Below are 72,089 nucleotides of genomic sequence, written 5' to 3' on the forward strand. Positions count from 1 at the left end.
CAGCCCTGGCAGGTGCAATGTGATTGGTTGGGGGCTGGCCACCACCCCAAGATCTCCCTGCAGAGGGAAGCCCAGGCCGCTGACAGGCAGGCTGTGGCTGGTGGGTGGGGCCTCCTTCTTTGGGGCAATCAATCACGGAGCTCCTAGACTGTGGGAGGGCACAGGCCAGGCTGAGGGACGCTCCCCAGAAGATGAATTCTGTGCACCGGGCCTCTATTTGTATATAAAATGATTTTCTTGCTCTTTTTGTGGCACCTCGGAGGCTGTTGGCTGCCACAGGATAAAGCTCAACATCTCTTTCCCAGGCACAGGCTGCCAGAAACTCATTGAAGTGGGTGATGAACGCAAATTTTCATTTCTTTAATGAGAAGCGTATGGCCGCAGAAGTTGATGCTGATGCTCTGGGTGAAGAATGGAAGGGTTATGTGGTTTGAATCAGTGGTGGGAACAACAAACAAGAGTGTCTTTTTTTTTTTTTTAATGAAATGTATTTTATTTATTTAGTTTTTATTTTTTAAAATATATTTTATTGATATTTTACAGAGAGGAAGAGAGAGATATATAGAATTAGAAACATCGATGAGAGAGAATCATCAATCAGCTGCCTCTTGCACACCCCCTACTGGGGATGTGCCCGCAACCAAGGTACATGCCCTTGACCGGAATCGAACCTGGGACCTTTCAGTCTGCAGACGGATGCTCTAACCACTGAGCTAAACCGGTTTTGGCAACAAGGGTGTCTTGACCCAGGACAAAGTCAGGGACACTCCTGTTACAGACCAGGGAGAACTGGAGAGATAAAAAGCAAATCTGTGGAATGCAATCTCAGTGTTCTCAATATGGTCATTGTAAAAAAAAAAAAAAAAAAAAAGGAGAGAGAAAGATAGTCCTGGTCTCATTGATACCACTGTGCCTCGTCGCCTGGGGCCAAAAGAGCTGGCATAATCCGAAAACCTTTCAATCTCTCTAAAGAAGATGATGTCTGCAAATAGGCGAGAAAGCCTCTAGCAAAGGAGGTAAGAAACCTAGCTCCAGAGCACCCAGCATCCTGTTCCTTCATGCCTCCTGTAACACAAATGCAGGCGTATTGCTCTGAAGAAACAACGTACTAAGAAGAGCAAGGAAGAGGCCGCAGGATATGCTAAACTTTTGGCTGAGAGAATGCGGGAGGCCAAACAAAAACGCCTGGAACAGACTGCGAAGAGATGTAGACTGTCCTCTCTGAGAGCCTCTACCTCTGAGTCCAGTAAAAAAAGGAGACTTTGTATAACAAATAAAAGAGAGCATATATATATATATATATATATATATATATATATATATATGATTTTCTCTGGTCAAGCCAAGTTTAATTATTTTTTCCTGTCAAGTTAGATATAAATATAATTGGACTCCTAAAAGTTTGTAAGGTTTATAGTCTCTTGTGGCTAAATTAGTTTAACTTATAATCAAGATGTCTCCCAGATTTCCAGAATATGGGTGCTGAATGAGACCTTAGCTTTACACAGCCTTCTCACTTTATAGATGAGAAAACCAAGGCTTGATGAGGTTACTGCCCTTGGGTAATCAGGGGCAGAGCAAGGACTTGTAACTTGTAATTATTTTCACAACTGAAATACAAGTTTTCTGATCCTAAAAGTTACAAATGATTTATGGCTGAAAATTGGGAAAACAGAAATGTTTTATTTGACGGAGAAAGTAAGAATAGCTCTAATGTAGACGCGGATTATATTTTTAATCTTCTCTCTGTGTATATTAGGTCTAGTAATAATTAATGTCGTTTTCTAATACTTTTTTTTAAAATCGAATTTATTTAAACAATACAACAAAATTTAATCAACAATATAGTTGCTGTTGTTTTCTACTACTTGTCCCCAACGCTCAGGAAGCATTTTAATCCCTCTGTTGTAAAATTCTTGTGATTTTGATGCAAAAAATTCGGTCAATGCATTTTTGAGGCATTCTTCATTATTAAATTTTTTTCCAAGAAGAAAGTTTTGCAAAGAACGAAACAAATGGTAATCGGAAGGGGCAATATCAGGAGAATATGCAGGTTGAGGGAGAACTTCCCATTCCAACTGGCGCAGTTTTTCAGCAGTGATTCTTGCAGTATGCGGTCGTGCGTTATCGTGGTGAAGAATTACGCCCTTCTGATTAATCAGCGTGGGTTCTTTTTCTCTTAACGCTTGGGCTAACCTTTCCAATTGGGCACTATACACTGCACTTGTAATGGTTTGGTTAGATGGTAAAAGTTCATAATGAAGAATTCCTTTAAAATTCCACCAAACACACAACATCACTTTTTTCGCATGCAAGTCAGGTTTTGGCGTGGGCTGCGGAGCCTCATTTTTGTCCAACCATTGAGGCCGCCTTTTCAAATTAACATCCAGCACCCATTGTTCATCTCCGGTAACAATTTGCTCTAAAAACAGCAAACGGTTTTGACGAGAGAGGAGCGAACTGCAAATTGTGACTCTTTGATTACGGTTGTTGTCGGTCAACTCATGAGGAACCCATTTTCCAAACTTTTGGACTTTGCCAAGTGCACGCAATTGATTGGAAATTGTTTTTTGTGAACCATTTAAAGTTGTCGCAAGCTCTTGTTGGGTAGTTTGAGGATTTTGCACCAAAAGAGCTTGAAGAGCTTCTTGATCAAAATTGGACACACGGCCTCGACCACTCTTGTCATCTAACGAAAAATTTCCCTCGCGAAATTTCTCAAACCAACGCTGGCATTTTCTGGCACTAACTGCATCTTGACCAAGAGCACTACAGATGTTTTTTGCAGCCTCACTTGCTTTTTTTCCTAATTGGAACCCGTAAAGCATGCAGTGCCGAATATGGTCTTCATCCGCCATCTTCTTAGCCCTAGTTTTGCAACAAAAACCAAACCAAACACAAACTTTTTCAAGCAAAACTTGTTAATTGCACTTCACATGTTCTGTAGATACCACGTGTTTGAAGGTTATGTCAATACAAGTCAACGCCAAGCAAGATTTTAAACGAATGTTTAAAAACGACATTAATTATTACTAGACCCGATATATTTCACAGAGTTTAACAGAGGTCATGGTGCATACCATTTTATTGGGGTAAATACTGGGCACTTAAAACTTGACCCTGGACCTCAGGGAACATTCAAGGCTCCCTGGGCCATTGGTGGGGATGAGGTTGGTGTGGGGTAGGATTGCTGTGGCTGTTTTGACTAAAATGACATTCCATAGAGTAGAAGAGTTCCCACCTCTTTCTTGAGGAAGCTGGGGGTGGGGGGAGTGGAGGGGAGGGGGGGGGAGAGGTACGGCCTGGGGTTGGGGGGGAGAGACACAGCCCGGGGGCTTAATGCTTTCCAGGGCTATTCTCCAGTCCCCTGTTCATTCCCCCTCTCGGGGTCTAAACCGCTTGAGCAGCAGTAAGCGAAGGAAGGAAAGGTTATGCTGGGGCAAGGTTCTTGTTTTCCCAGTTGCTAGGCACCTGGGGCTTTCTGCCCTGGTGACCTTCTATACCTGACCCAATGTCCTCGCTCTGCTCCTGTCTGTCTAACTGCCTACCACAGAGTGAGGATAAGGCAGACTCTTTGGTCCCCGTGGGCCTGGAAACAGGCCCAGCTGTGCTGTTTTCTTAGCTGGGAAGTTGGAGCTGTGGAATAAAGGTTGGGGAAATTTCTGCCTCCTTCCCAACAACTCTCAAAAGTTCTGGTCGAGGCCACATGCCTGGGTTGCAGGCTTGATCCCCAGCAGGGGGTGTGCAGGAGGCAGCCAATCAATGGTTCATTTACATCATTGATATTTCTATCTCTTTCCTGTTCCCTTCCTCTCTGAAATCAATAAAGACGTATTTTTAAAAAATGTACAGAGAATTTCTAAAAATTCTCTTCCTCTTTGTCTCCCATGAAGCAGCCCCTCCCATCTGTCTCCTCCCCTCTCCTAACAGGGGTGGTGGTGGTGGGGGGAATTGGTGGGATGGGAAGGGAGAAAGTCCCTTGTTCCTTGCTCTTCACATAACATATCTATTCTCTACTCTTTCTATAGCATTGAGGTTCCTCCCCCACAGCCTCTGTGACGCAGGCAGAAAAAGCCCAGAACTCTTTCAGGCAAGATAGAGGGCTCTGGACATTCATAGTTAATACTAGAAATTCATGCACAGGGAAGGGGGGTCACCTCGGCCCAGCCTGCATTCTCTCCAATCCGGACCCCTTGGAGGCTATCTGATTGCCAGCAGGTGGACATCCCTCTCACAATCCTGGACCTCTGGCTCCTAATCGCTCACCTTCCTGCCTGATTGCCCCGACTATCCCCTCCCTGCCCACCTGGTTGCCCCCAATTGCCCTCCCCTGCTGGCCTAGTCACCCCTCACTGCCCCCCCCCCCCGCCAGCCTAATTACCCCCAACTTCCCCCCCCCCCCCCTGCAAGCCTGGTCACCCCCAACTGCAGTCCCATGTTGGTCTGGTCACCTCTAACTGCCCCCCCCCCCCAAGCCTGGCATGCCTCCTGCCAGCCTGGTCACCCCCAACTGTTCCCCTCTGCTGGCCTGGTCACCCTTCATGCCCCCCCCCTCCCCCACCGCCTGGTCACCCCACGCAGAGTGCTATTCAGTCATTTGGTCATTCCTCACTAACCCTCCTGCCGGCCTGGTAGTAGGCAGCTATCTTTTGAGGGTATGAGGGTCAATTTGCATACTACATCTTTATTATATAGAATCCCCCTCTCAGAGCTTAAATCCATCCTTTCAGTTTTAATTGAGCTTTCTGGTAATGGCTTCATTTCTAAAACGAGGCTTTGCAGGTAGAATGCTTACACATGTATCAGGCAATTTTATAGCTGATTCAGGCTCACAGAATTAATAAAAAAGGAGGTAACTGAGTTCAAGACACTGAAAACCAAAGCTCATGGCACACAACAGGAGGCAGTGAGTTCTTTCCAAAACTACTCCCGTTTGCCTCAAGAGTCCTTTTTCTTATTGTCTGCTTCTTCCCTTTTTATTCTGTTCAGTCCCTGCTCCCACCATCCAGCTGTCAACAGCAGCGGCCGCAGACACTGAGTGGCACAGAACCTTGCTGTCTTTTGCTATGCAGGAAATAAGAAACGGAAGAGGAAAACCTGCAGGGCAGGGACAGTGAGTACGCTGTCACAGATATGGAAAGGAAAATCCACCCTCAACTCCTGAGAGCTGGGAGTTAACACTTCGAGCCAAAGAGAAATGTGAAAATGAACCCTGCAAGCACTGCCGACAAGGACAGCTGGATACTCTCCTTCTAACTGGCAATACACCACCCCTTCCCCTCAAACACTGCAGTGGGGTGGGGGTGGGGTGAGGTGGAGATGGCTCACCATATAAAATCACACAGGAAGAGTTTATGTGGAGAATATAACTGTAGCCGACATGATAAATTTCTTGGTACAGGAGAGATCAAACGACCTAGAAAGCATCTGTCTGGAGAGGTAGGGATGAAGCTTGAGGCACAGTGAGGTGAGACACACCCTGCTCTGGCTCACCCCTCAGGTTGCACGCTGGTGGATTCCTGTCCGGTAGGCAGAAGGCAGCTAGCTGACTGACAACCAATTGCTATTGATTGACTGGTTAATTCATCGTATTCAGGATGCTGCAGAGAGATCTGAAAAGCAATCTGGAAGGAAACGCCTGGCCTCTGTAGCTAGTGCATCCCATTCAGAGCATTCTCTCTGTTGTTGAGTCGAGTTCCCCTCCCAATTCCCTAGGTTATGTTAGTGAGTTCACTTCGGGCTCTACTATGTCCCTGTCAACCCCACTCTCGCCGTGCCCATGACAAGGATAGACGTAGGCTTCACTCTCAGCCCTCCATTCTCGGCATCCTCTCCCACATTCTGAACAAAGGCACCTCGTATGGGTAATGGCTTTTGCCAGAGGCTGCCCGTCCCGGGAAGCATCGATTGCACCCAAACCTGAGATGCCTCACGCCTGAAACCCTTTCCCCAGAAACACTGCCTCCCCAAGGATGTCCCTGGAGTAATCACCTCCCAGAAGCCCTTTGCAGTCCAGGTGAAGAAGGCATTCCGACTCCTTTTCATGTGAAACAACAGTCTTCGTCATAAGGTTGACTTTGTGGCAGTGAGATTTCCAGCGAGGCTGTTCCTAATTCCATCGTGTCACTCATCCTTTTAGCAAAAACGTGTTGTGTGCCTATTGTGTGCTTATGTGCTAGGGGCTGAGACTAAGAAAAAAGAACAATACCAGTCCCTCCTCTTCAGCCACTCAGAGTCTAGAAATAAACAGAAATGATTGCAGCACAAGCCCATTGTACCTGGTCTAGTGTCAGCTCCGGGGAACCCTTCCAGAGCCAGGGGTGAGAAAGGAGGGGCAAGCACTCCAGGTGGATGGAGCTCTGTCTACTTCCCCAAATCAGCTGGTCTTTTCAGTTAATGTTGTCACTCTTTTTTTTTTTAAAAAAAATATATTTTATTGATTTTTTGCAGAGAGGAAGGGAGAGGGATAGAGAGTTAGAAACATGGATGAGAGAGAATCATCAATCAGCTGCCTCTTGCACACCCCCTACTGGGGATGTGCCCGCAACCAAGGTACATGCCCTTATCCGGAATCGAACCCGGGACCCTTCAGTTTGCAGGCCAACGCTCTATCCACTGAGCCAAACCAGTTTTGGCTAATGTTGTCACTCTTAATTTCATTTTCCCATCTTGTATTTTTATTCTCTGTCTGCATTTTCTTCCTCACCTTTGCCCTGCCTGACACAGTGAATGAATTTGTGTTGGTTCAGTCTCAACCATATTTTCAGACTTTCATATTCTCCAATCCCCGGCCTCCTTCCCTCATGACCTTGATAGCTGACCTTGCTCAGGTGCCCAACTGGTGTCCTGACCCCGAGGCTTTCCCTCATCAGTCCTTCTGCTGTCCTGTTCACATGACTATTTTCCTAAATACAAATCAGATTGCGTCACACCTCACTTAGAGACAATCACTGGCTCTCTTAGCTTACAGCGTGACTAGCTGTCACCATCTGCAGACCATTGGGAGAGAGGGGTATTCATGCGTTCCCTGGCCCAGGAAGAAAGGTGAATGAGAGGGAAGGGGACTCATCCTCGAGCAAGGACGGGCTAAGGCTGGGCTCTTGTGGTGACTGCCCATTGGAACCACCTGAAGAGCGTTCATAAACAGACACCAGGGATGCACAACCCCTTCCAGCCACTAGATCAGAATCTCTGGGTGAGGATGTGTTTCCTGTAGATTTAAAAAGCTCCCTTGAGTGATTCTAATGAACCGTGAGTGTCACAACCCAGTGTGCTGGGAAATCCAGCGGGCTCTGTACTTTGGAATGGATTATGTCCTTTGAAAAGGGGCACTCATATCAGCTCCACCTCATGGGAGGTGGTCTCTTGGTGGTTCTTTGGCTCATGGTCCCAAACAAAACAGTGACCCGCTGGCCCATGACAGCCCTAATCTTGGTTCTGCTGCTCTGTAAACTCTATCAACTGATTGAACTTGCCAACAGCCAGTCTGTTTCACACATAATATGTTTTAACACTAAACTAATTCCTCATTCTGATATGCATATGCTGCTTTCTATATGGACTTAATCCACAACGTTTTAGTTATCTCCTTAAAATAGCATAGTAGTATATTTTCTGAAGAACGACTTGAACCAAATGCATCTTTGTTAGCTTCGGGCTTGATTTGGAAAGCTTCTCCATAGTTAGGGTTTATGATAATTTAATATTCAATAGTTTTAGAAAATATGTAGATATGCTTCTAATTCACTAGGAAAGATCTTATAGGTCACTAAAAAAATTAGTTTGTTTCCTTTTAGGGTTCAGCAATTGTGATTTTGTGTATTCGAAGGTGGGAGGGGGGTAGTAGCTTTATTTGATTATTGGCATGTTAATTTGCTTCTTACTAAGAAACACGTTTCCTTTGCTGGTAAGCACAACACAGCGGCTGCAGAGAAATACCCCATGGCCACAACAAAATTTCAATGTAGAGGAAGCCTCATTTTTTTTTCCTTTTTTTTTGTGGATGATAGATAAGCCCCAAACTTTCTGGTTTTGTTACACGAGTCTCTGCCACTGCCCTCTGGCTGGTCCAGACAGCCTCATTATTCAAGTCAGGGCTGGCCAGACTCAGGTAGATGTGCTTTTGCTCCTCACCCTGAAGTACTCCAGACTTCCCTGTGTGCTGCCTACCATGTGATGAAGTGCTCATTTATCTGCACACCGTATCTCTGCATTTCCTTGCTTTCTGAATGCAGGCCTTTATTTTTGTCTCAGTTGCCTTACCTCTCCTTCTATTTTCCCCCCGCCCCCATTTTCTTCACCAATTTGCCCCACCTAATAATTATAAAGAAAAATGTTAGCAACAAAATCTTCCCCTTCTTTCTTGCTTTTTTATCTACATAAATATCCTTGACTAAAAGACATTTAGTACAGAACATGCATTAATTTTTAATTTGTCTCTTTTTGTGGTTACTATGTTCTGGGGGCTGAAGGACCTGAACAATGGTCTTCAAAACCTTATGCTAAGTGAAGTAAGCCACTCAGAGAAGACAAATACCATATGATCTCATTCGTAGGTGGAATCCAAGGAATAGAATAAATGAACAAACAACACAGAAACAGACTCATAGACACTGAGAACAGACTGACAGCTGCCAGAGGGGAGGGAACTTGGGGCTAGGTGAAAAAGGTGAAGGGATTAAGCAAAAAAGCAGAACAAAAACAGATTCATGATGCAGTATGCAGATGAAGTGTTATAGAGTTGTGCTCTTGAAACCCGTAAGGTTTTATTAACCAATGGCACCCCGATAAATTCAATAAAATTGAATTTGTTAAATTCAATAAAAAACACATAGAAAAAGAACCTTGGGCGAAGCCTTTGTTCTTGTGTGCAGGGATAGAGCTCAGAGCATGATGGAGTCTGATCAAATAAATATCTGTTATCGGAAACAGCCTGTTTGAGGTGAATATGGATTTCCATCACATTAAACCCAAGCTTGTGAGCCAGAGTTTTTGTGCCTGAATATTATTAGTAAACAGAAAAACAATTTTGAGAGATGGCAGACTGAAAGAATTATTCCCCTTAGGAGAGCTGCCCCTGAGGTAGCTGAGGACGACCTCTCTACCCATGAGGTAGCCCAGAGGACTCTGAGGATAGGCCGCTGCAGAGACACGGGCAGCCTCACTGCCATTTCAGAGGAAGGAAATCTCCCAAGTGCCTTTCCAAGAGGCTCACGCCTGCTGTTGATGTTCCCTAGTGGTCTGGAGACAGCCCATTGTGCCTTTGCAGTGGACGCTCTCCTTGGAGGACCTCATCCACTCCTCTGGCCATCCTCTGCCTGTCCCTAGTTCCCTTCCGCAGTTGTATTTCCAAACAGCTATCTCTTACACAAGCAGATCCCACTACACAATGGTCTCTTGGGAACCTCCAGGTATATCCAGAACAGAAATCGCTCTTCAGAAAACTCCAGTCCTGCCACCAAACATGCTTTTCTCCTGAGTGCCCCTCTCATGATTATGGCACTATTGCCTGTCATACTTATAGGCTGAAAACATTAGGGTTCTCCTCAGTTCCTTTACTCCACTGTTTTGCCCAATGATTTAGCTGTGAAGACTCCTGATTTTACTCCCCATTCATCTCTTAAGGCCATCTGAAACAACTCTGTCATAGTTCATTTACTTGCTATCTCTCACCTAAATAGGAAAAATGCCTCCCAATAAAGCTTTTGGATAGCTACACAGCTTCTATATTACTAGGAACTTTTGTTCCACAGCACATATTCTTTCACCCTACAAACAATAAACTTTCACAGGCTCTTAGAAATCTGCAGGACAAGGTCTAAACTTCTCTTCGAGGCTTCTTAGACCTTTCCCAATCTGAATCTAACCTATCTTGCTAGCTTTATCTTTTCTCAAAAAGTGACACACTTCTGCCCTGTCTGATATAGCTCAGTTGGTTGAGCGTTATCCCATGCACGAAAAAGTCACTGGTTCAATTTCTGGTCAGGGCATATGCCCAGGTTGTAGGCTCCCCAATCACTATTTCTTTCTCACATTGATTTTTTTCCTCTCCCTTAAAAAAGAATCAATAAAAGCATTTATATATATATATATATATATATATATATATATATATATATATATACACACACACACACACACACACACACACACACACACACACACACACTGTATTTTTCGGACCATAAGACGCACCGGACCATAAGACGCACCAGTTTTTAGAGAAGGGAAATGAAGAAAAAAAGATTCTGAAACAAAAAGTTCAGTGTTACCACTACAATGTGTAAACCCATAAATCATGCAGAGACTTTCTATGCTTTCTTTGCATAGTTTATGGGTATCTACACATTGTAGTGGTGAGAGAAGGGCTGGAGAGTGTTTTACATTATGGTAAATGTTATTGGTTTGGTATCACAGAAAGTCTCTGCATACAATATACCGGTATGAAGTTTGTTGCAGTACAAACATTTTGACAGTTACCGGTATAATAGTATGAAGAGAAATTCTGACGTAGCGGCGTTATCAATCAGGGCATCCAGCGAAGGGTGGAGTTTACTGGTGGGCGGAGATCTACAGTACGCCTACCCAGTAGTCAAGCACGGCAACAGAGGGCGGAGAGGAATGATTGGGGGAATAGACGCGGCATTCTTCCGGGCACGGAGTACGGGCCAGCAAGGGGTACAGGCGATGATTACGGTTTGGATTACGCAGTTACTGTACACCGCACCTGGGCTGACATGGAGATATGGCTGCAGCGAGGGCATGGAGGCTGACTACCATACATGGGAACTCCTCTACCACTCGGGGTTTACAGAGCGGGGCAGACACTCTGGGCACGGAGGAATGGACAGTGGCTGCAGCAAGCACACAGAGCTGGGCAAGCACACAGAGACCACACAGAGCCGGGCAAGCACACAGAGACCACACAGAGCCGGGCAAGTAAAAAAACTTTTTTTTTAAAGTATATGTGTAGGCTATATTTGGACCATAAGATGCAGGGACATTTTCCCCCCACTTCTGGGGGAAAAAAAGTGCGTCTTATGGTCCGAAAAATACGGCATGTATATGTATACATATATATGCATGTATACATATATATGTATACATATGTATACATACTCCACTCTCCAGATATTATTACACTTTTCAGCTATTATTACACTCTTACTGCTCCATACGATGAATTTCCTCCGATCTATCATTGAATTCTTATGTTGTCCCTATTGTGTGCAAGCACTTTGTTAGGCACCATGGATTCAGAGGGGGATTGGGCACAGCTCCTGGGAATGCTCAACAACAAAGGGGTAAATAGGTAAGAATAGAGGTTATAACCCTAAATAGGGAGAGATAAGAACATTCTGTAAGACTTCAAAGAAGGGAATCCTTAAATCTTCCTGAGAGGCTTAGAAGTCTCCTAGAGGAATTAGCTACTAAATTGGGGGTTGAAAGACAAGTGCAGGGAGAACAGCATGTGCAAAGGCACAGAATTATACAATGAAAAAGCCTGACCTTGGAAGGGTGAGCAAGTCTGCATGGCTGGAGTAGAAGGTACCCAGAGGAGTATGGTAAGAAAGGAGGCTGGAGAGGTAGGTGGCAAAGAGCTAGGTTTATGTTTGCTAGGTTATGTTTGTACTATCATTTTTATCCTCATTCACAATGAACATGTTCCATCTGTTTTAGCACAGTTTTTATTTTTGCAGCCAAGAAAGTAAGGGTTTATTAATCGAGGAAATGATGCCAAGCATGGAATCACAGGTGAGTTAGTACTCTAGACCCAACTCCCTGATGACTTCCAGGGGACGGGTTATGTAGGGGAACTATTATTAATCATGGTGGCTAAAAGACTTGGGGTTGCGGGCTCTACTGATTGGTTGGAGCCAGGGTAGGGAGTAGTTGATCATTGTATCAGATCCTGAAGTTAGCCATGGCATTGCATAACAACATCCTTGGCCTCAACCGCGTGAGCATTTTAACAAGATGTGTTAATTCAATTCAACAGATATTTATGGAGCGCTCGCTGTGTCAAGATCTGTATCATTAGCCTTTCCATGGAATCAGGGCGCAGAGATTTTATTCATCCAATCAATATTTGAGAGTTAGTGTGGATAGAGTTCCCATGACTTATACTGGTCAGATAGTCCTGGTTTAGTACCCCATTGAGGTAGAATCCCTTCTCACACTCAAAGCTTCCTGGTCTCAATGCAACAGTTATGGTCACCCAACAATCAGAACTATTGTGTTAGGTGCTGGAGGTACAAAAGCGAAAAGGAGCCCCTGCCCTTAAGAATCATAGTCTGCTGTGGGAGGGAAGTGATGAAGCATTCATAAATGCAGATGATAAGTAAGTGGGATATCTCTATTACTCTTTGGTGGTCTCTCTCTCTCTCTGTTTAACTGGAGCACCTGGCCAAAGGCAGGGAGTCCAATATAGTCTAGTTTCACTATGGCCCCTGACACAGACTGTACTTAGGGATGAAATACCAGCAGCCGCAGTGCCAAGAGCTTAGGACCCACATGCAGGTGTTGATGAAGATGGGATGCAGGCAGGATGGAGAGTAGAGCTGCTGTGGAGGGGCAGGCCTTCCCCTTCTGCTCAGCAGGCTGGATACAGCAAAATGAAAACCTTGGAGGAAAGTCTTCACAAATCTACTGAAACCAACTATGCACCCTGGATAGCTACCTGTACACTCTTAAAAACGTTTGTGGGAATTTTTTGTGAAGTGATAAGTTGACAAATTAGCTTTTGGCAAACTTGTTTTTTGGAGAATTATCTTTTGGAGAAATGGGTGGGTTCTGAGCATCAGATAGCAACAAAGAAAATATATAAAATTTGAGGCAAAGGGGTTAAAAAGTCACTCTGGAATGAGTTGAATTCTGGCACTTTCATCTAGTAATTGCATGACTCTGGCAATCAGCTAACTTCTCTGAGACTGTTTCCCCATCTTAGGAAGAGAGTACTGTATGAGTTAGGGGGTTGCATCTGGCAATAAATATAAAGGCTTTTTCCATAATGCCTGGCCCAGCGTATATAGTGGTTGCTATTTTACTGGATCAGTGTTTCCAACCCTAAATTACAGGCCCACGGTGGCAATTTAAACTCAGTGACCTGTTAGGGGTGTTGGCGCTGGGTGAAGAGCAGAGGGCGGGAAGGGAAGCTACTCTGACCTCAGTATGCACATACTCAGTTTGCACAAAAATACTCAGACCTCAGGGAGGGAGGGTTTTGCTTTTTCCGGCAGAATCATATTAAAAAGAAAGTTTTCTCCTGATTAGGTGCTAAATATTTGCTTTGTAAACATGGCCTTTTATAGCAAGTGGAGAGTCTGCACCAAGATACTGACAACACGCGAACAGAGGATACAGGAGTATGCCCTGATCTTTCAGCATCCTCTACCCCTCCATTGCTCCAACTTCCTGTTGTCCCCCTTGGTTGGAGACTTTTCCAGGCCGACCTCATGCAACATCAGAGGAGGGCCTGGGCCTGGGCATCCTGAGTCCTCTCCAAAGAGTCTCTCCAAAGTAAGGCAATGCTGCCTTTTATTTTGTAGCACTTGGGGTCGATCCCCACACTTGAGGAGGGTTATTTAGCAGGAGAAAAGCATTTCCACCAAAAAGTCTCCTTTCTCCCTCAGGCATCTTACCTGCCCACGGAGACCAAACCTCTTCTAAGAGGGAGGCTTTTAAAGTCTGTCCAAGGACACTGCCAAGAGGGCAGATTCATTATCTTCAAGCCATTGTAGGGTCATCCTTACACTGCACTCCCCCCTGACCTTTTTTGGATGGTGACTCAAAAATTGAGTAGATTGTTCTTCTCAGGGGTCTGTGTTGTTTGGATAATCTAGTAGCGTAAGAGATTGGGCTATGTGGCATAAGAGAGAACCTGAGGACCGACCTCAGGTGGAGGCCGGGAAAGAGTGATGTACTAGGTATACTGGTTAATAATGCAGATTTGGGATAAGGACACATATGTAATACCTTAATCAATAAAGAAATTTAAAGAAATTAAAAAATAATGTGGATTTTTAAATAGAGGGAGTTACACATATGTTGATATATATGCAATTTGATATGTACACTATTTTGTTGTATTGACAACAAGCTTCAAAACTTCATATATCAAATTTTCTGAAGGTGTTAACATCATAGATATTTTTATGCTTAAAAATGTCAAATTTCGTGCCAGAAAAAGAGCATTTGCAGGAAGTTTTAATTTATTACCTTATTGGAAGAAAAATGCTGCTGAAAATTATTGTATACTTGGGAAGCTTATAGTGAACATGCTCCATCTCAAGATACTTGTGAACCATGATTAAACACTTTGAAAAGTGATGATTTCAATGTGAAAGACAAAGAATGTCTAGGTCAATCGAAAAAATTTGAAAACCAACAATTACAAGCATTTTTGGATAAAGATGCGTGTCAAACTCAAAAACAACTTGCAGAAAGATTAAACGTTGCTCAGCAAACAATTTCCGATCATTTACAAGCAATGGGAAAGATTTTAAAGGAAGGAAAATGGCTGCCACATCAACTGAAGAAAAGACAAATGGAAAACCGAAAAGTCATCAGTAAAATGCTGCTTCAGCAGCACGAAAGAAAGTCTTTTTTGCATCCAATTGTGACTGGCGATGAAAAGTGGATTTATTTTGAGAATCCCAAATGTACAAAATCTTGGTTGATCCAGGTCAACCATCAACATTGACTGCAAGGCCAAATCGCTTCAAAAAGAAGACAATTCTCTGCATTTGGTGGGATCAGGAAGGTGTGTATTATGAGCTTCTAAAACCAGGTGAAACCATTAATACTGATCGCTACCGAAAACAATCAATTTGAACCACGCTTTGATTGTAAAACCACCAGAATGAGTCAGAAGACATGGCAAAGTGAATTTGCTTCATGAAGATGCACCATCACACACTTCAAAATCAGTTAAAGACATGTTAAAAGATCTTGCCTGTTGTATTCACCAGACCTTGCTCCTTCAAATTACCACTTGTTCTGATTGATGGCACATGCACTTTCTGAGCAGCACTTCAAAACATACGAAGAAGTGGAAAATTGGGCCTCTGAATGGTCTGCCTCAAAACAAGAAAAGTTCTATTGTGACAGTATCCACAAATTACCTGAAAGATGGGGACATGTGTAGCTAGCAATGGACATTATTTTGAATAAAGCAATTTTGATGTTTCTCTTGAAATTATTGTTGCTTTGATTATAAAAATCTGCACTTTTAATTGGTTAACCATTAATCTGCATTATTAAACCAGTTAATAATTTGGATTAATTGTTAACCAGTTAAAAGTTCGGATTTTATAATCAAAGAAAACACTGATGTCCCCTCTGATTTGGCCCCAGTAGACATTTCCAACATTATTTCCCCATTGTTCACACTCTAGTCAAGCTAAAAAACCTCAGCCTCCTCATCTTGGATTATCCAATATGCCCAAAGCGGCCCCCTGCTTCCACTATTGCCCTGCTGTTTATTTTCACCTCAGCACCACAGCAATCCTGTTTAAGTCAGGACTTAAAACTTAAGTCAGACTATGCCAGTCCTCTGCTCAAAACTGTGCAATGTAGCGTTGCCAGATTCAGCCACTAAAAATACAGGTTGTGCAATTAAATTAGAATTTCAGATAAATGATAAATACTTTTTATAAAATACATTTTATTGATTTTTTTTTTTTTTTTTTTTTTTTTTTTTTTTTTTTTTTTTTTTTTTTTTTTTTTTTTACAGAGAGGAAGGGAGAGGGATAGAGAGCTAGAAACATCGATGAGAGAGAATCATCGACCAGCTGCCGCCTGCACACTCCCTCCCCACCCCCCACATGGGATGTGCCTGCAACCAATGTAAATGCCCTTGACCAGAATCAAACCTGGGACCTTTCAGTCTGTAGGCCGACGCTCTATCCACTGAGCCAAACCGGTTTTGGCTAAATGATAAATATTTTTTAAATATAAGTATGATTCATGCAATAGTTGGGATATACTTGCATTAAAAAGATCATCGATCATCTGAAATTCAAATTTGCTGGTGTCTCGTATTTTATCTTGTGACCTCACACCAATGATTTCCATCTCATGCAAAGTAACATGCTTACAACAATTCAGTATGACATGGTGCCTGTACCTTTCTGATGTCATCACCCATCACTCTGCCTGCTTCCCCTTCCTCATCCAGCTTCTCTTATCTTATGCTCCTGGAACACACTAAGCACCCTGCCTCAGGGCCTCTGCACTTGTCTCCTCTGCCTGCGGTCCTCTTCCCACACTGGTAGGCACTGGTGCTGTCCCTTACTCCCTGCAGCTCCCTGTTCAAGTGTCTTCTTTTCATTGCGGCTTTTCCTGATGATTATGTCTAAATTGTCACTCGGTACGTGCTGCCACCCCCTGTCCTTCTTTCCTGCATTACTTTTTCTCCAGAGCACGTAGTTTTATCTGACAGAATTTCTACTTGTTTATTTGCTCCTTGCCAATCTTTCTCCTCACTCATAACTGGAGGTAATCTCCGTAAGAGCAGGCATTTTGGCATGTTTTATTCAGTGCTGCCATCTCAGAGCTTAGAAAAGACCTGTCAGAGTAGGTAATCAATAAAAAGCTGATGAATGGGCAAATAAGTCGATAGACAGATAACTACATAATACAACTTTAGTGAGTGATAAATGCTACAGAGACAAATGAAGCAGGGCAAAAGAGTAGAGTGATGGATGGGGCTATCCTAAGTGGGGTGGACTGCTCTGAGGAGCTGATATTTTAGCAGAGAACTGAATGAAGTTTTTTTTTTTTTTTTTTTTTTAAGTTTATATAATACAGTGTTATCAACTATGAGAGACCTGGTGCACGGATTTGTGCACATTGAAAGGAAATTAATTAGAAGGTGGGGCAGGCCTGGCCAAGATGGGCTGGACACGCCCTGGAGCCAACCTCCCATGGTTCCTCCTTCGCATCTGCAGAGTGAGTGAGATCCCTCTGGGGTCCCTCATCTGGTCTGCATGGATCTGGCTGAAACTGCCTCTCCAACATCCTCTGAGGGATTCCAGAGTGCGAGAGGGCACTCTGCAAAGTTGCTGTTGTATAGGGTGTCGGGTGCAAATGCAAGTGTGCAGTAAAACAGATTCGGGGCCCAGCAACAACGTAACTCATGGCCGAAGGTGGAAGAGTGCGACTCCACAAGGAATCGGGCTCCCTCCTCTCTGGTTTTGGGGTGTATTACCCGAGAACCGCTGCTGCAGCTTGGCAGCTCCTACATTGAGTGTCTTCCCCCTGGTGGTCAGTGCAGGTCATAGTGACTGGTTGGACAGTTGGACATTTAGCATATTATCCTTTTATATATAGAGACTAGGCACCTGCTGCAGGAATATTCCTGCAAGACTTCTGTCAGGCTTCCTTCCCAACACTGACACCTCTCCTGCCCCCCACCTCACTTGCTGCTGTGGGCAGGGCAGGGTGTGGCCCGTCCCACCCACCCCACCATGTCCACAGCTGTACCTCTGACCCATCGAGCCCACCGCCCCTGCTGCCTCCCGCCACCACCACCTCTGGCGCCGCGTGTGCCACCGCTGGGCACCTTGCCCCGCCCCGCCCAGCACGTGCTGCCAGTGCTTTCCCTCCAGCAGCCGCAGCCGCCTTGCTTTCCACTTTCCCTCCGTCTTCCTGTTTCTTCAGTCTTCACTCCTCCCTCCCTCTTTGCATGCAAATTAACCGCCATCTTTGTTGGGTTAATTTGCATACTTGTTCTGATCGGCTGGTGGGTGTGGCTTGCGTAGCAGAGTGGTTGTTAATTTGCATATTACTCTATTATTAGGTTAGATAGTCTCTCACTGTTTTACATTAGATCCTCACTGAATGAAGTTTTGAAAAAGCCACCTTCCACCTCTAACTTTCCTTTTGCCCTTTGTTCTACCTGAAATCACCTTCTCCTCACCTCCTTGGATAGAAGTCCCACCTCAAATGCACAGAGAGCTTGGCCATCCGACCTTCTCCTATGCAGACATGAATAACAGCAAACTTTCCCCTCTGTTCTGGCCCATGTAACTGTCAAAGCGAACAATGACTGACTAGGTGGGAGTGGTGATGGGTTTTATTTTTCATGCCTCGAACTTTGTTGTAGCTGCTGGCTGAGTCCCACTGACAGTCACGGACAACTGCTTGTTATTTAGCGTCCCTCCCAGTGCTGCACCCTTTCCTCCTGACACATGGGACTTGGCGTAGGACTTCTCTGAAGTAGCTCCTCCATGTCATCACTCCACACTGCGGGCCACAGACCGGAGCTTTGCCCAGGGAGTGAAGGAAAAAGTCATGTTCTGTGAGGTCACTTCCTGGGAATCTACAGATTTCTTATCTCATACATACAAAACAAAGGAACTGTACTCTCAATAAGGACCATCTGGAAGACAGTATTTTGAAATTTAAAAAAAACAAAACACACTAATGCTTTAATCTTCTTAGTGTCTTTAAACATCAGGTCTTTTTTTCAAATTCAGCTGGGGGATAACATTTCTTTGTACACCTGTGTTGCTTTCTGAGAGAAAATGTCTCTGGAATTGTATACAGAAGCCTCAGTGCCTTGCCTGAGTCTTGCGTTAGGGATTTCAGAAAAATCTCCAAAACCTCCCCCAAACTGCAGGATTAGCGACTTGGTTGGGAGGGGTTTCTTTCTCTTAGTACACTCACTTTTGCTTTCTTTCCTCAGGATTTTTCAGGTACATTTTGCATATTCAAATGATAAAGCAGTTGTGTGAGAAACTTTCTTATAGCTTCCAAATATTACAGAAAAGAAACAGCTTTACTCTGAATGTGAAAACCCAATAACACAAATTTTATTTCATTTCATTTTCTCTTTGGCTGTTCTGGGAATTTATATTAGCCATTTAATTTTACTGTTGTGATTTTATAAGGATATTATCTCGGTGTATAATAATGTTGTTTTTCTAAAGAGTTGTACATTGTATTAAAGCTTTTCAGTCTAAATTTCTAACAGCTAAACATTATCATCATTTTGTTTCCCATGTAAATTTTGAAAGTCATGCTCTTTTCAGATTGGTATCTAAGGACCTGTAGGTAAATAAAAAATGCTGGAATTTTCTTCCATTTCATGATATAGCTCTCTGGAAGTTACTTTTTTAATCATTTATAACATAGCATTTATCAAGTAATGATTATTTATGTTTTTGTTTGGTGTACTATTCAAATTCAGTTAAAGGCTTACATGGCCCTGGCCAGGTGGCTCAATTGGTTAGAACATCACCCCATACACCAAAAAGTGGTGGGTTCAATTCCTAGTCAGGGCACATGTCCAGATTTCTGGTTCAATTCCCTATCAGGGAGAGTGCAGGACACAACAGATTGATGTTTCACATCGATGTTTCTCTCTCTCTTCCTCTTTTTAAAATCAATTAAAAAAAGAAAAAGAAAAAAAAAAAGACTTATGTGACCAGTGACCAAACATCAGCCAATGCTCACAATAGGGATGGAATAAATTTACTTGACTACTTTTCACATTTGCATTCTCAAAGTGAAGAATGATTTCCTCTTATCAGAGGTACAAATACATCATAATGATAGTTGATGAGACTATGTTCATAACCTATAAAGAGACACCTGTGAAAAAGCAAATCACTTGCATTTTTAAAGGCCAGTACTGGAAGCACATAGTAATAATAGCTACCATTTATTAAACGTTCCCTCCAACAGAGGCACAGTGTTAAATGCTTTACATGGATTACCTCATTTACTCCCCATAGCAGTTCTCTAAGTGGCATTCCATGATCATCCCCATGATACAGATGAGGGGCTGAGCCTTAGAAAGCAATTGTCATGTAGAGGCAAGGGGCAGAACTAAAGTTTGAACTCCAGAGCTCTGGAGCTTAACCTCAGTGCTGGAATGTCCACCAGCTTTGGAAATAGTAGTATAAACAGGATACAATTTCTAATTAAAAACAAAACTCCCCCCCAACCTCCACAGGGAGGTGTAATCATATTCCTGCCTCTGGGTAGAATTATGCACTTTCCAAACTTCAATGCTCAGCTACTCTGGTGACTGGTCAACACTTTGCCATCCTGTTACAACATGACTGACACTTGTAATTCAAGTTCTGCTTAATGATAATATTTAAAAACTCTATGAACGTGGCAGAGAGATACAACCCAAGAAAAATTAATGATGTTCAAGGTCATAAGTCAGTACCACTCAACACAGATATACATAAGAGATGAAATGTGTACATAATCAGAGTATGAGAAGAAATAGAAGGGTCAGTGTGGTTGCATGGTCAGGGCTCCGGAAGGCATCTTGATAACTCCTACATTGTCTAGCAGAATGTTTTGCATATGGTAGGTGCTCAACAAATACTTGTTGATTAAGTGCATGGAAAAAACTCTACTAATCTCATAGCAGGGCCTGCATTCCACGTAACAGATATGACCTTGTCACAATATTAACAACTGTAAAGGGCGCTTATAAGTTGTTAAAAAGAAAGCAGAAATAACTTCTAAGCATGTTAAAATAAGAATGATTTCATTGACTCTCAGCTTCAGAGAAAAAGACAGCTTGGGGGGAAAATAGCCTCTGCAAACGAAGAGAAAGACTTCTCATCACAATTATAACACATCCTCAAGTCCAGACTACTCTCTCACAGTAGAGGAGAGTGATTTCAAAGGCTAGAGAAACCTGCATAGATTGTTCACAGTTGGCAAGATCATTACAAGGGATTTTATGGATTTGAAAGTTGATGAAAGACACTAATAAGCGATAAGTAGACTAGAATATCCCCAAAGGGCAAGGTTAATGCTGTAAAATAAAATCAATAGGTAAATTAGACATGCCATTGTCAAATGCCCTTCTGTAAAATACAAAATAAAATAAAACGATTGCAATATTTTTCCAAAGTGCAGAAAAAATGTTGAAGAACACAACTTCCTTCATTTAACACGCATCTCCCCTTCTTCATAAATTTTTTTTCTTAAAATTTTCATTCCTACTATATGAGAAAATAGATGGGAATTAAATATTATTGGAATCTGTCAGGGAGATATAATCATTATTTGAACAATTTAATTTTTATGGACAGATGTTTATTCTTTTTTTGTGATTTTTATATTGTCTCCATTTTTTGTTAGTAAAAGTATTCTTGGTTGGTATGGAAAATCTGTTTTGTTTACCATTGCATTAACATATACAGCTTTTATTATAAACCAAACCACCACAGACACAGGAGCAAGCCCAGCACAGGTCTTCCCAATTAACTCAAGCTAGGATTGCCCTTCAGCCTTCACACAGAATTGTGGGAAACAGTCTATGGCTGTTTAAGGGTACAACATTTTGGGGTGGTTTAGTATGCCCCTAAAGTAAACTGATATACTACTGCACCTCCAAACTCAGCACATAATACTCAATATATACTTGTTGATTTAATATTTATGTTAAAAGAAATATAAGAATACCATAACAACTTAAAAAAGTTCTGCTACCTGACTGAGTTTGTAAATCATTGTATTAGATTATATGCTCTATAAGTATAAGAATAAAAGTAATAAGATTAGATTACAAAAAGCTATTATATTCCTACTTGGTTTAAAAAACAACAACAACACAGTTTAAAATATTTTTACATTTGATCCATGTAAAATAAAAAGATAAAACAAAGAAAAGTGATAAAGTTTATTATAGAAAATATTACATAAGTTTAATGGGATAGATCTATTATAGAAGAAGTGTTATTTTTATTTATAAAATAAACAGCAGCAACAATGACAAATCAGAATCAAGCATGTAGCTGCATACAGGAAATGCTCTTGAAACTAACACAGACTAAAAGTTAGAGTGCAGTCTAAAATGAGCACTTATACTGGTGTGAAAAAAATGTGCTGCTGTCCCTGACTAACCTTGTTCTGCCCTGACCGATGACAGTGGCCAAGGAGGGGAAAGAGTACACTGGGAATGTAATGTTAGTGCTCTTTGTCCCTATACCATGCTGGAATTTTCAGGGAAACTGATGAAAATCCCCAACCCCAAACTAGTGAAACTAAAGCTTCTTTATGCATTCCATTTTTAACACATTTAAGATAAAATTTCATTGCACAAATCATATTGATAACCCCTCCAATGGCAGGGGGACCCCAGGGAATCCAGTCCCTCTGAACTACCCCCTAGTCATTGTACTTCTGGAGATGATAACCCCAGAATGATATACCTTGTTCTTTAAGCTGGTAATTAAAAACATGTAACAGCAAACAGTGATTTTCCATGGAGATGAAAGTATGTCAGGAACCTTTACTTCACACTCTGTTATACTGACCATGTGGTTCCCTGTCAGTGACTCTGGCAGAAGTCAGAGGAATGTCAGTCTGACACAGAGCTGGGGTTTTCTCCATGGTTGATCTTTGATTCAACATTCCATTGTGACAAACAAACATAAAGGTAAGCTGCACTTCACATTTTAGGGAAGTATTACCAAGTCTCAAGCTCTGACCTGTTTCAATTGCGATCTGCTTTTCCTCTGGGCTGTCAGGACTCCAAGAGCAGGGAGCGTAATGTCCTGTCTCTGGCACAAGCTCCCCTCACTGATGCCTATTTTCCTGCACACACAAGTTTTGCTTCTGGTGGAGGGAAAGTTTTATGGAGATGGGTGGTCTTTTTAAAAAGACCTGAGGACTTTTGAAGGGTTCTAAGCATAGAAGCAGTGTGGTTTCTGAAAGACCCCTTGGGCTGTAGTATAAAGAACAACTTGAGAGTGGGTGGGAAAGGATGGGGCGGGGGCTGGAGGGATGGGGAGGGTGGAGTCAGACACAAATAGAAGGGAGAACAGCTACAAACAGACAAATAAAAAACCATCTATTTCAAGGCTTGAACTTAAAGAGAGAGAATTTCGCTGTTCGCTGTTATTTGCTTTTTAATTGCCAGCTTAAAGAACACGGACTTAGGAGATGAGGGCTGGAGAGTGTACACGCCTTGGTATGGGATGGGATATGGGGATGGAAAAGATGGTCAAGGTTGACTTCTGAGTTTTACCTTCTACATCGGGATATGTGCTTCACTGACATTGGGAATATCAAAGGAGGAGGAGGTTCTGGGGAGATGAGTTTTTCTCTGGTTACACTAAGTTTGAAGTACCAATGGGATGTCTGGGGAGCAGGAAGTTATATAGATGTGCTTGCTACTTAGGGGAAATGGGACTTGGGGTAGATACTTTGGAATTGGAATCATAGGAGGCAAAGTGGGTGATTGTGCCAGAAAAGGATGGAAGATTAATTCACCATACAGACAAAACCATATTCCTATACACTAGTGATACATGGCTGGAAAATGCAGATTCTGTTAAAATAGCAACAGGACATTAATCCTTGGCTATTAATAAAATCCACGACAAAGAGATTTATTTGAAGACTCTATAAAACTCTAATTAGGACAATAAAGGCTGGCTTGAGTAATTAGGGAGCTATAATATATTATTTATTTAAAAGACTAAAAATAGTGAAGATGACAATACTCCCTAGGTTAATATATGAATTTCACATAATGCCTATTAAAATCACAGCAAGATACTTTATGGAAAGATATAAAACAATGGTAACACTCTTTTTCAAATAATCAGTAGGGAAGAATGCTTATATGGATCAATATATAGAAAAATATGTGTATTGCACTTTAGATTATGCAAAATGCTTTCACAACATCTCATTTCATTCTTATAATAATTCTTGTAATGAAGTATATTTAACTATTATCCCCATTTTAGGGTGATCTTAAGTCCCACCATACCTGGGTCAGTCCTGTTTTATGCTATTGCATAAATGTTTTCCCTAGATGCTTTCATTTTTAAGGACAGCATTATTATTGATAGTTGCACTAAAATAATCAGGGATAAGTTTGGCACCATTTCCATGCAGTACTTCTAGACTCCTAGCATGGTCATGTCCAGTAGTAAGTAAGGAGCATGTATAATGAACACAATTCACACCTTAACACGTGTTAAGTCTCAAAGTTAAATGACAACACCCCACCTCCCATGCTTATTTGATGTAAAGTCATTAATACCTCCTTTTTAAGAGCAGCATGCAGAATGAGGACATACTAATAAAACAAAGTGCACCCAGGTTCTATAGATAGCTACCTATCTCTTTACTTTGGTGGGAGAAGTATTTGATGCTGCTACTGTCCCGATCAGTGACGTGGTGTGCCACTGGCTGCTCATAGGAGCAGTAGCATGAAGCTACTAGGCTGCCAATTGGTGAGGTCAGTGGGATACTTAGAAAATTATAGGTTCTGTATAATAAATGAAATATGTGCAAGATATGAAGGCACAGCGGTTCTTCCATGGAGCATGTAGAGTATTCTGAACATTTCTTTAACAAAGGTTTGTCATTTAGTATGTGGAATAAATATGCACTGGTATATTAATTTTTAACATTTTTTATTGTGGCAAAATATAAGTAATATAAATTTACCATTTAAACCATTTTAAGTGTATAGTTCATTGTTATTGAGCACATTTATGTTGTTTTGCAACCATTGCCCCCATCCATCTCTAGGACTTTTTCATCTTTTCAAACTGAAACTCTGTACCCATTAAACACTAACTCCCCATTATTGTCCTAAATTAACTTTATTTATTTTTTATTCCAAGTTTTCTTAGAGTGTCTGAGAAAACAAAAGCTGAGTGGCATATTTTTTTTTCTGCAAAGATGGTTATACCACTATAGCCCACCCAACATGCTTTTTTAATTATAATGTTGCCATTTCTCCATGAAGGATTGGGCTTTATGTTTTCTCCCATTGAATCTCCCTCTCCTCCCCTCCTCTCCCTCCCTCTCCCCTCTCCTCCCCCCCTCCTTTCTTTTTTCTTTCTTTCTTTCTTTCTTTTCTTTCTTCTCTTCTTTCTTTCTTTCTTTTTCTTTCTTTCTTTCTTCTTCTTCTTCTTCTTCTTCTTCTTCTCTTCCTCCTTCCTTCCTTCCTTCCTTCCTTCCTTCCTTCCTTCCTTCCTTCCTCCTTCCTTCCTTCCTTCCTTCTTCCTTCCTTCCTTCCTTCCTTCCTTCCTCCTTCCTTCCTTCCTTCCTTCCTTCCTTCCTTCCTTCCTCATCACCATCCCTAGCCATCACATTAAAGTCATAGGGAGAGGCCATGAGTAGGTGTTCCAGCCAATAGTTCCTGTGAAGGTTACAGATGGCAGTCAGCATCAAGTGAATGAATGATTCTTCAGATGATTGCAGTCCCCAGCCTTCCAATCATGTTAGCTGACACTACCAAGTCCTGCTCAAATGGAAGATTTATAAGCGAGGTACATATTGTCATTGGTTTAAGCCTCTACATTTTGGAATAATTAGTTGCTGAGTCAAGGAAACTGGAACAGGGTGTTAATGTATTGGCTCCATTGAAGACAAAGAACTTCACAAATTGTTAAATGATGCTTATTTGGTATCAGTGTCATCAGATACTTCAAATAGAAACACGAGGAGTTCTGGTACAATATTTAGATGATTTCTGAACACAATCCAGTTCTGATCTTTGCCTCCATGCAGGTAAATGGAATCTTATCTTGGTTCCGAGTTCCAGTAACTGAATCATCAACTTGTTCACCCAGTGCCTTACCTATGTTTTGTTAGGTCCTCTAGGAATGGGGCTCTGCTTATATTATCAGTCTCTTCATTTATGCTGCTACAGGCATTACCATTATTAACAACTACTTTGGCCTACTTAGTGCACCACATATTTTAATCCTTATTTTATAAATAGAAAAAATAAGGCTCAGAGATGTTACAAACTTGCTCTAGATCACATAAGCAGGAGGAAGATGTGCTTCTTCAATGCCAAAGCCCAGTCTTTTCCACAGGCTCATGGGAATCCTGGTTTGATCGAAGCACTTGGCTGGTTTCTGCTAACCTGATCTTAAATACCATGCGGTGGTTATCTTCCTAATGCTTCTGAGTGTTGTTGGATCTCTGTTGACAGGCTTGCCCATCTGTTTGTCATTCATCCTGTCACCTCTCACTAGATCTTGCAAATCTGCTGTCTGGGTTCTGCAGGTTCTCAGTGCTCACCTTTGCTCATCCCCAATCTCCCATAACTGCATGTTTCATAGAATTGAAATAGCACCAGGATAAGAAATTATAACTTTTGAGGAGAATGAACTTGGACCCACTCACCCTCCATACAAAGCAGTACAGACAGATTGAAAAATCAAATGAGCAGTTAACAACAGCAACACTACCACCAGTCCTTGAAAAATCTGAAAATAAACATACTAAATTTATCCTTGATGGGGATGAAATAAATTTATCTCTGTTAAAGAGATGAAAATATTATGGAAAACAATATGAACGGATTTGCATATGGAAATATTAAAAACAAGAAGAGCAAAAGAATACAGAATGAAAAGTATTAGAATTAATTTCTTATCAGAAACAAAGAAGGTTAGAAGAAATGGAATGACATAGTGAAGGTGCTAAAAGAAAACAGCTATCAACTAAAAATTCTATGTCAAGCAAAACTATCCTTCAAAACTAAAGGTGAAATAAATGAATATATTCCCAGCTAAATAATGAAGGAATATAATGCTAGAAAATTAATCCTACAAAATATATTGAAGAAAGTCAGAAATCAGTTAAACTGAAGCAAAATTCTACCAGATGGTAACTTAAGTCTGCAGGAAGAAAAGAAGAGTATAAAAATGTTAAATATGTAGACAAATATAAGAGACTGTAATAGTCTTTCTCACTTTTCATATTTTAATTATTAAAAATGCCTGCTTAAAGAAATAATTATGATACTATATTGTTGGTTTTATGGCTTATATAATATAATATTGCCTATCTCATATATGCTTATGTATGATATATTATGTATAATTCTATGTGAGTATATATGATACTAATAATAACATATAGTATGTATAACTATGAAAACACAAAGAAAGTGGGGAACAAACTGAGCTACATTGGAATATAGTTGTTATATTTTACCAAAATTGTCAGTATTGATCTATAATCAACTGTGATAAGTTAAATATGCACATTGTAATACTAAGAGCAATCTCTAAGAAAATAAGTTAAAAAATATAGCTAAAACATAAAGAGGAATTAAAATAGAACACTAAACATGTTTGTTTTACACAAAAAAGCTGTAAAAAAGGAAGAGAAATAACAGAAGATGAGAAGTACAGAAACAAATTTGCATATCAATAATTATGTTGAGTGTAAATTGACTAAAAATTCACATTTTTAAAGAGCTACTGAGCTACAATGTGTTGATGTGTCACAATTTGCTCAGTCATTCTCCTGTTGCTAAAAACCAGGCTATTTCTTACTATTATAAATAATGCCATTGTGAACATCTTTGTACATTTTATAGTTTTTGTTAGTTTTTGCTTGTGGTAAGTTTCATAAAATGGAACTAAATTGCATAAAAACTTTATAGCTTTTGATCAGTATTGATAAATTGCTCTTCCCAAAATATTTAAGAATATCTGTTTCTAAACAGATCTATCAACAGTGTATAATAATAAAAGGGTAATATGCTAATTAGACTGGACATCTTTCCTGATGAAGCAGGGCCCAGAGGGAAGCCAGCCGGGTCTGGGTGCTAGAGGGAAGCTGGTGCCTGCAGCAGGGGTGCGGGGGGTAAGGGGGGCGGAAGGAAAGCCTACTTCTGCACAAATTTTTGTGCATTGGGCCTCTAGTGCTTAATAGTTATTTAAATAGATGAGTAATGGTAACCTAAAGTTACTTAAATTGGCATTTGCTGCATTGCTACTGAGGCAAGAAGCATTTCTGTCCTTGATAGTTTGCTGCCTATATTTACATATGTGTAAAGTAGTTGCACAACTATTTATTAGGTGGACTATGGCTATTCATTTGTTTTTCTCAATTCTATCATAGTAATGGAAGTGAGTAGACCTTAATATGTTTTAAATTTCCCCCATATAATAGCTATATCAGTTCATTAAGTTAGCTTAGTAATAATAACTCCTTGAGAGAAGGGACACTTAAGAAAGATTTTGAAAAAAGCCAATATAGTAGTGAGTGAAAAGTTGTTCCATGTCCTTCAGAAGTTCACCTTGGCTCTCAGGCCTTGCGATCTGTTTCTGATAAGAACTTGGCAAATGAAGGGCCCTATAGCTTTCTGTCTGCTCCAAGGGCTCTGAGGTGAGACAGAGCAAAGAGGAGCTGATGGAACATCGAGCTGGAGCATCTTAGGTGGAAGGCTTAGACGAGCTGGAGATAACTGATTAGTGAGGGAGGTTTTAGTGCCAAAGCATTAAAAATAACACAATGATAATGCTTCCCATTAGCAGACGTGGTGTTCTACATGGATCCAGAAATAGTTTAAAACTCAGGTCAAGTGAGGATCTCTGAGTTTTCTGAAGGAAAGCAGTGGGAGAGAGAAATTTGTCTCATGCTTAAGACCTACAGTTCCCTTTCCCCCAAGATTTTAAGGATAGCATTACTTCTAAGCCTTTTCTACTCTGGGAAATGTTTCGAGTCATACTTATGGGAACATGTCTTTAAACCATGGGCCATATAGTTTAAGCTCAGACCATCACCTTAGAACTAGCTTCCTACCACCCATTGTATTATCTCACCACACGCACTATAGATATTTCGGGAATGAGATATACAAAAATTTAAATTTTGATGATGAAAATTGAATAATTGTCAGATGTCATATTTCTTGAAGCATAGTATAACACATCATTGAACATCACAGGGGACTTGATGAATAATAATTGGATGTTACTTAAGTACAAGGCATTTTGATAGTCAGTGATGATATAAAGATAGAACATGGCACCTGAGTAGCTCATTCTAGCTTTTAATATCTTTCAGGGAGACAAATTCTGTACATCATTTTGTGGGAGTTTGAGGAGACTCTCAGTAGGAGGGGCCCTTGGGTGGTGGGTGATGCTAAACAGTTAATGTTTCTTGTTTGGATAAAGCTTACCTTGTAAAGGGCCATGAGTTCTATCAAAGACCTGGGTTCTATCCACCCCTCCCCACCAGACCTCTTGATCGAGTGGGCCTGCCTGCAATGCAAACTGTTCCACCCGAGGGCAGTCCCAAGGGCTTGGTTTGAGAGGAGGTGTCCAGGGGAGGACACTGGCAAACTGATTTGACTGCACAGCCATGCATTCTACTGCTGTTATCATTTTCATCCTGTCTGTCTGACCTCCAGGTCTGTACCGTAAGTAACTCTATACCTGGGCAGGGAAGAAAGGGGCTTTTTGGGTCTTCTCCTAAGTCCTTTCCTCTAGGAAGCTCAGAGGCAGACGTGTGATTGTCTTACAGCCAGTGCATAGGATTTGAAGATATGCCTGTTTGTATCATTCCTGGCTTCCTCTTACGCCCTGATCTTTATTATTTGCCTATTCATTTCTGATCTGACTCTTATTTATGTTACTTTGTACTTTCTGTGCCCTTGTAAGATGCCTTATGTGCTTTCTGGAACCAGGCAGGGTATAAACACAGGAATAAATATAGCACACACCTGGCTTACAGAGCCTCTGGCTCCACACCGCGCCTCACTGCTTCTCAGCCTTTTCTCTTAATCCGAGCGCAAGGTGATGGGCTCCGTGCCTGTGTGGGATGGAGCCCCAGGCACTGCCATTCAGGATTTCTCTCAGTTCTTGGCTTCTTCTTGCTTAAACAGTTTGATCAGGATTTCTGCTCCTTTGTTGTCTGTCCACAATCTCCTGTATCCTGCTTCTCTGCTGCCCACCTCTTCCTCATCCTGAGTCTGGACTGTGCTTTCTAAGGTCTATAGTCTCTGCATTCCTCTGGCTTTGACTAACATCTCTGGATATAGCTTCTAGACTGATTTCGATGCTACTTTATAGCCCCAGAGAGGCAATATGAAGTGGTGGTTTTGTAGTTATTTGGATTTGGAATTGTCCAATCATCCATCTATCCACCCCTCCATCCATCCATCCATCCATCCATTCATCCATTCATCATCAATCCATCATCCATCCAATATTCCATCTATTCACCCACTTTATCTATCTATCTATCTATCTATCTATCTATCTATCTATCTATCATCTATCTATCTATCTATCTATCTATCTATCTATCTATCTATCTTACCTATCTATCTATTTGACTTCAATGTGCCACTAGATTAAGTGCAGGGGATAAAGTAATGAACCAGAGTTGTAATCCTGGCTTTACAGAATTTGCAATCAAGTTCTGTGAATTTGAATCCAACCTCTGACCCTTGCTAACTATGAAAAATTAGGGGATTTTTTTTTTGAGCCTCAAGTTCTTAATATGTAAAAGATGGGTGGTAATTCCTATTGCATTAGGTATTTCAAGAATTAAATGCAATAATGTATGAAGAAACACATGGCTCAGTAAGCACTCCACAATAGCAGCTATTGCTATTAGATGTCTGATCATAAGCAAAGGTGGGGCCTCTTTTATAACTCTCCCAGATAGTCTAGGCTGCCTCTTCTTCACCTGTTTCACCTGTCAAACTACTCCGATTTGTACTTGTTTTCCAGAAATTTGTTGCAATTTCTCATTTACTGGTGACTCCCTATTTCTGTTCTGTTCCCTGTGATGGATGTCTTTCTTTTTGTTTTTGTATTTGAGAGACAGAACTACCGTTTGCAGTCAACAGTAGTACCCTGACTTGCAAAACAGATGAACTCTACCAAACTCATGACAGGTAAGACAAGCTAAGCTCCAACTGCTTTAACTGTGTTAAGTTCTGACCAATCCCCTTTTAGATACACATTTTAACTTCTACCTAAAGCCCTTCCTTAAACAAAGCCAAGGAGGTCCCTTCTGTGCTCTGCCAGTTTAATGCATCACATTGCTGGTGGTCTCTGGAAAGGTGGGCATTGACACATTTATATTTTGATGGTGGTGGGGTTCTCCCAAGAGGATGGTGGGCAAATATATATGTGTAGTCTGCCATCGTGACCCAGAAGTCCCCTCCAACACTTTTTAGCTGATGAGGAAGCACAATAAACAAACAAACAAATCCCAATACATGCAGGGTGACCTCCTTTGCTTCCTTTGCCTTTGTGCCCACCGGCACATCAGTTGAATGATTTCTCTGATGGGAAAAGTTCACACGCGTGAGGACTTTTGAGTGGCAATAGGAGGAGTATCACCAAACTCTTCCCCCCTTTACTTTCCTCATGCCCCGAACACTGCCACTCTCCCTACCATGCCTGTACTGGGTGCTGGCCCAACGCACCATCTTCAGCAACGACAAAGGTGTTAGAGAGAATGGCCTGGCTAAGGGGCTTTTCAGGGAGCGACTGTGGTTTCAGGTTTAATGAAAAACATGAAAGCAGATGAACTTGGAGGCAGTCTCGGTCTTTCACACAGGTTCCACTTGCCAGGGTCACAAATAAGCTTCTGTTAGCTTCAAAGATTATGCTGGCTGTCTGATCTCTCAGCAGGCCTGCCTGTTGTTGTTTCAGTGAGTGCGAACATGATCTGAATTTCTGATACAAAAGGCAGCAGTGGGGGGTGGTACACTCGGGCAGATCCTCTCCGAACAATTTAGAGGATGAATTTGATCCACTCGCACGTCTTCTCCACGGCATAGAGGATAGAGGACGCCTGTCCCTTCTCTGAGGTCGGTGCTGGTGAGTGCAGCTGACTCACTGGTAGTCATTGCTGGAGGAGCCCAAGGATGTAAATCTGAAATCAGTTCTCAGGAAACTAGAGCCATTTGTGTTAACTAGTAAATGTGGCCTGAAGCAGAGTGCATATTCAGCTCACAGTTGCTGGTGTGGCTGTACCAGTTATCACACAGCTGCTGTGCCAGCTAGCAAGCAGCCACTGCCCTGAGTCCTGATGTCCCCTGCTCCTCCTGCCATCTCCCAGACCTGTGGCAGCTGGTAGCAAAAGCTAGCCTGGCACAGTAGAGCCCAGAACCCTGCCCAGCTCTAATGGGCTTTGCCAGGCCCCATTCCACCTGTTATTGACCATTCGGAATAACATGCTTGGTTAAGTATTTTTGATTCACGAGGAGAACACAATGAGAATTGTAAGCCTGGGTGGAACCCTGGGTGGTGGTGAGACTCGAGGGACACCCTTGTGTGCACTGCCTTGCTGGCTGACACCTGCAATGGAACTTTGAAAGTGAAGATGTTTCCAAAGGAAAGAAAGTCAATGAGGACGAGGAGTTCCAGTAGGGAGGCAGCAACGATGAGGGGAGGGAGCAGGAGGAAAGGGGGGCCTCCAGGAAATAGTAGGATGGAAACAGAGCCTGCTAGGGTAGCCTCAAACAGAAAAGGGACAGAAGAAAGACAAAATACAAGGATATTTTCGTGAAGTAGCAAGAAGATCTGTGCTTCCGCCTCTTTAGCCTATTGGTGGCCACATTTACTATTTAATACTAATGGCTCCACTATTCCTTCCTCACTCCCCACTTTAGCTAGTGACCTTGTTGGCATGCCTGGACCCAGTCTGCCAGACACCTGCATGGTTCTCTCCTTCATGTTCTTAGGTCTTTCTTCAAATATTACTTCTCTTACAGCCTCCTTCCCCAAATTGCCTTACACTTGCACACTTATCCCTCTTTCTTGCTTCATTTCTCTTCTTAGCACATACCACCACCAAATGTACTACACGTTTGGCTCATTTATTTGGTTTATTGTTCTGTCTCTTTTGCTATATAATGTAAGCTCTGAGAGGGGCAGAGACTTTTTGCTCTGTCATGTTAACTGTTAAATCCCTGATACCCAGAGGACCAGACAGTAGGTGCTCAGTGAGGTTGAATGGATGAGTGAGGAACAAATGACTCTGTGTCTAGTTTGCACTGGGCACCACACTCTGCCCCATGCCTTTCCCATGGAGCACCCCATCCGTCCTCACAGAGCTGCCTCCTCCTCCTCCTACATTAGTGATGTGAATTAACATAAGCTCAGAGCCACACAGGGCTAGAATTTATGGTACTGGACTCTAGCATAAAATGCAAAAACAAATGGAGCTCATGCTCTAGTTGGGTGGACGGGAGTGCTTGATTTCACCCAGTGATAAAGCTCTGGCATACTTTCTGGGCTTCTGGGATAAGCTTATTCTAGTCCTTCTTTTTCATTTTGTCTTGGTCTGAGGAGGGGCAAGCGAGGGTGAGAGTGAGGCATCACCTCAGGTGTAACATTTAAGGGGGCACCAAAAAACTCATTTAGATAGTATGTAATGTCTTAAAATAAAAATTAACACAAAATCCATGATGAAAAAAATCAACATTTTAAATAAAAGCAGAATTAGTATTACTGTTTCTTTTTTTCTTTTGCCTCAAATTGCATTATGGCTGTGAATGTGGTAGCTCATACCAATGGTCAAATGAGAAGTAAGACCGTAGGTGCTCGGGTAGTTTATGTTCAAGGTAAATGTGGCCTCTTAAGCATTTTTAAATGCGGAGTAGAATTCAATAGGGCTGTCTGTGGCACAGATATATACACTTGCATCTCTGCACTGGAGATTGCGGAGGCCAGGGTGCGCATGTCTTTCAAGGGGACTCTAGAGGAATTATGTGACTGTGCAAAGCTTAGTTTGTGGTGTTCAGCTCAGTAAAATGTATATTAGAAATCCCACCCAGGCAGCATTTTTTTCTTTATTAGATTATTAAAATTTAAAAATAATCTTATATATATACATTTTTTGTGGCAAGTCAAATAAAAAAGAGACATATAAGGAAAATCTAATTATCTCTTTCCTACTCTACCCCAAATCCATTTCCACCAAAGTATCTTTGGGTCACTCTTCTCTCTGAGCTTATATGCATATACATATAGCTTGGTTTATTTAGTGTTTTTAATAAAAATGAATCATATCGTACATATTACTTTGAAATTTTTTATTCTTAATAATACATTGTGGACACTTCCCTAAGTCCATACCTGTAGATAACTTAAAAAAAAATTTAATAAATCTTTATTGTTCAGATTATTACAGTTGTTCCTCCTTTCCCCGCCATAGCTCCCCTCCACTCGGTTCCCACCCCACCCTCTGCCCATACCTCCCCCATACCGTCCAAAGAATTTGATATGCCACACTTCTTGAAAGACCTGATTACTATTTCTTCAGTAATATCATTCCAGGCTTTTATGACAAAGTTACACAAAACATCCAATTGTGGCGCACACGTTTCCTCCTTTTGTGAATAACTTTTCGCCGCTAACCATCCACTCATTCCACTGTTCTCTAATGAGATCTTTAAATGGCTTGTTTAGGCACACATCCAGTGGCTGTACCAATGATGTCAATCCTCCAGGAATAACTGCCGCATCTGTGTTTATTCTTGCCAGCCTGTTATTTGTGCTGGTAGTTAAATGAGCCCTGAACATATCCTACATCAGTAGGCTACGTTCTTGATGAAGTTCCACCTGGTCGCCTACTCCATACATTATCAAGCCATAGCTTTACCCCTTCTTCATCCATACATCCTTTTTCATTCACATGTACAAAAACTCCAACAGGGAATTTGATTTTCGGCATTGTTTTTCTTTTAAAAATAATCATTGGTCTTAGTTTGGCACCATCAGCTGTACATGCTAGTACCACTGTAAAACTAGACTTCTCATGTCCTGTTGTTTTAATTAACACTGTTTTTGCACCTTTTGGATTAACTGTTTTATTTCCAACCATATCGAAATTCATAGGAGTTTCATCCATATTTCCGATCTGACTTAATGCATAACCATGTTTCTTGTGCTGTTGTATTACATATTGATGGAAAAGACTTACTTTGCCGTCAAGATCTGCAGGTAATTTTTGTGCAGTTTTGGTCTTTTGCCTCCGTACCAGATTGTGCCTTTCCAAGAATCTAGTACCCAGGATACAGTGGCCTTAAATCCTTTGCTGTTATCTGGGTTAGATTTGGCCCACTGAAGTGCAAACATACGTATTTTGTTTCGTGTCACTACATAACCATTTTGACGATGCTCAAGAACCATGTCTGCTACATGCTTTTTGAGTTCTGGCCAATAAGGGGTGCCTCTTCTTAATGCGCACTTACTCCTTGGCATACTCTTTAATGCATCTTAATTTGCTTTCCAGTCTCAGACCATCTTTTCTGTTACTCCATATTGTCTTGCCACAGCACAGTTATTGTGTTCCTTGGCAAAGTTTACAACTTTCAGTTTGAAACTGGCTTCAAATTTCATTCTTCTTGCTGGAGCCATGATGGGTTCTTTTCTACCAGCCATTTGTTGTATACCCACTAATCTTTTAGGCCGGGATTATACAGTACTGTAGCTTCAGCTACACACAGAATGTTCTATTACGGTACCTTTTAACTCACTGTATGAGTCCTGATACAGTAGCTTTGGCTACACAGAACGTTCCTGTGCTGCAACTGTATGTACCACGGTGAGCCAATCACAACAAGCAAAGGTTCAAAGGTTATAATAGACCACCTCTCTGACTCTGGCCAATCTGAGCAGGCTTTTTACTAGAACACAGTGTAGCTTCGGGTACAGAACATGTATAATTTGCATGCATAAGAAGCCTGCTTGGATTGGCTGAGTTAGAGAGGCGGTCTGAGCAGCCTTGCAGTGATTGGTGCGGGATCGAGTTGGAAAATTCGTTTAGCTGCATATCGAGACGTTTTTCGGGATATACTCAGCGTATAAGACGGACCCCCCCTCCCCCACCCTGCTTTTTCAGTTGACTTTTTTTCCTTTCAAAAGTCATCTTATACGGCAGAAAATTCGGTACTTAAAGTTTTCTGGAGGAGAGATCAGACCTCTCATGTTTTTAGAGCTAAAATAAATGAGATTATTTTACTATTTTTGTTTTGAATAAGTTACCACTAGAATAAAGAAAAGCTTCACATTTTTGTATATTTATGTTATCTTTAGCCTCTTTACTAAATTCCCTTATTTATTCTAATAATTCCAGTGCAGTTTTTTAAAGTTTTTTATTTATGCAAGTATACCATTTCCAAATAAGTTCCCCACTTTCAGTGAGATCAAAGCCAATAAAGTCTCAATCTGAGACCCATGTCTGAAACTTCCTTCATTAAGTCACCTCATGGTTAAAGCAGTTACTCTGTTCAGCCACTGGATGGCAGGGACTCAGTATGCCTGTATTAACTGTTGCTCTGTAGATCTGCCAGAGACACTAGCTGAGTAAACTTTCCTGCCCTTAGAAACAAAAGCTATCTCTAGCAAACTCAAGATATAGTCTTTTTTTCAAAACCAATAACTATTAACTAGCTGTAAAAAAAGCAACTGCAGATCATCTCTTATATCAAAGTAACCAAAATGACTGTTTGCTCAGTAAGAGGCCTTCCTGCTCTTATGGTCTCTCAGCAGTCTAATGACTTAAAAAATCATTTACAGCAGGCAAGAACTTTATGTTTCAAGAATCCCTGCTTCTTAGACAGAGCTTAATTTTAGATCATCTCCAGATTTTCCTTTTGAATATTTGAGATTGTTTCCTTCCACCCAAACAGAAAATGACACTAATCTTATGAAGTCTGACCGTTTCTCTATTTTCTATGCTCCACTGGATAGTTTGACTGGAAGAGGAAGAGCACATTTCAAACAAAGTGTCCCTTCAAGTTCCATTTCTCTAATATAATATTGAAAAACATAATTAAGAACAGCCTCCAAATTTTTTTTTTATGTTGAAACATAATGAATAATAATTAGCATTAGTTACACTGGGATACCCACAAAACCAGGAATACAAAAGCAAATCCCTTTGGATTCTTATAATCAAAGATAAATTACCCAAAACTACATATAAAATTTATATTATCTGAAAAGAGTAAATATAAATACAATTTTATTTACATAAACAATTGCATTTTTAATACACTGAAAAGTGCAGAATGTATGCCTTAAATTTCTCTCACTCTATAGCAGGAGTCAGCAAACTTTTTCTATAAAGAGTCAGTGAATATTTTAGGTTTTGTGGGCCATACAGTCTCTATAACAATAACTCAAGTATGTTGTTGAGTACAAAAGCAGCCCTAGACAATACATAAATGGATGGGTAGAGCTGTGTTCCAATAAAACTTTATTTACAAAAGCATGCAGTGGGCCAGATTTGATCTCTGTGTTTTCCAGTCCCTCCTTTATGGAAACACTAAAGGCCTGGTGCACAAATTTCTGCATGGGGGAATGGGGAGGGCGTGGGCGTTGGGGATCGGGCCTAAACCAGTAGTTGGACATCCTCTGAGGCATGTAGCAGTGTGCCAAGTGGCAGATGGCCAGAGAGGAGTCTAACCCAAGGCCAAGGGCTGTGCTGCTTGTGCTTCTTCTGGCCTGCTGCACCTGCCACCGCTGGTAGCACCACAACATCTGCGGTCGCCAGTCATGAGCTCAGCTTCTGGCTGAGTGGCGCTTCTCCTGTGGGAGGGCACTGAACATCAGGGGAAAGCTCCTGCATTGAGTGTCTGCCGTCTGGTGGTCAGTGAGCATCATAGCCACTGGTCGATGGGTCGTTCTGATCTTCTGGTCATAATGCTCACTTAGGCTTTTATATATATGTAGATTTTTCAGTGGAACTTTAAGGATGTGTTGGACTTTAGACAGGGTGAAAGAACAGGTACACAGTCAGTGAAGTCAGACAACGGATCCAGGGGCCCATCAGGGCCCACAGAGTGGGTGTCTGTGGGGGACAAGTCCACTTTTTATCTCAGAGAGGTGGCTGTGAAAATGGAACTAAAATCTAAAAGAAGGAAGGTATAAGGCAAGGGCAGGTTGTTGGGATCGAATTCCTCATCTAATTTCCTTGTTGCTGTGAGAATCATGCTGCTAATTATAGTGTCCAGGAACTGTTTCCAACCCTGTCTTTTCCTGGGAGTAATAGATTATGCGTAGTATAAAAAAGTGCATTTTGTCTAGTCTGTGCTTCCCAAAGGAAGCTCCTAAAAGAAACTGACTCCAGAGAATTTGAGCGTGAAGGTTTCTTCTCATTAGAGAGTCCCAAGGGCCTAAGAATAATAGTGTAATAGTGCTGTTTACAGTCATGGCTACCCTTTCACCACACCAAGGGATCCTAATGGGCTTTTATTTCTTTTCTTTGGGTAGAAAGAGAAAGAAAAGGATCTATTAGCCTCTGATAAGAAGATGGTCTTCTGACCCAACATAAGAGGGAGGTCAAAGGCCTCAGAGGCCAGCACCTGAGCACATGGCCCCCTTAACTGTCCAGAGTATCAGGGGAAGGAACTGCCTGATATATTCACTTTACACATGTGGGCTCTGGGCAATGCCAGGCACATAGAATATGCCAAAAATCATTTATAGAATGAATAAATGAGCTGGTTCTCATTGGATAAAGAAAATAGTTAATTGGGATACCAATTTTCCTCAGATTTCATGGTACAGAATGAGAAGACAGAACTTAAGACCAATGGTCATATAGAAATTAAATCTCAAAGAATTTTGGGGGTTGGGTCACATCCTTTCTTTATCATGAATCCATCTCTCTCCACTTAGTTCACCATGAACCCTCCATTTTTGGAACCCATTCAGTACTGACTACCTACTTTGTTCCTTTGTGTATTAAGCAAGAGTTCAGGTTAGCCTACCTTATTTTTATTTTTTTATTTTTTTTGAGCCAGGTTCTAGGGTACAAAGTTAAGTAAAAACAGTTTACACCCTCAAGGAATGCATTGTATAATCTAGCTATGCCTTGTTGTCTATGTCTTTTCTCCCCAAAATACCTCATAAGCCCCTTGATGACAGGGACCCCATCATTGCGTTCTTTTGAATTTTTTACAGTAACTAAGGTAGGGCTGAGGATTAGCATAAGGAATCATTGATTTTCATTGCCATCAGGCCACTTCCCAGCCACAGCTCTGAACCAAACTGAACACGTTTGAACTGCCACTCAAGCTGGGAGGAAGCTGCAGGCAGACTGAGATGATTCCAAGTGCACAGTCCAAGTGTAAGTTGCCCTCTCAGCTTTACCTTCAAGTCATCCTCCTGCTCAAAGCGGCTTCAGCAGTCCCGTCTCCTCTCTGTTTCTGCACATGAAAGATGGGGCTACATGAACCCTGACATCTTGTAGGTTTTACAGTGCTCTGAAATTCTCATATGAAAGGATTTAGGCAAAACAGGGGCACAGATATATATGAGCATTATATGCTTTTATCTCAAAGCCTTTGCAGTTCAGAATTTCAGTTGGGAAATAAAATCACCCCAGGGAGGGAGAACTGTCAGCTCCCAACCCAGTTAAGAAAAAGGCAAGGCTGACTGTTGGTGCCCCTCCTCTCACTATGGTAGTGAGCACAGCTTCACCTACCAGAAGCTCAGGGAGCCCAGTGCTTGCCGGCTCCTTACTGCAGCAAGCTCCAGGTGACTGGTGGCCAGATGGCTGGTGCAGGTTAGTTGTGGGGAATGTCACAGACACTTCTATCAAAAGAACCTTCTATGCACACTGGGGAAGGTAAAATTTTTGGAACACGTTATATTTTGTACTTTGTTTATAAATAAAAACTGTAGAAGAAAATATTGGCAGTCAAATCTCAGATATCTTTCATAGCAATATTTTTGCTGATATGTCTCCTAGGGCAAGAGAAACAAAGGGAAAATAAGCAAATGAGACTATATTAAGCCAAAAAACTTCTGCACAGCAAAGGAAACCATAACAAAATGAAAAGGGAACTAACTGTATGAGAGAGCATATTCACCAACTAGAGGCCCAGTGCATGAATTCTTGCACTAGTGGGGCCCCTTGGCCTGGCCTGTGGGATCGTACCAAAACCGGCTCTCCAACATCCTTCAAGGGGTCCCGGATTGCAAGAGAGTGCAGGGAGGAATGCCTGATCAGGGCCAGGAGGAATATGGGAGGTTGGCCAGCAGGAGAGGGACTGCAGGAGGGCTCCAGGGCCTGTCTGGCCTGTCTCACTCAGTCCCAATTGGCTGGACCCCAGCCAGCAAGCTAACCTACTGGTTGGAGCATCTGCTCCCTGGTGGTCAGTGCACCTCATAGTGAGCAGTTGAGTGGCCTTAGCATATCATTAGCATATTATGATTTGATTGATTGAATGGCCAACCAGCTGACCAGACACTTAGCATATTAGGGTTTTATTATATAGGATGATACATCCGATAAGAGGTTAATATCCAAAATATATAAAGAACTCATACAACTCAACATCAGGAAGACAAACAATCCAATTAAAAAATGGGAGATACCACCAGGAGCCCAGCCCACCCTCTTTCACTGAGGCCTTGGGAATGGAAACATCTGAACCATGTGCCAGAGACCAGTTCCCGCCACCTGGGTGGGGCGGGGGAGGTATGTGCCACCATTTCCTATGGGCCGAGCTGCCAAAGGTGGCATCGCAAAACCAGCTCACGGAAATGACTGCGTCCATTCAAGGGCATTTTGAGTCACTGGACCTTGCAGAATATGCTAAGATGCAGCCATGGTGGTGCAAACTGTTCAGACAGGAAAAACTGGGCCCTTGGCTGAAAGTATAGCATTGCAACCCAGCCGTTAATCGAAGGTGTCACTGGATGGTGCACAGGTTTTCTATTCAAGAAGGTTGGAAAGTTTGCTGCAATAGCTGTGGGAGGAGGATTTTTTTTTCTCCTTCAGATTGCAAACCATACTAGGTACATCAAAACTGATTGACAATGAGTAGAAGACATGAAGAAAGCCAAGGACCAGCTGAAGATCTGCACGAGTAACCAGTTGTTTTTTTTTTATCACTAGCTTTGTGTTTTCCAGAATTTTAATATAAATGTAATCATATAGTATGTAAATTTTTGAAATTTATTTCTTTCATCCAGTGTAATACCTTTGAGATTCATCTGTTTTGTTATGGTGTATCAATAGTTCATTCCTTTTGCCGAAACCGGTTTGGCTCAGTGGATATAGCGTCGGCCTATGGACTGAAAGGTCCCGGATTCAATTTCGGTCAAGGGAATATACCTTGGTTGTGGGCACATCCTCAGTAGGGGGTGTGCAAGAAGCAGCTGATCTATGATTCTCTCTCATCGATGTTTCTAACTGTCTATCTCTCTCTCTTCCTATCTGTAAAAAAAAATCAATAAAATATATTTTAAAAAATAGTTCATTCCTTTTCATTTTGTTTATATTCATTTACCCATTGAAGACATTTGAATTGTTTCCAGGTTTTTTTTGTTTTTGTTTTGTGTGTGTGTGTGTGTGTGTGTGTGTGTGTGTGTGTGATTATAAATAGAGCTACTATAAGCAATTATGTACAAACATTCATGTGAACATACATTTTCATTTCTCTAGGATAAATATCTAGGTATAGAATTGCTGGGTTATCTGATAAGTACATACTTATTTTTATAAGCAACTGGAAAACTATTTTCCAGAGTAGCCTAGACCATTTTATATTTCACCAGCAATTTAAGTGACAGTGTTTTCTCATCCTTGTCAGCACTAGATAGTATCGGTTCATTTTTTAGTAATTCTAATAGGCATATCTGGTATCTCATGTGTATTTAATTTGTTCCTCTGGCTGCCTATACAATTTTCTTTTTGCTGTTGGTTTCCAGAAGTTTTGATATGATAAGCCTTGCTCTTTTTGTTTGTGCATGTGTGTTTATTATGATAAGTGTTTTTTTTTTATCTATAGTTAGAGTATGTCATCACTTTTAAAAATTTCTCAGCCATTTTTCTTCAAGTATTACTTTTGTCCTGTTCTTCCAACTTTCTACTTCTGGAATTATATATGTTGGACTATTTGATATTGTCTCATAGCTCCTGGATACTCTGTTGAAGGCACTTTAAAAAAACCTGTTACTGAAACATGAAACAGATTTACAAATCTCAGAGGGTATGAGAGTGGAGGAGAGGGAAGAAGTTAACCAATTATCTTATATGCATACTAGTGGCCTGGTGCACAAATTCATGCACATTGAAAGAAAATTAATTAGAAGAAATATTTTAATATTGCTATTTGCCCTTTCACTATAATAGAAGTGTCAACCAAATTTACAATAGACAATGACAGTTCGAAACACATGTGTGTAATTGGTGCCAGTGAGAGCTTTATAAGTATTGTGCATGCATGAATCAACATAGTATTTTATCCTATCTAATAAAAGAATAATATGCAAATTGACCATCACTCCAACACACGAGTTGGCTGCCCCAATGTGATCAAAGATGGCTGCTCCCATGTGGACACAAGATGGTCACCACAAGATGGCCAGCAGGAGAGGGCATTTGGGAGAGACCAGGCCTGCAAGGGAGGGCAGTTGTATGTGATCAGGCCAGCAGGGAAGGGCAGTTGGGAGGAACAAGCCTGCAAGGGAGGGCAGTTGTGGGCAATCAAGCCTGCAGGGGAGGGTAGTTAGGGTTGACCAGGCCAGCAGAGGAGGGAAGTTGGGGGTGACCGGGCTTGCAGGGAAGGGCATTTTGGGGGACCCAGGCCTGCAGGGCAGGGCAGTTAGGGGTAAATAGGCTGGCAGGGGAGCAGTTAGGCATCAATCAGGTTGTCAGAGGAGTGGTTAGGGGGTGATCAGGCTGGCAGGCAGAAGTGGTTAGGGGCATTCAGGAAGGCAGGCAGGTGAGCAGTTTGGAGCCAGCAGTCCTGGATTGTGAGAGGGATGTCTGACTGCCCTTTTAGGCTTGATCCTACAGGGCAGTCGGACATCCCTCGAGGGGTCCCAAAAAGAGTGCACACACACCCCATGCATGAATTTCAAGCACTGGGCCTCTAGTATATATAGAATAAACTTTTAAAATTAGATCTGCTTTCTGATTTAGCTAAACTTTTTCCAGCACCCCAACTTCTTTTTCAAGTAATTGTCAGTAACACAGCAGTAAATATCAACACAAAGCAGATTTCTGTAGATTATGTAGGGAGAACAAAGGGTAAAATGTTTAACTTCAATAGTGTTTAACTATATTCTTTTCTGTCCAATGAGAAAACCTGAAGTCATTTTCAAGGTCCACTATTTCTTACTTCTCTTCAGTAGAGTCAAGTTTCTAAGCTTTCTAAATTTTTATTGTCCGGCTAATGAAAAGAAAATAGGATTCTACCAAGGCTCCTATCTACCTACTCCAGGACTTCTGTAGGGATAAAATGAGATGAGGCATGGAAAAATGCTTCACAGACATTTGATTAAAGTGTAAAATGTTTTCACCTGGCTATAAGGCAAGTTGTGTTCCTGGGCTGAAGAAACTGCAAGGAGGCTATTTGCTAGGGAGAGGAAACCAGGCATTGCTACGTGATGTCATTACCCGAATGGACACTTAGCATATTAGCCTTTTATATATAAAGGTAGTATGCCTTATCTATAGACACAGACAATAGGGTCATGGAGGCTTCGGGTGGGGCAGGTGAGTAGAAAGGGACTATGAGGGGATAAAGAGGGACATCTGTAATACTCTCAACAATAAAAATTTAAATGAAAAAAAAATCTGTTACTGTGGTTTGATTTTATTTTCATTTGATTCTTCTGTATTTCTGCTGAAATTATCTATCTGATCGTACATGTTATCTACCTTTTTCTTTAGAGCCTTTAACATGTTATTTTAATTTCCTGCCTGATTTTTAACATCTGTGTCACAAATTAGTTTATTTCTGTTAAATATTTATCTTCAGATTGGTGTTTTCTTATCCTTTTGTATGCCTCATTTTTAAGAAAACTGTACATACTTTATAGGATAAAAGATACTGCAGTAATTATTTAAAAATATTTTTATTGACTTCAGAGAGGAAGGGAGAGGAAGAGAGAGATAGAAACATCAATGCTGAGGGAGAAGCATTGATTGGCTAACTGCTGCATGCCCCCCATTGGGGATCGAGCCCTCAACTTTGGCATGTGATCTTGACTGGAATCAAACCTGGGATTCTTCAGTTTGTGGGCTGATGCTCTATCCACTGAACCAAAGCAGTCAGAGCAATATTGCAGTAATTCTTTTTTATGCTTGCATATAAACACAACCTTTTTTTCTTCTATGCCTTTAGTGTGAAAGTTTGTGTTAATCTAGTCAGTAGTTGTCTGAGTCTGAAGTTTCTTCTTATGCTGAGCTATCCTTAGTGTACTACTGGCTTCACATTTCTCTAGTGATACCTTGTTTTTAGGATGTGGAATACTTTGCCAGAGGATTTTTCTGTGTCAATTTCCTAGGGAGAATCTGTCACTTGCCCTTCTATCAGCCCTTCTACTGTTATTTTCTCAGTGCTTGTTACTGTGGAATGGGGGAAAGAGTTAGTGGGGTGGCTGTTCTCTGATGTTCTGATTTAACCTCAGTCTTAGGCAGGCACTGTGAGTCTGGATCTGAGGAGAGTGGTCCTCATAAGTAAGAGGACCTGTCTTTCCAGCAGTCATGCTCATCCCAACACAGGATCCTGCTATTCCCCAGGGGAAGAGCTTATTACAAACCTGATCTCTTCTCACAGCTGCAATAGGTTTCACCAGGAACCTAAGGTGTAAAATTCTGTTGCTTGAACCCCTGCAGATTAAAGAGTTTGTTACATGGGGAAGATGGGAAAAATGGGGCTGGTGGATTTTCAGCACTGGGATTGCCTACCACTGCTGGCCAGCACTACAGACAAAGCTTTCGCAGGATGTGAAAGTGTCTGCTGGGGTTTGTGGAGTAAAGCCTACAAGAGATTTTGAACTCCCCTAGGTCTATGGCTCCCAGGGACTTTACACCCTCCCACTGGCTCACACTCAGCCTTTGCTAATTCTTTAAACTCTCACTATATCTTCCTATCAGCTTATTTGGTAGTTGACTGTATTTGCCCCAGATAAACAAATACTTGGCTTTGTTGCTCCCTGCAGGTGCCCGTCTTTCCCCAGATTTTAGGTTGGACGTTTGCCCTGTGACCTCAGTTCTCTCATGGGTTCAGGAAAAGTGGTCAATTTGTTTTTTTGCCCCAGTTTTTCTTATTATACGTGTAACTGCAATGCTCTTTCCAGCTCTCTGCATTTCCAAGGTGAAACTGGACATATCAACTGCATTTTGAGAGTTGTTGTCTTCCCAAGCCATGATTGTAGGGCAAGAAATAAGGAGGAGGAAATTCTGTCCCTGCTTTTCTCGTCCTCCTTAACACAAGAGCATCCTTACACCAGCTCCATTTATTTCCAGCCACTTCAGTAATCCCCACAATCTCTTTCACTTTCTCATTTCCTTGTTTTGATGTTTATTCACATGTATATTTTTGTTGGTTTGGATAGTTGAACATATGTGTGTTGTATCTTTATTTTTGTTAGTTATGTGCTGCTGGTAGTCAGGCGCCATGTACTGCCTTCTGCATACACCAAGGAGCCCCACTCCCTGGAGGCTCTCAGGTCCCTGGTGCACAGCTGTGAGAGGGAGAGGAGGTGTTGACGGTTTCTCCCGCACAACCAGCGAGTGCAGATGAAGCATTTACACTTCAGGGCCTTCCAGACGGAAGGCACAAGCCCTCAGTGGCACCGCTGTCCCCGAGCTCTAACTGTGCATGCAAACTTGATCATTATGAGGGGCCCACTGCGTGCGCACGCCCCCCTTCCCCCCCGCCCCCAAGCACGCCTGCCTTGTCACAATCTGCAATTTCAGAATGATCTCATTTTCTGTTGGCAAAGTAAGAAGCAAAAACGAAGCTGCTCAGCCTTTTCAGTTTTTTTTTTTTTAAAAAAAACAAAACAAAAACAGAAACTATCTTTATTGATTTTTTCCTAGCTACAAAAGTATTATGGAATTATTGCAAAAAATTCAAGTAAAAATTTGTTGTGATGAAAGTTTGTTCTCATTCTCCTTCCTCCCATACCCCTACTTAGAAGTAAAACTCTTCCCAGGTTTGTGTGTATATTCTTTTACACCCCCCCCCCCCATGTTTATATGCAAATGAGTATGTATTTTAATTTTTAAAAAGTCAGTTGACAAACTAACATGGTTGTCCAGTAGTTTTGACAGAATGGATTCGTGGAGGTTACTCTCCTTCCTCCTGGTAGCTCAAGGCTTTGGTGTTATGATGAGTGAGCAAGAGGCAGGAAGCCAAACAGAAGCTGCGAGGGCTTTTGAAAGGGTGAGTGTGCGCAGGAGAGCAAAGCTAAAGTAACCGATGGAAATGAAAGAGGCGCAGGGCAATGTGGGCCAGGCTTGCACTTAATGGTGTGGATGCCCTCAGCAAAGGGCAGCGTCCAGGGCCAGCACGCAGTCATCAGGGCCAGACTCATTTTCTGGGGAGCACCCCTCTGCTCCCGCCAGCCCCTTCCTCTCTGTGCTGTGTCCCCTGGATCTCTGCACAGCCCTGGCTGTCACGTCACACGAGGAGCACTGCAGCTCTTTCTAGCTGTCTCATCGCTAAAAAGTCATTTTGCTCCTGTTTTCATCTCAGTGGTCCTGGCTCCCCAGGCAGTAGGAGTGCTGACCTTCACTTTGATCTCTAAACAGGGGGACTCCTCCGGGAGCACAGGAATACTTGTGTCAACAGCCAATGTGTATTTGTGTCATGTCAAGGAGGGTGCAGGTAAGATTGTCAAATGTCAGCAGTCTAAATTCAGCAATTCTATTCTCCACTGGAAGTTACAGGGGAGGAGTGGGTTCTGAATTCTGTGCACTGGCAAAGGCATTCCTTTATAATTCATGACCTTTTATGTTTCAAAGATGATGAGCATCCACACTAATATAGAATTTGAGATTTGCTGCAAGGAGAGCTATGTCTTTAAACCAACCCGTGGTTTGAGTTAATAACATTAACGTTATACAGGATATCAAATGGACCAGAAATGCAGATCTTGGACAGTCTTGAGGGGCTGCAAGTTCCCTGAAGAAGAAAAGGTGTCACTGGACTGAGTTATCTCTGATTTACCGAAGAGGAGAAGACCAGTTTAACGCTAACTAAGAGATACATTCTTCCCCCTTTTAGTTACCCTTATATTGACTTCCATCACAGTCTTCTCAGCGACTCCTATTCTTTAATGTGACTGATAATCACAGTGTTGCTTCTATGTTAGGCAGTGCCTGGACCTCCAGCCTTCCATCTGGTTAGATCCACTCTGGACTGAGAGCTCCCGCTGACCGGACTGCAAAAGAAAGAAGTGTCACCAATGGAGATTAATCCTCCCATCAGCCTTGAGAGAAAGGGCCGAAGACCCCATGTGGATTTGCTCAGCGAACTACTGACTTTATTAAACAACCGACTGGACAAAGGGAAACAAGCACACTGCGGCTTGTTGTCAGAGTCTCTGGCTGAGGAGGGCTGCTCTCTGGGAAGGTGGAATGCAGGGAAAGAGGAGGACGAGGCCCACTCATAAGCTCTTTCTTCATTATCTCTTCCTAGAAGTGACACCCCCTCTTTATCTCCTCAGGGCCCATTGGCACAACTGGTCACATGGTCCCACCTAACTGGAAATGGCTGGGAAGTATAGAGGAGTACAAAGAACATTGGACTCTATTAGAACGGGCATTACTGACTTTGCCACAGAGGATGAAGTATGTGTGGACTGGACTTGAATAGACACAAAGAGCCACCAGGACTTGAGGCAGCTGGAGGGACAGTGGTTGTCTCATGATCTCTCTCATGCTTTCTCTGATAACTCGGTCAGGTCGACCACACAGGAGCAGACATCCACTTTCCTCAGTCTTCCCACAAAGCATGGGTCCAGGCAAAACTCTCCCACATACTGGCACTGGGAGAACTGGAACTTATTATTTAGGTTCAGACTGTAACCTGGTGGGAAGGTCCTGATTTTATAGCAAATAGTACTGAAGAAAATCTTTTTGGAGTCACATGGGAACTTCTTTATTAGTAATGGTAAGAAATCCAAGCTTGGTAAGTTGGATTCTAATTTTAAGAAAACATTACTGGGACACCTCCCCCCCCCCCCCCCCCCCCCCAAATCTCTCCTCATGACATGGGAGGCGTTGGTACATTCCAGAGCCAGGAGTTTTAAGAACTGGAAGAAGATATCCTTGGATGTTCATGTACCCAAGAGAGGAAGCTGGGCCACGGAGGGAAGCGACCTTGGATATTTAATTTCCAGATGGAAATTAAATGGCTTTCAGAGTTCAGTGAAATTGCCACCTGCCCTTGCCACAGGCAGAGGAATACAGAAAAGATTTGGGATGAAGCTTCCTCAGGGTCTCCAGGAGAGCTACCTCTGCAAAAAGAACTTCTATTTTACCTCCATTCAGGGCTCCAGTTTGATCAGGCTGGGCTTACATGCCCACCTTGAGAGTAGGTATGTGATTACGCTGAACGTTTTGTGTTCCTCCCGGCACCCATGCAGGGTATTGTACATGAAAGGAGCTTCTGGAATTCTCAAATTTCTAAAGGCTCCAGTGCAAAACTAGAGGATTCATACTGATCTCATCCCTAATTGGGCCCCTATTCTTGGTACTTTGGCAATGTTTTGTCCTTATTGTAGACATTGCCATTAGCACTTTATAAGTGAGGGAAATGAAGATAAGAGAGGTCAGGTAATGTATGTCCTAAGGTAATGCAGTTCATAAGGGATGGAACCGCTGTGGAAACCCAAGTTGTCAACTTTTAACCTAGGCTCTGTGTTTGCCATGTCAAAGCAAGCTTTGCTTTAAGTTTCTTCAAAAACTAGGATCAGAGTGAGAACAGAGATCCAGGGGAAGTAGAGTGAGGCTAACAATAGGATAAAAGTACATGCGGGACACTGTCAGAGAGAACACAGATGTGGGTGTGGGAAGCAAAGATTTGGGGCATAAGGTCTTTGCACATTTGACAAAATACAGTTACAAAGTGAATGGTGTAGTCTCCTGGGTGTTTACTGTCATTTTGATAAAATTATTTGTCCATCTAACTAAAATTTCTATTTTTTCTTCTCTACTGTGATACAGAGTTTCATGTAGACATCATCTTACATTTATCTTGGGCAGTAACTGTTTTCATCTGTGTTCTTGATAGAACCTCACTGGAGGTCAAGGTGTAAGAACTTCCTGACAAGTACACATTTTCTTTTTGAGCTTGTTTCACAGAAGAGTATCTTGACTGGAAAGTGTGAGGTTGAGTCAAGTACTTTGTATCTCTACCTAGCAAGCAGTTGAGTTTCTAGTTTCTCTTTAAAAGTATAGCAGATGATATATTTGTATTTATGACACCCTGGCAGATCTTTTTTTTTTGTTGTTGTTGTTGTTTTTTTCTGGGACTCTCACAAGTTCACAGTGTAGGGGAGGGTGGTGATGGTAAATTTAATAGCTCGTTGGATTGGATGAGTCTGCTCCCACCTTGTGCAGCAAGCTAAGGGCTCCCTGATTTCATGTCAGGATTCTGTGGAAGTCGGCAGGAGCAGAGCCATGATGTAGTGTGGGATATGGGATCTGATCCCAGATCTTGTCTGCTTTTGGGAGGCAGTGAGAGAGGTGAGGGAGAACCTGTATCCCTGAGAAAAAAAACATCTGGCATAGGCCAGCCAGGACACACTAACTGGTATGACTTTCACAGGGAGATCCAGCTGCTAGTATTGAAACCTATGAATATGCACAATCATTAAAAAAATCAGTAGGCATTTGAGGAGAACCAGGAACTAGTTTAGGAGATCTAATCGGATGATCAGTGCAATTGCTCCAGGGAAAGAGACTTCTTGGTGGACATTTGGAGAATAGCAATCCGAGTAGCATCTGCATTGAGTTTTGAGAATATAAGGCTCCCATAAAAAAAAAATGAAACAACACAGCAGGTTACTACACAAAAGGAGAAATACGAACAAGGAGGGTTCTCAGTCAATAAGATTTGAGGAATTAAAAAGATAAAAAAAATGAAAACTCTAGATAATTTTATTCCTTCTTTGTGCCTTCACCTGAATATTTATACTTTCTATAATGGAAGTGCATTATTTTTTGAAGTGAAGGCATTCCAATAAAGGTTATTCAGAAATTTAAATCTTCATTTCTTTTCCATTTTATTTTTTTAAATTTATTTTTATTTTATATATAATTTTAATATCTCTGTAATTTTGTATCTGCTTGAGAAACTCTTGTCAACTAGCCAAAGTTGTTTTAATTATCCATTTTACTTTTAGTCATAGTAAAACATAATGTGCCATAATCCGAAAAATTGGCCTTATGTTTCAACATCCTAAAAATAAAAATAGTATATAGCAATGACTTTTCTTTTCTTTTCTTTTCTTTTTTTACTCCTTTTAAGTATCTTCAGCTGAGTTGTCTGGAAACAATAGTCTTCTAAAACTATATCCTGCAAACATTAAGAAATCTTCAGGGTCAGAAAATATTATGGGTATTCCATAATTCAATATATAGAATGAAGTAACAACCTTGATGTATTTGCTATTTTTGAAGGCAAAGGAAGGAATTTGATTCTGACCAAGAAACCATTGCCAAAAGAAAATTATGGTTTAAGTAGTAGGTGCATTTTTCACTTTGGCCATAAGATTAGCTTAAAAAAAAAAAAAAAAGACTAAAGCACCCATTTTATACAATTTCACTTACAACCTAAAAACAACCATTCTTAATAATATTCTTTGCCAATTTTAAAGTAAATAGAATGAAATCCAAGATGAAAAACGGCAGGATAACAGGAAAGACAGTGACACAAATACTCTTTTGGGAATTGCAAATAATACAAGAATGACAGGCAGGGGTAGAGGGGGTGGGGTGGTCTGGAAGTTGAACATGAATCAGTAATGCAGCCCTGTTTCTATGCTGGGAAATATGGGATAAGGATAGAGAAAAATATAAAAGTGGAAGTCAGGGTGATTTTTTTTACTCTGTGTGCCATACTTTAAAGCACTGCTTTTATTTATTTAATAGAATACTAGACCTTTGTAGGGGAAGCATGGGGGCTCTGGAAAGACTAATATAAACAAGTTTTGGGAAATAACAACCTTGAAAGTACATGAAATAATTTACTGACTCAGAACCTAAGCAGAATAAGGTGAAGGTATAAGAAATAAATAATCAAACAACCAAAACACTATAGAAATATTATTAAAATTGTATTTATTTGATATGAAAAGAAGAAAGGTTAATTCATTAACTATTTGCCAACGCAGGGGAATGCCTACAGTTTGACAGAGAGACTGTTTTCTCTTCTCTTGGGAGAAGAACAAGATAGGGACAAGACTGCAGCAGGGAAAATCCGGGTGTAAAAAGCCACTTCCTTGAGTGATGTGTTATTAATCAGTGATGTGGTTATCAGAGGAAGGCTATGGGATCTTTTAAAGGGTTGGGGGAGGGGAGAGAAAAGGGGATGGGAGGAAGAGAGAGGGAGGCAGAGAATTATTCATGGCTGAATGTGTCTCTCAAACAAAGAACTCGGCTACTTTTTATTAAGGAATACAGACAGGCAGGACTGTCTCTGGGAGTGGTTTAGAGAAGGATGAAGGTGAGCTCCTGGGCATGATCCTGTGCGTGCAGCTTTGAGTGCCAATACCCACTGGAGCTGGAAGTGGGAGCGGTGCAGGAGTGGGCGCAAAGGAAGGAATGGCTGTGATGAAGATAGAGCACAATGAAAAGCAAAGAACAGGGTGAGGCCTGCAGCTGCTGGAGCATAGCCCGTGGATATTATGAGTGACTCACCGCCCAGCCCGGACACAGGTGTCAGGGCCTGCTGGCTCCACACACCCTACCTAACCCAGCGAACGCTACACCCTGTAATGTGGACAAACAGTGCATGTTTGTCTTAGCATTCCCTTAGTACAAAGGACTGATGATGGAAGGATAAATGTATAAATCAATACATGCAAGGAGCTTCTGCCCCTCATTGTCTAGAGCAGTGTTTCTCAACCTTCCTAATGCCGCAACCCTTTAATCAGTTCCTCTTGTTGTGGTGACCCCCAACCATAAAATTATTCTCATTGCTACTTCATAACTATAATTTTACTACTGTTATGAATCATAATGTAAATATCTGTGTTTTCTGATGGTCTTAGGCTCTGCAGCAGCAGACCACAGGTTGAGAACCACTAGCAGGGTCAACTACTAGCAGGGTTGCCTACGACCATTATGATTGGGGGTCACCACAACATGAGGAACTGTATTAAAGGGTCGAGGCATCAGAAAGGTTGAGAACCACTGGTCTAGAGCAGGGATATCCAATAGAGGTATAATGGGAAATACAAATGCAAGACATGAATATGACTTTAAATTTTCTAGTAGCCACATTAAAAATGTCAAAAAAGAACTGAAATTAATTTTAGTAGTATATTTATTAACCCCATATATTCAAAATATCATTTCAACCTATAATCAATATAAACGTTGTTGAGATATTTTAGATATTTTTTAATACTAAGTTTTTAAATTCCAGAGTGAATTTTACAGTCACATCACATGTCAGTTCAAACTAGCCACAGTTCAAGTTTTTTAAGTGCCCCATGTGGCTAGTGGCTACTGTACTGGGCAGTGCAGCAATACAATCTACTATATGTATATTTTAATTTTTTGCAACATGTTGGCTCCAAAGTAAAATTATATTATTTATAAAATAAGCTAGCTAACTCATTTTCTCATTTAAATGACTATCTCTATTTTCTTATTTGAAAGTTTTTAATATCAATAATTACATTTTATATAAAATGAGTAATTTTCCAAATCATCAATTATTGCAGAATTTCAGTCTTACAAAAATAAGTACTAGTATACATTTGTACTTGAGCTGATTGAAATTCAGGGGAACAATTTAAGTCCAAAGAAAGGAAGTCTCACTAATGATCCTAAAAGAGCCTTGCTCACTGCAGACCCCTCCAATCTAGTCAAACAAATGTCCTCCTTGCCCAGGTATGCAGTTGGTAGCTCCAATCTGCCACTATCATGACCCAGCTTATCATAACAATGATGATAATGACCACTTATTAAGCTATGTATTAAGCACATAATTCTATATTCTTTGAACATTATTGAATCAACTCTCAAAATAACAGCACAAGATAGATACTGCTACTCTCCCAAACTTGGAGATTAAAAAGCTTTAGTGTCACCCAAGATTACATGGGGAATAAGAAAAACAAACAGGCCTTCCAAGCTGGACTGATCTAGCTCCAAGGTCCATGTGCCTAACAGCACTCTCTCTGTCTGCCTCTCCTCACTCCCCTGACTCCCCATCTGGCGACATCCCAACTCCTCCAAATTCTTCCCCAGTGAGCCTCCTTCTCTAAACCTCTGTGATCACTGACTTAGCTAGTGCCTTGAAGAATTTGCTATTTTTTAAATTTCTCTGAAGGAATAATTCTCTCACCTCCTACACCACACTAGGTCTAATTGGGAGAACTCACTGGCCCCATGACCTCACTATGCTGTCTAACCTTTAGAACCCTCTAAAGATCCATGCACATTTTCGGAGGGAGGCCTTCTGAGGAGCAATGGAACTGTATATTTATTTAGTCAGGCGCACCCTCCACCAGAAAACCATGACTTGTAAAGAATTCCTCTTTCTTTGCTCCTTTTCCTGTCTTGTGCAATCTCCCCAAAGCAGAAAACAACTCCCCTCGGGTACAGGAGGACTTGAAAGCTTAGCACTGTCGTGAGTAGCTCTGTGAAGCCCCAGGAGCAAGGAATGGGTGTCTCTGGCCAGCAGCCTGCCAGGACCAGAAGCCCTCAGTCCCACAAACCTGGAGGAAGTGGATTCTTCCATGAGCAAGCTTGGAAGTGATTACCTTCCATAATGAGCCCTGGCCAAGAGCTTGACTGAAGGCTGTGAGGTCCCTGAGTCAGAGGAACTGTGAGATCATCAGTGCTGCTGGAACTGCTAAGTTCCAGGATGATTTGTTCTGTAGTGACAGGTAGCTAACACCACTGCGGATTGCCCCATGCTTGACCTAATGTCTCTGATGAGAAATAATTTCTGAGAGAGAACATTGAGAGAAAATCTCTGGTTAGAGACCCTTGGAGACTGTCATCGAATTCCTTCCCTGCACAGATGCGAAGACTCAGGCTCAGAGAGGGAATAGGACCTGACGGGGTACACAGTGAGGAGCGGTCCCTGATCCTGAGAACACCCAGTGTTCTGCTCGCCACTTGACAGCTGCATCCGCTGAGAAATTGGTCTTCAGGCTCAATGCATAATTCAAGAACTGTCACCTTAGTGATTGCAGTTATATATCAGCCACAGTTTAATTGCCTACATGTTAGCAACAATGCACCAAAGTAACTATGAAAAATGGAAAGAATTTGGTATCTGTTAAACACATATTATACAAGAAAATAAATCATAATAATTATCTATCACATATACTAATTATATATTATAAAATACATTAACAAATGAACTGTGATATTAATAATTGCACTTCTTTAATCTTTACATGTAAAAAGATGTTGCATATGCTAACTTCGAAGTAATCCCATGATAAGAGTAACTATTTCTACTTGACAGGTGAGAAAACGAAAGCACCGTTTGGTGAAGTCATTGGCCTGCATTCCCAGCCAAGGACCTGCCCTGACCCAGACCTCTGATCCCTGGCTCCAAGGTCCTCTGCCCAATAGCCATACCTTTTGGGACCCTCCTTAGAGTCCTGAGGTCATCCTTGGCCAATGCCCTTGACGTACCTATTGTTCTTTTTATCTTGGCTGTTACTCTAGCTCCATTCTGGTGTCATCTCTGTCTTTCCCATAAGAATACGCTGTGCGAAATAAAGAGTACTTTTTAATATGGATAGGCATCCCAGGTCTTAATGACAAAGAATAATCATCAGTAATAACGGGTAATGATAGTCAAGGGAGTGAACAAGTAGCACAAATGTTTGCAGAATAGCATTCCCACTGTAGTTTCCCCCCAAGACTGACAGAGTCATCTGTTTTCTCAAGATCAGCAGGAAGCCGCCCTATTTCATGTTCTCTTTGCTGAAACCCCTCTAACCTGTGGTGGAGGCTTTGAAAGGCAGCATCTGAGACGGATTTGACTTAGTCTATACAACTCAGCTCCAGTATGTGACAACAGCCTTCCACACAAGGGTTACACTATGGAACCCCAGAAAACCCTGCAGAGCAGTAGGCTTCAGAGAGCCAGCAGACTCTTCCTGCCTCAGTCACACACCAAAGGATGATCAGTGACCTCTAGTCTTACAGTAGATAGAAAGCAAAACAAAAACAAAACAAATCACCTGAAGGACATTTCCATAAAGGAGACTGAGATTTAGGTTAGCAACAGGACCTCTGAGTACAGTATGACAGTGTGATCTTCCTTCTTCCCCTGTCCTTACTTTTTTCTCCAGTCAGACACACACACACACACACACACACACACACACTCGCCTGCTCATGTGAACCTGCACATTTATACACCTACATGAGTAATACGCACACATACAGTAACACACTTATTCTCCACGCAGCTCTCATTTCACACCTATGATTTAGAGCCTCCCTCACCTGGTTAGTTCTCTTTCATTTTTAATGTGCTCGTGGTATGCCCTCAGCTTGAATTTATCAGTTGCTCCCCCCTCCCTCCTATAATTTTCTTTGAGACATCTCAACATTTCAGGGAGTCTATCAATCCCATGACTTTTTCCTGAAGACTCCCCACTCCAGACTCACCAGTGCTCCTGCCTCACTCCAGACGGCTGGCCATTAGGCTTCTTACACAGCTGTCCACAGGCACTTCTCTTCAGCATAATGGGGATTTCATTCACTGCTTTCTTGTTGAATTCCCACACTTTCAGGGTCTTTCACTCTCTTGATACTTTTCCTCATTTTTATAGAAAACATCCTTCATCTGTCCTTTTAAGAAAGTGTGTAGGGAAGGTCAGTTTTTGAGACTTTGCCTTTCTGAAATGCTTTCTTCTACTCTGATATTGGATTGATAGTTTGGCTGGGTTTATACTTCAATGTCCTAAATAATTTTCCTTCACAATTTTAAAGCTATTGCCGTATTGTTTTCTATTATCCGATGTAACTGCTGAAAAATCCAGTGCCATTTTGATCTATGTTCATTTTGTCTGTGGCATTATTTTTCTCTCTGAAAAAATGTTTAAAAATTATTATTAATCTTCTCTTTAGCTCTGGTATTCTGACATTTTACAAAAATATGTTTTCACATGCATCTGTTTGCAAATTAGTCCATCTAGATATTCATATACTTTTCTTAAATTAGTTCTTTGCTAATTTTCTTCCTCCCATCTTGCCTGTTTTCTCTTTCAGAACTCAGATGATATTCCTAAAATTAAACTTTAATGTATTTTTTTCCCTATTTTTTCCACCTTTTTGTCAATTTGCTTTATTTTCTGGGGAAATTCCTTGATTCTAATTTTTAATTTTCAAGAGCACTTTCCGATTCTTATCTATTTCTCTTTGAAAACTTTCTATTCTTATTTTATGAATGCAACATATTCTCTAACTCTCTAAGGATATTTTACTATTTTGGAGGAAAATTTCTTCCCTTTTTCTGTACTTTCTTTTCTCTGTGTTCCTTTTCACTCTTTGTTTTCATCTCTCCCTTTCATATTGTAAGTTTTCCTGAAATGATAATAAACCTTGGTTGTCTATTTCTAATAATAATAAAAGAAGTGAAGAATGCCTTGGAATCTCTATATGCAAAGATGAGTGCTATCAACTGAGAGACTTATTTATAGGGTGATCGGGCATGAAGGGGCCATTTGGTTTTGCAGTGACGCCTAAAAGACACTCTCTGGAATTTGTGGGCTTTGTTTCTGTGGGATAAAATTTTCAGTTTACTGGCTATGTGCCATATGACTAACTACCAATGTCATGGGAATGAGCAAAGAGAGAACCACCCACCACTCAGTATTCTCTCCTTCAGTGCATTTCTTCACTTAATGTCCTCCACTAGGTCTGAGATCTCCGAGTTTAATGCTTCTTCCTTGAATTCTTAAGAAATTAAATCTTCCTTTTCCTGCTTGGCTGGTGGTTGGATGTAGAGTTGGGCATAATTGCCTGATGGATAATGTGGGAGAGAGATGCTCCATACGTTCAGACTTTTCAACCTCATGACTCACCCCTTGTTTCTGCAGGTTCTGACCAAGAGTCCGAGAATCTCAGAGATAGTTTTTGGATAAAATGGATTCTCCTCTGTAAGGCTCTTTTAAATATGGCTGCGTCTTCTGATTCTGTTACTACATATCAATTTGGTGTCTGTCTTCCCAAATATGTTGAAATGCCTTGTCTGATGATATCTTATCTCCCATTTTCTATATCCTTGTGGATATATAGATATGTATAGTATGTTTTGTCCCTTTGTTTCCATTTTATCAGGGTCTTGAGAGTGAGAGGAGGCACATGTGTATAATCAATCTGCCATGGTTAAGTCTTAAATGGACATGTTGATGCTGATAATGAAACCAATGGAGAAAACCAACATGTATCTTGGGAATCTGGGAGTCAGAGCAAGTGGAAGTATGACACCAGATGCCACACCACACTAAAAATCTATTGGGTGAGTGGAATACATATCGTTTAACCCAGTAATACCACCGGGAGGCCCAGACTTAATTTAGGGGAGGGAGTATGGGAACCTCCCTCCTCCAAAATAAAAATCCCTTCTCTTTGTAAGTGTTAACAGCTGTATAAAGTATAATGAAGCAGCTTGGAAGTTTTATAGCTTAAAATTGGAACTATTAAAACTATCCAGTCATCAGTGGTGGACTGTGATGTGCTAATGAAAAAGAAGGGTTTTGGGAGGAATTGATGGGAAAGGGTTAATGAGAACTTTCTGGAGTGATGGAGATTGTCTTATATCTTCTTTGCAGTAGTGATTACATATCAGCATCCTTTTGTTAAAGATCATCTAACAGTAAATTCTAAATGTGTGCAGCTGATCATACATAAATCACACCCAATGAAGTTGATATAATAATAAAAACGTTTATAGATACCCATTATTCTAAGATGAAGAATGGGCTGGCAGTCAAGATGCTCTGCAGACTGTCCTCACACTGCTCTCTTGCACGTCCTGCACTCCAGGTAAAGCTCCCCCAGTCTGAGGAGTGGTCCGTGTTCTCCCAACATGCCATGCACATTAACCCATGTCCTCCTCCATGCTCAGACTATTCTTTTAAAATGGTTCAAATCTTCTCTCTCTCTTCCCCCCCTCTCCCCCCCAAGAAGCCTTCTCTGACCACTGAGCATTGAAAGAGTGTTGTTTCTTTTACCCTTTTCATTTATTTTTTTTCGGTCTATATCAGTTATTTAACCTTTCAAAATATACTGTTCTGAGATATCTCTTTTATTGTCTTGAAGTATTCTAACTTCTGCATTGAGATTTCACTTTTTATGTGTGCTTGTCTTATTGTCTGGAAAAAGAGGAATTTTCTAGAGTGCTAGGAGTGTACATTATACATCTTCACATCTTTCCTAGTGTGTAGCACAATGTTATACACATAGTTGGTGGTCAATAAGTATTTGCTGAACGAAGGATAAGATAATAAATCATGTAGACATCTTAAAGAGAAGAAACTAGGAAATTTGAAGCTAGAGAGAGAAGGATTTGATTTACCAGTAAGAACTGGTAGGATAGAATCATCCAAAGAATACATTGAATTAATAGAAGGCTCAGGTCATTTATAATCTACATTTTGTAAAAGATATATGTCATAGTGAAATCACCATAATTTATAAAATTAATCCACAGGACCTATGGGGCTACTAAGACCAGCCTATAATTAGGAGATGGCCATTTTAAACTCTATGATTCTTGCATTTATTCCCGTGGATTTATTATTAGGAATTCTGACATGATCCCAGGAGGCAATATCTTGAGCTAAATATGACATTCTTCTTGTCAACTTCTCTTCTTGCCTCAGTGTCATCAAGATAACAAGCACTTCTTCAGTTCTAGGTAGAATATATGTGCTGCAAACCGTAGAAATGAATTCAGCCGTAACATATGCTACATATTTATTATGCACAGCTTGTGAGATTCTGATTTCTGATCTGCCATTTCCCCCCAAGGAATATAGACTTCCAATGTGGCAAATATATGTATGGCTATTTTACTTTAAAGGGCAGGCTATTTATATAAAATAGGGGCCCTAAATGAACTGGTCCATAAGTCATATATTATCTTTTTTTTACTTACTTGTTAGATGAGTTTATTTATGAAAAGTCTTTATGGTATAGTATTTACTTTATCACAGAGAGAAAGAGTACATGCCCAGAAATTGGATGCCACACATGCCCACTCAACTTGCAGTAATGAGGGCTGTTCTCCCCAATTTACTTTGCTGCCTGACAGACAGGCGAGCTGTTCATTTTATCATTGTTGCCCACACCTATCAAGCCTCCCTCCAATCTGATGACTACCACAGCAATATATATATATAGCAAATCTCCTCAGGGACTGTAATTACTCATCTCTCAGGCGGCACAAGATCTATAATGGATAAATGCTGTAGATAAGAAACCAGTTTATAGGTTTATTTTCATTGGAGGACTAGACCATTGCCATTTAATAAATGAGTTGTAAGTATCAAAAAATGTTGTGTAAATGTATTTGTGAAGCAGACACATAAACACTGTTGGGATATTGCCGTATACAAAACAAAAGAGGATGTATCTAGTCCATCAAAATGCACTGTGAGTTGGAAAAGCAGAGGCCTGTCATGAAACTTCAGTTTATTGTCTTGGGTTATGAATTACCCTCAAATTAATATCACTACTGCTGCTTCTGGAGCACCTGATTTCATGACATTTTTGAGGCCAGTAGTCGATCAAGGCACTCAAGCCATTATTTCTATCAGGCATGAGGGCTTAAAATGTCCCCCTGTGGCCTGTGTCTTTGTTCCCCATTGAATCTCAAGTTGAACATGCAATCTATTTCACCCTCTCCACTGTAGGTATTATGGTAGCTAGCGGTGCATTTTTCACCACTTGCTGTGCAGTGTTCTTATGATTTTCACTAATAGATTACCCACTGATGCATTTGAATGTTACCTGTAACAAGTCATAAAATGCTTCTGCTCAGCTTTGTTCTGATTTATCTTAGTCAGGACAAAGAAAACAAACCCACCCAAGCCAGCCCAAGTAAAGAGGGAGGGAGCTCTTCCACAGAAATGTCAGGTCATTTTCATGATTACGTATGGTTTCCAGGACAGAAGGGAAGAACCTGGCTTCCCCAATATCTCAGGGCCAAACAATCTCTCTCACACGGGCTGTATCTACCTCTCTCTCGTCTGTCTGTTCTTGCTCTTTTGGTCAGCTTCTTCTCTTATTCATCGTACCCACAACCCAGGGGGCCCACAGCTCCAACTCTCTTTCATGACCTCTGTCTTACTTCACTCTCAATTGCAAAGTTCAAACTCCTCTCCTGAGAATCCGATTGGCCTACCTGCTGCACAGGATGTCACCTTTGGGATGCAGTTTTCAAGGCCCATGAATAGCGCAGATTCTCTAAAAAGGGCCTGAAGAAGCACAGGCCATGAAACATGACCAAGTCATGAGCTTCCCATCATGCTCTGACTCCATCCTATTGTCTTAGGAGTGATTATATCATATGCCTGGATGCTGGAATAAACACTCAGTTTCCACTTGAGTTACAGCTTTTTAGCCCTGTAGAAATTATAACATGGAAGCAGTTTCTGGAAGTTTCTAGGTCAGAGGCTATCAATCTGAATGTTCTTTACTTTAAAACACCAACATCTTAGCTGTTTTTCTTGGCTGCCTTTGGGGGCCAAATATTTTAACTGTCAATGACTGTGCTGTAGAGCGAGGAGGGCAGGGCTTGGAAATGCCAAATCCACCATGAACCTGGGCTCTGGCTTGCCTAATGTAAGGTTAGGTGAAGCCTCCTGTTCAAATGATAGGCATCTGGGATTGTTTCTATTGCTTTTGGCAAACACATATCAAGTAAAATATAACCGGTGGGTCCAGATGGAAGAATATAGGTCAAACACTGAGACTATATTGGTTCCTTATGAGAGGTCACTATGCTATGGCAAATCCTAAGCTACACTGGAGCTCATGTGCAAATGCTTCTTCCCCAAAAGAGCTTGAGATCCTCAAGGGCATGAAAGATGCACCATGGTCTGTGGATTCTAGGATCTACGATAATACCTGGCACATAGCAGATACTGAAATGGATGGAGGTGTCAGGAAACCTCTTTGCTGACGTCAGCAAGAGCATCCTCATGAAGCCTGCTTTGTTTTTGTACCTTCCTGTGTGTGTAGACTATTGAGCTGATTAATCATCCTAATTAAAATTTAAATGTATTTTCTAATCTTAGGTAATTTTAGGAAGCGTTTCTTTCATTGTTAGCCTTCAAAATAACTGCTTTCATTTTACATCTAGTTATAGCATTTTATTATGCGTTAAAGGAATACTTCTTCTTAAGCATTTAAGACATTTAGAAACCATTCTCTGCCACGTTTGACTACTTAAACCTTTCTGTACCATTTACTCCCATAGGTAATTTTATCATTTATTTCTGCCACCTCTGAGCAAAATTACCTTCTGCGCTGTGCTGCTTATAGTAAAGCACTGACCTTCTAAAGACCCTGTGTGGTCCCTGCCCCCCAAGTGCTAAAATGCTACATTTCATATATCTTTGCCTTAAAAAAAAAACACTTATTGCCATTTTTCTCTTGAGAATAAAACATATTTAAAAGATAAGAATAATAACTAATAAGTCATAGTTTCCATAACTGAGAGATCATTGTTATATTTCATATGCCCTTTTTTTCTAAGCCCATATGATTGTTATTTTAAACAAAATCAAAGCATTTCTTTACAGCCCAATACTAACAGTCATAGTCAAACTCCCAGTAAACCTGCCTGAGTGAGCAGAATGATCACGCCCCTGTAAGCAGACAAGCCTTCCCTGACAATTGCCTACATGATTCACCTTAATTTTGGTCTTAAGATTTGTTACGTTGTGTCACATTAAAACATGATGGCACTCTTGACCTGCTTGGTTTATTTTCTGGACTTATTTAGCCTGAACTGAGAAGTTACTTGACAGCCTTCTGACTCCCTGGGTTTGGACAATAAAAAAGATGTTAGAAAAGGAGGAGAGACTTCTGTTTCCGGCAGTACAGGCAGAGGAGATGCCCTGAACAGCCCTCTTGACAGAAACAAGCTAGATATTAAATAATTTAAAATATGTATTTTAAAATGCATTGTTAAGCTGGCATGAAAGCAAGAGCTTTTCAGAGGGGAAAACTGAAGAAAATGTGAAACTCTGGGCAAGCGGGAGCACCCAGGCTGACTTCTGTGCTGAGAGCTCGTGCTTTGGTTTTGGCAGAGGCATGGATTCAGGGAATGAGACCTAACACTAGGGAAGACAAGAGATGATCTTCAAATAAACCAGGACTTTGAAAGTCTACACTCTTCATGCAATGGAAATGAGAAACGAAGCCCACCATAGAGAAAAAGATAGCAAGATGACTTGCCTGGCTTGATTACGGTGTTGGGAATGAGAAAGAGATTCTCTAATATCTGCCCTGATCATTTATAACCACAAAAGAAGCCCACATCTGGGCTTAAAGGCAAGAAAGAAGCAAAGAGGGGGGAAAACAGAAACTAGAGGTACAATTGGAAAACGAATAAAATTGTAAAAGTAAATTAAATTGCAGGCATACATTGTAGAATTTTTTTTATAGCTAATATCTTTCCAGTAAAATACTTGCTTTTAATAACCAAGTATTATAGAACTCATGTATCTCTCTCTATATTTTGTATCAGCTAGTGATTATATAGGAGCAGTGTCTAATTACATTATAAATACTCAATGCATTTTTAACAGAATGATGTGCTGGAGAGCTCTCAGGTCACATTTCACATACAGTGGATAAGTCAACAAAATCACAGGAAGATTTTTGGAAAAGCATGCAGAGTTCCACAAAAGGGATGCTGGCCCTGAGCGGAACATTATAGCATTACCCTCAGTGGGAACCACACTTTTCCATTGTGTGCTTGTCTTGAAACACATTTCTAAAAGGCCCTTCTATTACTTAGCCCTCATTTTTGACGAGTGATGAATGAGTTGCACACACGCACACACACTAAAAATGCACTGAAGAAACTTGTGTTGAAAGGAGAAAAAAATCGGAAATTTAAACATAGCTCCATTTTACAAGTTTCTCATCCTCACTGTTGGTCACCTCCTTTGACACTGTGTCCTGGCTTTCTTGTTCAGGAGCTTCTTCAGAAGGGCCAATGGATAGAGAATTTCCATCAGCTTCTGATGTGGATAGTTGGCTTCAAATTACTGTTCTCTGCTCACTCGTCTACATTAGTTCTTTCTACAACCAGTGATAAAGAATTATGCCACAGTGCTGCTCCTTCCTCAGTTTTCTTCAAGTATCAAGTTTTCTCCTCACTTGGTGAGGTACAGCTTATTGCAGGTAATAGTCTTGTTTTTATTGGAAATATTTCACTGAATTTTTTTTCTAACAAATCTATTTTTCTTTCTTTTTTTTTTTTGGCTGTTATTTGCTTTGCCATATTCCAAACATCATGTTCATGGTATGCATTCAGACTTTCATGTTTGGTAACCATAAAATAATGTTTCAAGTATTGTATACCCCAATATGATAGTTTATTTTTATTTAATTATTTTACTTAAGAAAATTGGTTGAGAGATAAGGTTAACATATAATGCGTTATACATTTTTCTCATTTAAAATAACAGAAAATAGACTCAATGTTTTCAAGCAAAATACCTGATGTTTTAGGAATGGATTATTGACATGAGCAGGTGTGATGATAAACTTTTGTTTTTCTTCTTAGCAACTTGCCTGGGCCATGGTGTGCCCAGATTTTGGCTAAACATTATTTCCAAATGTATCTGTGATACTCTTTCTGGATGAGATTAACATTTGAATTGGTAAAGCAGATTGCTTTCTTCTATGTGGGTGACTATTATCTAATCAAGTAAATGTCTGAATGGAATAAAAAGTCAGAGGAAGGTAGAATTGACTCTTCTGTCTAACTGAGCTGGGACATTGGTCTTCTGCCATTGACTGAGATTTACCCTGGTTTTAAGGCCTTCGAACCTGGAGTAAATTACATCATCTACTATACTGAGTATCCATCTTACAGATGACATGTTGTGAGACTTTATAGCCTCCATAATCAAGTGAGCCTATTTCTCATAATAAATATCTTTATATATATTGATTAATAATATAAGAGCATAATATCTAATATACTAGATGCCCGGTGCACAAAATTTGTGCACTTGAGGGACCCTGGCCTGCACCTTCTCATAGTCCGGGAGCCCTGGGGGGATGTCCAACTGATAGCTTAGTAGGCCTAAGCCGTCAGTTGGACATCCTTAACATTGTCATGGAGGTGGGAGAGGCTCCCACCACTGCCACTGTGCTCGCCAACCATGAGCCCAGCTTCTGGCAGAGCAGTGCTCCTCCTGTGGGAGCACACTGACCACCAGGGGCAGCTCCTACATTGAGTGTCTACCCCCTTGGGATCAGTGTGTATCATAGTGACCATTTGGTCATTTGCATATTAGCCTTTTATTATATAGGATATGCTGTAGATGAGGCCCCCTAGAACTATTAACAAATGCAAATAATTCACTGTTATCTCATTCTTAAGCTGCTCCCACTTAAAATCAAATTGCCTTCCCCCATCACCACCTTGGGAACCACTGGGCTTGACACTTTTCCTCTTTGAGCTTCATTTCTGAATACATAGGCATATACCATGGAAATTGCAGTCTCTTCTCTGTCTGCCTCACTGGGTTGTCATGAGGAGGTTCTGAGCTAATAAACCTAAAAATGTTTCATGAAGTAAGTGAAGTGATGTCCAAATGGGAAGGGATTGTTATTTTTAAGCTCATAGGTACCCTCGCAGGTAGCAGATGCTGATTAGGGGAGGAGGGCGGCAGCTGCGGGCCCTGGGCCCCAGGTGCATCTGGGGTGCTGACTGCGTGCTATTGCTGTGGGCATACTGGTGGGGGAGGTAGGGAAAGAGATCAAGAGTCAGAGGTGCGGGCTGTAGCTACCCCCGAGGCTGGGTCTTCTCTCATCTGGTCAGCCTCCCTGGCCCCTCAGGGGTGTGGGGCAGGGGTAAGGTGTCCATGCAGGGGGGTTGGAAGAGCTCCCCGTGGCCCTTCCTCTTCCTTCTTTGCAGTCCAGGCTCCTGTCAGGCACTCTCCTCAGACCCCCAGGAACTTGGTTCTGGCGCCTGCCCCCTGCTGCACACTCAACCTCCTGTTGGTCTGTCAATATGCAAATTGGTCATTACTGGGACACCATAATGGACAATTAGCATATTACCTCTTTATATGTATAGATTTTGTATTATTAGTCACAATAAATGTAAATGAGCTAAACTCTAAAGGTAAAATATAAGGATGACCAGGCTGTATTAAAAAACAGTTCAGCCATACACTGTTTACAATAGACCACATATGTCAAAAGAAAACTTAAGCTTGGCTGGTGTGGCTCAGTGGTTGAGCATCAGCATATGAACCAGGAAATCACAGTCAGGGCATATGCCCAGGTTTTGGGCTTGATCCCCAGTGTGGGACTTATTATTGATGTTTCTATCTCTCTCTCCCTCTCTCTTTCTGAAATCATTGAAAAAAACATATTAAAAAAAAAAGATACCTAGTTATTTATTAAGTCAACAACCAAAAGCTTCCTTTACTTGGTTCCAATGAATCACCTCAAATATCTTTCTATGCCCACAAACTTCAAGGGCCATCTGTCTCCTGTCTGAGTCAAATTTATACTATCTGAGTCCATATTTGTTGGGTTGGCTGTACAGAAGTAGGTGCTGAGAGCAGGTTTCAGTGGCTACAGGTTTATTCTTGCATCTTTCCCCAGGATCTCTGGACGGAGGATTTCTTCCTTTACCATAATATAATATCTTGAACTCTATTTTGGATTTAATTTTTTTTTCTTTTTCTTCAAGGTATTTTGCATCTATAATTATTCCCTCCCATGTCATAACTTCCTCTATCTCTTCCTCTCTCCCTGCCCCCATATCACTCTTCTTAAAACAATGAAAACCTCCTGTGATACCAATGAGTCATTCAATTCCAGTTCATTTTATTTCTCCTTTTTCACTAGCAAACTCTGTCAATTATTGTAAACTTCATACCCTCCCCCCTTCTAATCCTCAGTGCCACCGCTACCCGGCCACGTCTGAGAGCTCATCTCATATTGATATTTCTTTCTCAAACTGCTTCAACCGCACTGGCCTACTTACTGCTTCTTAAGCCCAAGTGCATTCCTGTTTCAGACATTGGCATTTGCCCTCCCTTCTGCCCTGATGTTCTCCCCCCACATATTCATAGGACTTCCTTCAGGTGTCTGATTAGATGACCCCTTGGTCACTCTATTTAAAAAAACACACAACAAAATAGCAAAACAGAGTCCTGTCCTCCCACCCCACCCCCCACCCCAACCCAGGCTCTTTAGGTTGCTTATTTTTCTTCATAGCAGTTATCACTCTCTGATGTATATTTACTGTTTTTTCTGCAAACACAGTGAAAAAGACTTTGTCCCCCTCTTTTCCTATTAGAACAGTTGGAGCTCAATAAATCTGTGATTGAATCAATTAATGAATGTTGAAAATGCCCCATTTAAGGTGTATAATGATTTCTCTGTTTCCTTGATGTCTTGTTAATCTCTCTGTTGCATCTGGTTCTTTCTATAGCACATTCTTTCTTTCAGCTTCTGTATTCAGTCTCTTACTACTCTTATTCTGTCTTCTTCGAGAAACTTCCTTTTCAGTGCTCACATTCTCAGAGATTTCTTATATTCTTTTTTTATTGTAATCAAAACAGATAACCTAATTTTAACCATTTTTAAGTGCACACTTTAGTATGTTAACTATATGAACTTCTTGTGAAACTGATCTCTAGAGCTTTTTTCATCTTGCAAAGCTAAAACTCTATACATTTTGAACAACTAAGTTCTCTTCCCACCCCCATCCCCAGCCCCTGACAACCGTGATTGTACTTTCTGTTTCTGTGAGTTTGACTACTTTATATGCCTCATGTAAGTGGAATTCACGCAGTATTTGTATTTTTGTAACTAGCTTATTTCACTTAGCATAATGTCTTCAAATTTCATCCGTGTTGCAGCATGTGACAAGGTTTCCATCTTTACTAAGGCTGAATATTATTCCATTGTGTGTAGGTGTGTGTATGTATCACATTTTTTTTATTCATTCATCTGCTACTGGACATTTACATTGCTTCTATCTCTTGATTATTGTGGATAACGCTGTAATAAATATGGGTGTGCAAATTTCTCTTTGAGATCCTATTTTCAGTTCTTTTGGATATATACACAGAAGTGGGATTGCTAGATTATATGCTAATTTTTTTGAGAAATCTGACTACAGTTTTCCATGCAGCTGTACCATTTTGTATTTGCACCAACAATACACAAGGGTACCAATTTATCTGCATTCTCACCAAACACGTATTATTATTATTTTAAATAGTGGCCATCCTAATGAGTGTAAAGTAATATCTCATTGTGGTTTTGACTTGCATTTCCCTGAAGATCAGTGATGTTGAGCAACTTTTCTTATGCTTCTTGGTCTTTCATATCTCTTCTTTAGAGAAATATTTGTTCAAATTCTTTGCTGGTTTTAAACCGAGTTATTTGTTTTGTTGTTATTGCTGAGTTATATTCTTTTTATACACTGGATAAACCCCGTATCAAATATATGATTTGTAAATATTTTAATATTTGTTCCATCCGTAGGTTACCTTTCACTCTGTTTTGTTTTTTTTTTTCTTCCTAGAGATTTCTTCTATTTAAGACCATTTTATACTCATTTGGCACCTGATTTATATCTATGTTCCTCAGTCTTGCTGACACACCTCTCTGTACCATATCTTACCTTACTTCTTTACCTTCTATAGGACTGGCATAGGATTATGTATTAACAGGAAACTCAGTAGTTGAGTTACTGAATTGAATGACTTAAAACTATCACAATGTCTCTTCCAGTTTTGACTTCTTATTGGGTGCGTAGGCCCATATCTCCAAATGCTTTCTGAACATCCTAAAACTGTCTCATTGCCAACATTTGAGGCCTTAAAATAATTTTACTTCCACTTTATTCTTATCTAAGCAATCATTAATTCTCTCTATTTCTCCTAGACAATGAGTCTTAAACTCAATATTCCTTTTCCATTCATAAGAGCAACTGCGGGGCACTTTAACGGACACGGCCCCTCCCACGGGTCTCCCGTTCTTCTCTCAGCTGTGTTTTGAACAACAAAAAGGTCAGCCCATTATTGTCTTATTGAGAAACTTATGGTTAGGTCTAGACACCTCTGAGAATGAAACTGAAAAATTTCCTTGGTGTTCATTTTTGTCAAATGAAGGTGAATAATACAATTTAAACTCACAATCCCTAAAATGGTCCCTCTACTTTGGCCAAATGTTATCTGTCTCTTGTCACCAAAATATCCTCTTCAATCCTGGTTCTGTACCTTTATTGTCACCTGATTTAAATAACTTAAGCCCTACCTTTCTCTTAAATCCTAACTCCAGTATGCTCTTCAATCTCCCTTGACGACTAACCAAAATAATCTTTGGCCTAACTGAATTTTCTAAGCATCTCTTTATATTTTAATACACCTTATTAATACTTTTATTAATAGGATAGTAGTTTCCTCTGGAATATTACTACTTTGTATTTTTCTTGAGCAGTGGGGATCAAGAAAAATCAAAGTAATTTTTCCTATTCTAAGAGTTATAGATTTTGGAAAAGTTAAGACAATTATATTTTTGCTACACCATAGCTGTTTTTGAAAAAAATCCAAAACAATTAACTTTGTAATAACCTTAGGCCAGTTCTCCATAGATTTAAAAACCCATAGACCTCAAAGGCCGGGACTGGTGCTTTTGAATGAGTTTTCAAAGTAATTACCCTAAATAGTCATGACCCAAGTGCAAGTAGAATGCTAGATTCATAAACAATGTGTTGGGTGAACAGCAAAGACTCCTTACGGACCCTTGTCACTGATGCAATCTGTGATCTGGGCAGTTCAATTAACTTGTTGATATTCACCTCTCTATTTGCAAATGGGATGCAGGAGATGGGTGAGACACGAATTATGACATTAGGCTAAGCAAATATTCCTTTATTTTTTCCTCTTAGAAAATAGGAGATTGCCTGTTATTTTACAGATAATCCATTTTATTCTGAAAAAAAGTGTTAAGTCAGTGTTTAAAATATATACTATAAGACTTTAATGTAATATATAATTATGTATTTTTAAATGTATTTTTATTAGTTTCGGAGAGGAAAGGAGAGGAGAGAGATAGAAGCATCAATGATGAGAGATAATTATTTTTATTTTATTTATTTTATTTTATTTAATATATATTTTATTGATTTTTTACAGAGAGGAAGGGAGAGGGATAGAGAGTTAGAAACATCGATGAGAGAGAAACATCGATCAGCCACCTATTGCACACCCCCTACTGAGGATGTACCTGCGACCACCGTACCTGCTCCTTCAGTCTGCAAGCCGATGCTCTATCCACTGAGCCAACCCAGTTTTGGTGAGAGAGAATTATTGATTGGCTGCCTCCTGCATGCCCCTTACTGGAGATCGAGTCCATAACCCAGGGCATGTGCCCTGGCAGGGAATCAAATCATGACCTCTTGATTCATAGGTCGTTATTTAATCACTGAGGAATGCTGGCTGGGCAGGGACTTAATTTTTTTTTTTTAAAGAAACTTTAATTTTTTAAGTAAAAAGAAGTCAAGGTAAATGGACAATAAATAGTAGGAAAATAAGAGAAGAGCATGAAAAATAAGACGATGAAAAATAAGAGTGGGATTAATGACAGAAAGTATGTCTTGAGGCGCAATCCGGTTGGTACAGATGGACTGAAAATCTGACTCTGAGATTTCTAGCAGCCAGCTCAGATAGGAGAGTATGATCGGTTAAATGATTCATGAAGTCCATACGTAAAAACAAACCAACTGCTCAAAAGCAAACTATTCCTGGTACTAAGATCAAAGGAAAATTTCCTGTTCTAAATAATGATGCTAAAGTGATTAAGAGAAACAGGAAGAACAGAAGAGACACAACATTCTTCTTTATAAATTTTTTAGGGTTTCTTTTTAGTATTTACTTCTCCATTATGTTTTTCAATAACAAAAAGTTCCCAGTAAAGCTACACTGATCACAAACTTAGGTGGGTTAAAATAATTTTTAGGGGGAATTTGAAAGGAACAACTGGAGAGTGGCAAAGGAACACACTTAAAAGAACAGGGAGGTTGGGGGGTCGGGGGCGGGCTGTAAGAGATCAACCGAAGGACTTGTATGCATGCATATAAACATAACCAATGGATATAAGACATGGGGGGGTGGTGAAAGCATATGGGTAAGGGAGGTTGGGGGAAGGTCAAGGGGGAAAAAAAGGAGACATATGTACTACTATTTTTAATCCTTCAAACAATAAAAAATGAAAAAAAAAAGAGTACAGAAACGACAAGTTTTCAGGGCAAAGCAAGGGTAAAAGAGGAAGCCATCTGGACAGATTGAATCTGGTGCCAAACCCTGAAGTAGCAGGACCTGAGTTTTATGCAAAAGATTAAAAAGAAATGAGCTTATAGTTGGGACAAGGTCACAATATAATTATAATGAGTAAAATTATTTTAATAGCTACATTTAAAGAATTTCTTCTGTAAATTAATTTTATTTACTATTTCTAGGAAAATTATATATTTAATTACCCTGTATTTGTCTTGAAAGGACTTCTCCATCCTGGCTACATTAGCTCTGACCATTAATCAATTACGAAGTACCAGCAATAGAAAAATGACCAATTAAAACCATAATGAGATATCACTACATCCCCATCAGATTGCTAAAGTTTAAAACCAAAAAGTTAAGTGTTGGTGAATATAGGCATAATTCGAACCCTCATAAGTTGCTGGTGGAAAATGACACTCTAATTTTGGAAAACTGTTTGGCAATTTTTAAAATAAAATTAAACCTATACCAATTGTGACCCTGCAATTAAATTTTCTAGTTTTTACCTGAAATGAGAACATATGTCCACAAAAAGACTTGCATAAGAATGTTCATAATGCCTTTATTCATATCAACTCTAAACTGGAGATAACCCAATGTCTGTGAACAAAAAAATTAATGAACAAGTTATGGCAGTAGAATACAGTAGAATGCCAGTCAGAAATTAGAAGGCATGAGCTACTCCTACGTTTAACAGCTTGGATGAATCCATGAGTTACTAGTGTCATAGAAGCCAAACAGAAAAGAGTATCTATTATTCAACTCTATTTGCATGAAGTAAATGAAATAATGAAATAATTCTATGGCAAAATAAATCAAAACTGGTTCTCTTTGGTGAGTGGATAGGGCTTTACTAAAAAGGAACAGGAGAAAGCTTTTTGTACTGACAAGCATTTTTTGATTGGTAATCCTATATAATAAAAGCCCAGCGACCTAAATGGTGGAATAACCAGAAAGACCATAAACCAGAACGACCATGGCCCCTTGCTCTGACGGGCCCCACCCCCCAGGGAGCAGTTAGGGGTGATGAGACAGTCAGGCAGAGGCAGTTAGGGGTGATGAGGCAGGCAGAGGTGGTTAGGGGTGATGATGCAGGCAGGAAGAGGCAGTTAGGGGTGATGAGGCAGGCAGGCAGAGGCAGTTAGGGGTGATGAGGCAGTCAGGTAAGTGGTTGGGGTGATGAGGCAGGCAGGTGAGTGGTTAGGGGTGATCCGGCAGGAAAGCAGAGTGGTTAGGGGCGATCAGGCAGGCAGGTGATAAGTTAGGATCCAGTAGCCCCAGACATCCCCCAAAAGGTCCCAGATTGTGAGAGGATGTAGGCTGGGCTGAGCCCACCTCTCCCCCCACCTCCCCCGCCACCCATGCATGAATTTTGTGCACCAGGTCTTTAGTAGTTACATACATGTACAATTGTCACAAACAATCAAATGTACACTTAAAATCCATGCAATTTTTTATAAAAAAAAATAAAAAATTAATAAAAATAAAAAAAGAAACCAATTCCAATGAAACACTAAAAAAAAAAAAAAAAAAAAAATCCATGCAATTTATTATAGAAGTCAGTTTCTAAGAAAACCCCCAATAATTCCTGCTTCTTGACATATCACGTGGTACCTGGGTTGGTTGCTGTGACCCTTAGACTACAGTGGAAGTGATATTTATGTAACTTCTAAAGCTGGGTTGTAGAAACACTGTGGCTTCCATTTCTGTCTTGCTTTCGTGCTTTTCCTGTCTTGGATCTCTTGCTCTGGGGAAGCCAGCTGCCATGTCTTGAGGACACTCAGGCAGCCCTGTAAAGAGGAACTAACCCTCTAATCAACAACCAGTGAGTAGCTGGAG

General features: G+C 40.9%; 1 pseudogene; it reads left to right on the forward strand.

Annotated features, from left to right (window-relative positions):
- Positions 1-247: 247 nt before the first annotated feature.
- On the forward strand, positions 248-46,817 carry LOC118705589 (annotated as a pseudogene).
- Positions 46,818-72,089: the final 25,272 nt, after the last annotated feature.

The sequence above is a fragment of the Pipistrellus kuhlii genome, unplaced genomic scaffold, assembly GCF_014108245.1.
Source record: "Pipistrellus kuhlii isolate mPipKuh1 unplaced genomic scaffold, mPipKuh1.p scaffold_m20_p_5, whole genome shotgun sequence".
Lineage (NCBI taxonomy): Eukaryota > Metazoa > Chordata > Mammalia > Chiroptera > Vespertilionidae > Pipistrellus > Pipistrellus kuhlii.